This window comes from Cordyceps fumosorosea (genome assembly GCF_001636725.1).
Source record: "Cordyceps fumosorosea ARSEF 2679 chromosome Unknown scaffold_25, whole genome shotgun sequence".
NCBI lineage: Eukaryota > Fungi > Ascomycota > Sordariomycetes > Hypocreales > Cordycipitaceae > Cordyceps > Cordyceps fumosorosea.
In genome coordinates, this window is record NW_017387325.1 from 1 (window position 1) to 65,910 (window position 65,910).

At 53.9% G+C, this 65,910-nt stretch overlaps 20 protein-coding genes across 20 annotated transcripts; 11 read left to right on the plus strand and 9 right to left on the minus strand.

Moving 5' to 3' along the window:
• Positions 1 to 1,330: 1,330 nt before the first annotated feature.
• On the plus strand, positions 1,331 to 2,326 carry ISF_07871 (short chain dehydrogenase/reductase; the record flags this gene model as incomplete). Its single annotated transcript, XM_018851474.1, has 3 exons — positions 1,331 to 1,364; positions 1,488 to 2,184; positions 2,263 to 2,326. The coding sequence occupies 3 exons, from the start codon at positions 1,331 to 1,333 to the stop codon at positions 2,324 to 2,326; spliced, it is 795 nt and encodes a 264-aa protein (XP_018701213.1).
• Positions 2,327 to 2,932: 606 nt separating this feature from the next.
• ISF_07872 (hypothetical protein) lies at positions 2,933 to 3,166 on the minus strand (the record flags this gene model as incomplete). The annotated part of the gene is made up of 1 exon (XM_018851475.1): positions 2,933 to 3,166. One exon carries the CDS (start codon positions 3,164 to 3,166, stop codon positions 2,933 to 2,935), a length of 234 nt encoding a protein of 77 aa, XP_018701214.1.
• Positions 3,167 to 4,701: 1,535 nt separating this feature from the next.
• On the minus strand, positions 4,702 to 5,267 carry ISF_07873 (hypothetical protein; the record flags this gene model as incomplete). The annotated part of the gene is made up of 3 exons (XM_018851476.1): positions 4,702 to 4,944; positions 5,003 to 5,145; positions 5,207 to 5,267. The coding sequence occupies 3 exons, from the start codon at positions 5,265 to 5,267 to the stop codon at positions 4,702 to 4,704; spliced, it is 447 nt and encodes a 148-aa protein (XP_018701215.1).
• Positions 5,268 to 8,390: 3,123 nt separating this feature from the next.
• ISF_07874 (hypothetical protein) lies at positions 8,391 to 8,894 on the minus strand (the record flags this gene model as incomplete). The annotated part of the gene is made up of 4 exons (XM_018851477.1): positions 8,391 to 8,520; positions 8,570 to 8,623; positions 8,680 to 8,753; positions 8,811 to 8,894. The coding sequence occupies 4 exons, from the start codon at positions 8,892 to 8,894 to the stop codon at positions 8,391 to 8,393; spliced, it is 342 nt and encodes a 113-aa protein (XP_018701216.1).
• A 1,121-nt stretch (positions 8,895 to 10,015) lies between these two features.
• ISF_07875 (hypothetical protein) lies at positions 10,016 to 12,143 on the plus strand (the record flags this gene model as incomplete). Its single annotated transcript, XM_018851478.1, has 4 exons — positions 10,016 to 10,072; positions 10,131 to 10,525; positions 10,596 to 11,790; positions 11,907 to 12,143. 4 exons carry the CDS (start codon positions 10,016 to 10,018, stop codon positions 12,141 to 12,143), a joined length of 1,884 nt encoding a protein of 627 aa, XP_018701217.1.
• A 2,696-nt stretch (positions 12,144 to 14,839) lies between these two features.
• Positions 14,840 to 17,434, plus strand: ISF_07876 (hypothetical protein; the record flags this gene model as incomplete). Its single annotated transcript, XM_018851479.1, has 1 exon — positions 14,840 to 17,434. The coding sequence occupies one exon, from the start codon at positions 14,840 to 14,842 to the stop codon at positions 17,432 to 17,434; it is 2,595 nt and encodes an 864-aa protein (XP_018701218.1).
• Positions 17,435 to 17,988: 554 nt separating this feature from the next.
• ISF_07877 (hypothetical protein) lies at positions 17,989 to 18,183 on the plus strand (the record flags this gene model as incomplete). The annotated part of the gene is made up of 1 exon (XM_018851480.1): positions 17,989 to 18,183. The coding sequence occupies one exon, from the start codon at positions 17,989 to 17,991 to the stop codon at positions 18,181 to 18,183; it is 195 nt and encodes a 64-aa protein (XP_018701219.1).
• Positions 18,184 to 19,683: 1,500 nt separating this feature from the next.
• Positions 19,684 to 20,505, plus strand: ISF_07878 (hypothetical protein; the record flags this gene model as incomplete). Its single annotated transcript, XM_018851481.1, has 2 exons — positions 19,684 to 19,945; positions 20,024 to 20,505. The coding sequence occupies 2 exons, from the start codon at positions 19,684 to 19,686 to the stop codon at positions 20,503 to 20,505; spliced, it is 744 nt and encodes a 247-aa protein (XP_018701220.1).
• Positions 20,506 to 21,973: 1,468 nt separating this feature from the next.
• On the plus strand, positions 21,974 to 22,770 carry ISF_07879 (hypothetical protein; the record flags this gene model as incomplete). Its single annotated transcript, XM_018851482.1, has 2 exons — positions 21,974 to 22,000; positions 22,459 to 22,770. The coding sequence occupies 2 exons, from the start codon at positions 21,974 to 21,976 to the stop codon at positions 22,768 to 22,770; spliced, it is 339 nt and encodes a 112-aa protein (XP_018701221.1).
• Positions 22,771 to 23,606: 836 nt separating this feature from the next.
• Positions 23,607 to 25,155, minus strand: ISF_07880 (Mannan endo-1,6-alpha-mannosidase; the record flags this gene model as incomplete). The annotated part of the gene is made up of 3 exons (XM_018851483.1): positions 23,607 to 24,823; positions 24,910 to 25,014; positions 25,071 to 25,155. 3 exons carry the CDS (start codon positions 25,153 to 25,155, stop codon positions 23,607 to 23,609), a joined length of 1,407 nt encoding a protein of 468 aa, XP_018701222.1.
• A 1,620-nt stretch (positions 25,156 to 26,775) lies between these two features.
• ISF_07881 (hypothetical protein) lies at positions 26,776 to 30,862 on the minus strand (the record flags this gene model as incomplete). Its single annotated transcript, XM_018851484.1, has 2 exons — positions 26,776 to 27,803; positions 27,895 to 30,862. The coding sequence occupies 2 exons, from the start codon at positions 30,860 to 30,862 to the stop codon at positions 26,776 to 26,778; spliced, it is 3,996 nt and encodes a 1,331-aa protein (XP_018701223.1).
• Positions 30,863 to 35,935: 5,073 nt separating this feature from the next.
• ISF_07882 (karyopherin Kap123) lies at positions 35,936 to 36,861 on the minus strand (the record flags this gene model as incomplete). Its single annotated transcript, XM_018851485.1, has 2 exons — positions 35,936 to 36,541; positions 36,661 to 36,861. The coding sequence occupies 2 exons, from the start codon at positions 36,859 to 36,861 to the stop codon at positions 35,936 to 35,938; spliced, it is 807 nt and encodes a 268-aa protein (XP_018701224.1).
• Positions 36,862 to 38,774: 1,913 nt separating this feature from the next.
• ISF_07883 (haloacid dehalogenase, type II) lies at positions 38,775 to 39,641 on the minus strand (the record flags this gene model as incomplete). Its single annotated transcript, XM_018851486.1, has 1 exon — positions 38,775 to 39,641. One exon carries the CDS (start codon positions 39,639 to 39,641, stop codon positions 38,775 to 38,777), a length of 867 nt encoding a protein of 288 aa, XP_018701225.1.
• Positions 39,642 to 46,762: 7,121 nt separating this feature from the next.
• Positions 46,763 to 47,636, plus strand: ISF_07884 (ras-2 protein; the record flags this gene model as incomplete). Its single annotated transcript, XM_018851487.1, has 2 exons — positions 46,763 to 46,867; positions 47,031 to 47,636. 2 exons carry the CDS (start codon positions 46,763 to 46,765, stop codon positions 47,634 to 47,636), a joined length of 711 nt encoding a protein of 236 aa, XP_018701226.1.
• A 1,659-nt stretch (positions 47,637 to 49,295) lies between these two features.
• Positions 49,296 to 50,581, minus strand: ISF_07885 (Membrane anchor Opy2; the record flags this gene model as incomplete). The annotated part of the gene is made up of 2 exons (XM_018851488.1): positions 49,296 to 50,476; positions 50,533 to 50,581. The coding sequence occupies 2 exons, from the start codon at positions 50,579 to 50,581 to the stop codon at positions 49,296 to 49,298; spliced, it is 1,230 nt and encodes a 409-aa protein (XP_018701227.1).
• Positions 50,582 to 55,327: 4,746 nt separating this feature from the next.
• Positions 55,328 to 58,217, plus strand: ISF_07886 (chitin synthase 1; the record flags this gene model as incomplete). Its single annotated transcript, XM_018851489.1, has 3 exons — positions 55,328 to 55,405; positions 55,471 to 58,029; positions 58,080 to 58,217. The coding sequence occupies 3 exons, from the start codon at positions 55,328 to 55,330 to the stop codon at positions 58,215 to 58,217; spliced, it is 2,775 nt and encodes a 924-aa protein (XP_018701228.1).
• Positions 58,218 to 58,966: 749 nt separating this feature from the next.
• Positions 58,967 to 59,739, plus strand: ISF_07887 (Ubiquitin-conjugating enzyme/RWD-like protein; the record flags this gene model as incomplete). The annotated part of the gene is made up of 4 exons (XM_018851490.1): positions 58,967 to 58,987; positions 59,058 to 59,136; positions 59,199 to 59,488; positions 59,587 to 59,739. 4 exons carry the CDS (start codon positions 58,967 to 58,969, stop codon positions 59,737 to 59,739), a joined length of 543 nt encoding a protein of 180 aa, XP_018701229.1.
• A 1,640-nt stretch (positions 59,740 to 61,379) lies between these two features.
• Positions 61,380 to 62,896, plus strand: ISF_07888 (Ketol-acid reductoisomerase; the record flags this gene model as incomplete). The annotated part of the gene is made up of 5 exons (XM_018851491.1): positions 61,380 to 61,590; positions 61,700 to 61,731; positions 61,801 to 62,079; positions 62,128 to 62,795; positions 62,869 to 62,896. 5 exons carry the CDS (start codon positions 61,380 to 61,382, stop codon positions 62,894 to 62,896), a joined length of 1,218 nt encoding a protein of 405 aa, XP_018701230.1.
• Positions 62,897 to 63,486: 590 nt separating this feature from the next.
• ISF_07889 (Pyridoxal phosphate-dependent enzyme, beta subunit) lies at positions 63,487 to 64,625 on the plus strand (the record flags this gene model as incomplete). Its single annotated transcript, XM_018851492.1, has 2 exons — positions 63,487 to 63,776; positions 63,818 to 64,625. The coding sequence occupies 2 exons, from the start codon at positions 63,487 to 63,489 to the stop codon at positions 64,623 to 64,625; spliced, it is 1,098 nt and encodes a 365-aa protein (XP_018701231.1).
• A 295-nt stretch (positions 64,626 to 64,920) lies between these two features.
• Positions 64,921 to 65,598, minus strand: ISF_07890 (Alkylmercury lyase; the record flags this gene model as incomplete). The annotated part of the gene is made up of 1 exon (XM_018851493.1): positions 64,921 to 65,598. The coding sequence occupies one exon, from the start codon at positions 65,596 to 65,598 to the stop codon at positions 64,921 to 64,923; it is 678 nt and encodes a 225-aa protein (XP_018701232.1).
• Between the last annotated feature and the right edge of the window lie 312 nt (positions 65,599 to 65,910).

Below are 65,910 nucleotides of genomic sequence, written 5' to 3' on the forward strand. Positions count from 1 at the left end.
ACTAATAAAATACTCTATATATTATAATAAGATTAATAATCTATTATATACTAAGTTTAATAAAAAGAATTAAAAAATAAAAGTTAATAAAAAATAATACCTTTTTTTAATAATATAAATAAAGACTTTTTTTTATAGTCTATAGGTTAAAAAGAATAGAATATAATAAAGTTTTATACTATTTAAACTTTTAATAATATAGTTTTAATGTCTATTTAATAATATAATTAATAAATATAATAGACTATACTAATATTTAAAAAGAATAAAAGATTATATAATCTCTTTAGGATTAAAGACTTAAGTTATTAAACTATTAATCTAAGAATAGAATCTAAGGGATTAAAGGTTAAGCCTTTTCATTAAGAGCTATAATAGAGAGATAAATAAGTACTTAAAGAGGAGGTATTCTTATAGTTAAGTAGTTTAAATCTCTACTAATTAATCTAAATAATAACTTTATTATTAAAAGATATTTTTAATATAACTTATATTATAATAACTACTTATTAGTACTTTATACTTTTAAACTAACTCTCTTCTTAAAAAATAGACTAACTATAGATTAGGATTAAACTACTATTATAAGTATAAAGTCTATTAGTATTAATACTATATTATTTTAACTCTATTTTTATTTTTTTTAAATTTAAAAAGAGGAGTTTATTAATTAGTTCTTTTTTAATTAGGGGTTTTATTTAGTTTATTAATACTTTAGAGTTATTATAGTTTATATTAATTAAAGGTATATATATTAATATATTTTAGTAGTATTTTAGTTACTATATTATCCTCTATTAGTATAGTACTAAGTAGGTATTACTAAGGGGTAGGTTTAGGTACTAATTTATATTCTTTAAATTCTCTTTAGATTTTATTACTAGTTTAGGCCTAGTATAGTTATATACTATTTTTTAGTTTTAAAGGTTATACGTGTTTTATATAAAGTACCTTATAAAGTAAAGACTAAATATAATAATAATAAATTTTATTATTTATGTATAAAATTATAAATATAATTATTATATAATAACCTATATTTACTGTATAGTGTGTAAAGTGATTTTCTATTTATACGAAGAGCGGTGGCTTAGCCAATGTGCGACCGTACGGCAGCCGCTGGCCTATTAGAGCCCGGCCGGCTCAACCAGTAGCCTCGGCTGATTCGCTCAACCTGCCCTCTGGACTCTGGGGAAGTTCATCTCATCCCCTTTCACTTTAATCTTGTTAATATAAATCCATTTCAGAAAGGGGTTCGAACTGCCTAATAATTTACGGCTTCTTTCATTCACACGATTCCCTCCCGTGGTAATTTGAATCCGACTCCGCCATGGATTCTTGCAGTCTCTTCAGCGTCAAGGTTCGTTCAACCTAGTCTCATATTGATTGTCAAGCTTACATTTTCCATCAGGGCAAGAATGTCCTCATCACCGGAGGCACGCAAAAACACCAATCCTGACTTTTGAATCACTGCTAACCGAATCCAGGTGCCAAAGGCATCGGCCGGATGATCACCCAAGGCTACGCCGAGTCTGGTGCCAACGTCTTCATCACCGGCCGCGACGCCAAAGCCTGCGACTCCGTCGTCGCCGAGCTCCAGCCCGTCGTCTCCAAAACCGGCGGCTCCATCCTCGCCATCCCCGCCAACCTGCAATCCTACGAGGAATGCGAGCGTCTCGTGGCCGAGCTCTCCGCCGCCATCTCGCGCGCCGGCCGCGCCCCCGGCCTGCACGTGCTCGTCAACAACGCCGGCGCCGTCTGGGGCGCCGACGTCGACAACTACCCGGACCACGCCTGGACCAAGGTCCTCACCCTCGACCTGCAGCGCGTCTTCACCCTCTCCCAGAAGGCCCTGCCCCTCCTCGAGCAGGCGGCCACGGCGGACGACCCGGCGCGGCTCATCCACATCGGCTCCATCGACGGCCTGCGCGCCCCCGCCACGGCCAACTTTGCCTACTCGGCAGCCAAGGCCGGCCTGCACCAGCTCTCGCGCCACCTGGCCAGGGAGCTCGGCCCGCGGTTCGTGACGAGCAACGTGGTCGCGTGCGGGCCCTTCCCGAGCCACATGATGAAGGCGACGCTGGAGGCGGCGGGCGACTACATCAGGAGCGAGGTGCCGCTGCGGCGGGTGGGCAAGCCGGAGGATGCTGCGGGGGCGTGCATCTACCTTTCGAGCAAGGCCGGGTGAGTTTTCTCTTTGCTAGTCTCTCTCCTTCCTTTTTTCCATTTTCTTTTTCTCTTCATCTTTGCTAACCTTTGCAGTGCATTTTGCACGGGCGCGACGATTCGTGTAGATGGTGGCGCGTCCCAGGTGGCCAAGATTTAATCATGGCGACTCTCGCTAGGTACATAGGTGATCAGCATAAGACACAATCGTCAAGATGGAAAATAGCATTCTGCCACTGGCGTGGTCTGACCAAATAAATCATTCATGCTTTCATCTACTGGAGGGGGGTATACTGGCTATGCTTTCTAAATACAATAAAAATGAAAAATAAACGAAACAAATCTAGTAACCACCGAGCAGTCTAGATGTGTAAAAAGCAAGAAGCAGAAAACGCCTAATCAAGTGTATGCCGGAAGCGGTGCAGCGGCACGGGCCAACGTATGTAGCAAACGGTCTGGCGAAACCGGGGGCCGTTTCGAGGAACGCTAGGCAAATTCCCCTGCTTGCAGGCAAAGTACCGCTCCAATGCCGGGTAGGCTGACAGGATGAAAAAAAAAGTGCTGTTGATATAAGCAGGCCCGGATCCTCACACAACCGTCGTCGCGAAGGTGGTAGTGTCGCACGATGGTGGTGCGGAATTGAAAACGTGGTGGTGCTGACATGTGACGGCAAATGCGCGACAATGCGACCGTCCACCATGCCGATGGGTGATTGCGGCGGCGAGAGAATCGAGGGTGAAGGCGAAATTTTGAGAGCTCGGATTCATCATAGGCCGCAGTTTTCGAATTCGCGAACCATGACGGCGACTTGGGCGCGCTTGGCAGCCTCGGCGACGAGGGTAAAGTCCTTGAGAAAGGCGTCGGTCGATGGCGTCTTGAGGTCCTGCGGCGGCGGTGGCGCGGGCACCGAGGCCGTCTGGTTTGGCGAGGTGCGGAGCGACGAGGCCGAGGTGGAGGAAGAGGCGCCGGCCTGCGATGGTGAAGAGATGGGAGCATTCATGGCGAATGTGTAGTTGTAGTTGCATGGATGTGCGCAAAGGAAGATGGGAAGACGGAGGGATGCAGGTTTGTTGAGTCTCGGCGTTTGCGACAAAGTTGGCGGAAAAAAACCGGCGTCGTATGTTTGTATGGTGAGGCCCGCTCAAAGTGTGGAGTTGGGCAGGAAAAAAGGTCCGACTCGGGTGAGGAGCGCAGAGAGGAAAAAAGAGAGAGCGGGTGAGAAAGAGAGTGATCCAGGCAGATGAGCTGTAGTTGGTAGAAGAGAGCGAAAGGCAAAAGCAAAGAGGTACGGCGAGGTAGATGTATGTAGGAAAGGGAAATCCGGTCACGTTGGGCGGAGAAAATCAGTGACGACGAGACTGCATGCAGGTGCTGGTGGCGGCGCGGGGCTGCTCTTTGTGGTTGAGGGCGCAAATATGCGCTGGAGAGCTGCCGGAGAGAAGCGACAAAATTGCTAGACAGACTGCGGCGAGATGTCCTGTTGCAGATTTCGCCGTGCTGGTCAAGTCAAGGAGTATGTATGCATGTATGTAAGAAGAAGATTTGGAGGAGCAGGTTATTTGTTACATGAGAGAAGCTCCGTCCAGTCGGATGAAGCGGGGAATGACGAGTCGGTTGTGCAGTTGGCTTTGTAGCAGGTTGGAGTACAAAGGCGGCAGGATTTGCGCGACCCATCAGGTTGTTAGCAAGGTTACAGCAATAAATTAGCCTTGCGAGTAGTCACTTTCCGGGCGGACTTGCCTCGCTCGGGAGACGGGAGATGCGATGCATAGGGGTAGCCCGTGACTCGAGTGCTTTGTTTCGTCAATTTCGGTGCCACCTGTTATTAACTAATAACTAATAGGGCGGCTTGTTACTATGTTGCTTGGTGCAATCGGAATCTGCCCGGCACCTTTCCGCTGTGACGTACATACAGTACATACTCGTTAGCGGCTACTGTAACTACCGTCCATGGAGTACGCAGACACTGACCCATGACCCGCGGCTGACCTGAGCAATCACTGTCACGCCTGCACTGCATCGTGGAATGCCACAGAAAATTCAACTAAAAAATTCCCAGGTCTGCATTGCGTGTGATTTCTTGTACCATTCGCCAACAAAGCTTGCACATTTAATTCCACGTCATCCTGGCCGCTTTCAGAGGGGACCTACCTATGTATGTATGTACCTATGTATGTATGTATGTACATAGTAAAAGGATAACCCCACGGTCTACCCCACGGTGAAAGTGGGGCTGCCTACCCTCCTTGCCTCCCCCACACTGTGCTCTTGACTGGCCAGCTTGTCTGTACTCTTGTTTGCCTTCTTCTCACAAACTACTTTGTCCCGTAAATAAAAGGATGGATTTCTCTTTCCATACAAAAGCAAAGACTTGATATTTGCAACCAATACATGATGCTCGAGGAAATTTTCACGCAAACCTGAGAGATGAATCTTTTTTCGACCACGGCTCCTCAGAACGTGGGTGTAGGCCTATATAAAGCTCTAGATACTCAAAAGCTCCAGAGACTCAGGAGCTTCAAATACTCAAGACCTTTACCAAGAGAGGATCTTGTAATCGCCCTTGAAGTTTCCATCAAATCTAACAGAAACATCGATGTGAACCCACAGTTCATTTCCGTTCTTGAGGTAGAGCTTGACCTCGCCCTTGGCCAAGAAGACGTCAAACTTCAAGCCAACGCCGTCCTTGAGGTTTCCGTAGATATTTCCCATGGTGATACCAAGTACGCTGACCGTGACGCCAATCTCGAGAGTGGTGGTGTCAAGGTAGCCGGTAATCTGACAATAATGTTAGCTTCGCGCTTTATACAAAGTGTGAATGTGGGACACGTCTTACCTTGAGAGGGCCGAACGACCAGTTAATCTCATGGCGGGCCTTGGGGGCCTTGCCAGGAGGTGGGAGGCTGTTGCCGATGGAAACCTGGGTGGCCGTCCAGTAGATGTCGCCGGACTTGGGCGGGTCGAGCCGGACGATGGCACCTGTTCACCGGAATTGTCAGCCAAGAAACAAGGCGTGAGACGGGTTACGGGCAATACTGACCGACGTTCTGAGCAGTGGTGCTAACCTGCTGTCCGGCGATGGAGATGTCCTGATCAGACATTTTGGCAAATAGGTTGGTAAAATAGGATAGAGTTTATGGGCAGTGTTTGAATGTGAGGAGATGATTGCTGTGCGGGTTGTTGGAGTCAAGTTTCTGGTATCACTCGGGGGACGAGACGTCTTTCTTTATACTTGTGCCGCCTCCTGATCAACGGCTGTCCTTTCCATTCCTGGCCCGTGGTATGTGTACTGTCCATTCTCGAGGAATTTATCTGCCAGCTCGCTTTCTGCTTGTCATATACCTGGCTTTCTCAAGCTTCAACTCTGATGAGTAAGACAACGCGGCCTAGAGGGGGAAGGCTTCGTGTTCTCATGCAACGCCTTCATTTTCGGTACACATGGTGGCTATCACCACCTCGCTCCCTTCTTCGCAACACGGCAAGAGACGAATGATAGACGTCGCCATCTCGTATGTGATGTTACCTTCGCGCATCTCAGCTGCCTAATTGACGCCTCGTAGTCTCTCATTGCGGCGTATCGACATGCAGGTGAGGCCGTCAGCCAGCCTCAATGTCTCGGGAAGAGGAATGCGAGAAAGTGTCACAAATGTTATCCTTTTCCGCGTAGCTATATCAATCATCAATACAGGAAAGAAGAACTACTGTCCCTTAAGAAAAAAAAGAAGAAAAAAGAATCGCAGTTGCAGTGATGCCATGCCCTGTGAAACTGTGCCATCACGACGGATTGAAGGATGCGTCGTGATGGAGTTGGTAGATCGATCCCTTACTCGAACTTGCGAGTTATCGCTGCATATGATTTCAACATTGCCCTCCTCAAGCCACGCCATACATGAATGGGCAGGTTTCGCGCGGCCCGTGGCGGATGTTGTGGCGTGCATGTACAATGCACGGCTTTCCGCTTTCAGCTTCAACTTGTGCGCCCGAATGGTGTCATTGTCTTACGGAGACTTTTTCCTTCAACACCTTGCATACGGATGATCCCCGCCTCTGCACAACCTGATTTAACGGGGGACATCAAGAGAGTATCTGATCTCAGGCTTGGCCACAGCCTGATCCAACGGGGGACGTTGAGAGAGCATCTGATCTCGGACTTGGCTTGAGGGATTGTATTCAAGGATGACAACGAAGGCCTGGCGGTGGAGGAAGGAATATACGGCCTGGCACGAGTGCATCACTGACGTTCTGGGCGGACGTCAAATTATACGCCCCGTTGCGATGGTAGTTCGCTGCCTGAGCCTAGTTTAAGGCTTTCCTGGCGACTCCGAGACCTGCATGGGTCGCGTACAGCAAAACGGTGGAACCACCTTCTTGCTGGTATGTAGCTTCTTTGGCCTTATGTTCCGGCAATCTCTGCGCTACATGCGGCAGTGTAATGCAGGGATTATTCCATGGCAGCCGAGTAAGACGACGATCGGAGCCGGCTCACTCCGTAATCCGTACTCTAGCTACCTTTCTTCAGCAGATTAAAAAGAGACGCATAGAACTTATGGCTTCGCTCTGAGTATATGGAAACACTGCACCTCACCTTGTCTTGATTTTCCTATCATTTCTTTTGTTCTGTTCTAACCCCTTTTGCCTCTGTGGTTAATACTGCGTCCACGATGCCACTAGACTTGAGGATGCGGAGCAGGTGTTGTTGTACTTGGCCGCCACGGTGGGCTAGCGGCTGGTAACGGGCCCCTCCCCCCCTCTACACGATACACACTTCGACAAGGCCATTGTTAGGTAGGTAGGGTAAAAATAAAAACTAGAATATCAGTTTGCCGTGTATTTTTGCTGTCTGGTGAACATGTCATCGGCTCTACTCTTTTTTTTTTTTTTTTTTTTTTTTTGGGGGTTTTTGGTTTCACAAGTCATCACTATGTTTCTCCGACCACTAACCCTTCATCATCCACTTCCTCTCAGCACAAACGCAGTACCACAGACAGGCAGAAAGCAGGCATTGACAATGCCTCGCGGCTGGTATCTTGCCCAGGGCATGATCCCACTCGGATACAGCAGCAGCAACAACGAGGAAGGACCGTGTGAGCTGCCAAACGGCCGACTCGTCTGCGGACCTCACGGACTTGTGCAAAATGCGGCAAATGCTGCACCGACAACAGCTTCATGGACGACCTTGACAGTGAAAATGACCAAGAGCTGGAGGGTTCTGAGAGCGATGGTGAAGATTCCGAAAAAAGATGTCGAGGACGATGACATTCATATTCCTTCCGTGCCTAGCGCAGGAACCGAGAAAGTGAGAGGACGGGCCTAGTCTTTCCCTCCAAGTTTACGCCTCGTGCCAGCCACCTGCCACCGATGGAGCTGTTTTCTGGCAGATATCGCTTCATGAATGTAGACCAGGGTAAGACTTTCTTCTGACCTCCTCTTCGCACACTCGTTTCGTGCTCGGCTGACCCCACGGGGTCCGCAGTTTTCAGACGCACCGACCCCAACGACGATTCCATGCTCCTCCTCACGACCGACGGGGCATGCCTCGGCAACGGCCAAGCTAATCCAAAGGCCGGTTGGGCATTTGTAAAAGGCGTTGATCTGGCGGTACAGCCTATCGTGGTCCCTGGTGCTCTAGAAAGGCAGGGTCCCTAGGGCGACGACACCGCCCAGACCAGCAACCGCGCCGAGCTGCGGGCCGTCATCGCCGCGCTGCGTTTTCGACAATGGGTGGGCGAAGGCTTCAGAACGGTCGTCGTAGCTACTGACTCGGAGTACGTCGTGGAGGGCTCGACACGCTGGGTCAAGTCTTGAGTGCACAACGGGTGAACGACGATGGGTGCCCGGAGAGGTGACGGCGTCGTCGTCAAGAACAAGGATTTTTGGGAGATGCTCCTCGAGTAGTTCGAGAGGGTCCACGGCCAAGGCGTGTCCATCCAGTTCTGCAAGATCCCGCGCGAGTGGAATACTCTTACGGACGGGGGTGCAAAGAAGGCTGCCGCCAACGAAGAAACGCCTGCGACGTGGATGGACTGCTACGGGTTCCATTTCAAGTTCAAGAGCGAGGAGTTTGGAATACTTGGTACGCCATTGTCTTGAACTTTGCAGCAGAACAACCAGGGAATGTATCTCGACTTGATTCATATAACACGTGAGGGGTCTATTTAGTGTGGACTGCCGTAGCGGCCATGTTTGGCCACAGCGCCACGCATAGCAGAGGCCGCTTGATGTCATCACAGCGACTCCCTGGGCTCATCCCAGGGCGCACCCGGTACGGCGTCACACCTGATGGATTTGAACTGAACGTCGGCAATCTCATGTTCGCCTGCTTCGTACTCCTTGGGGTTCCCGCATCGGAGGTCACTTTACTTGTAAGCCGGTCGCCACCGCTAGCTGATGGGGAATCACGTACGGATAAAGCCTGCACGCCTTACCGCGTCCAATCTCAATCTGGTCGAAGTTGGGCCTGACTTTGTATCAGCAATCGTTGGTCTGCTGTGCGAGTCTGCACTGTGAACATACTGGCTCCTCTTTAAATTAACGCATTGGCCTTGCTTGACGTCGTACTCATAATCGTCACCAGAATAAAGAATTGCCTGGACCGATAGTTAGTAAGGTATTTGATAGACGTATCTTGAAATGGTTGGACCTACAGCAATAAAGTCCGTCCTGGCCTTGAGAGCCTGTGCTAGCGCGAGGCTGCAAAAGGCCAAGGGAAAGATGGTCGCAAAACGCATGTTGAGATTGTGTCGCAAGTGATCAAAAGTCAACAAGTTTACGGATAACAATCGCTGGCCTGCTCTGGCTTTATAGCTTCCTTGGTCTCCCATCGTTTCGATTTGGCGGCCCTGCGAGTCTGAGATTGACTACGGGCATGCGGCGGTGTGCCCCGACACTGGCATGTTGTGCCGCGATACCAACGTATTATTGTCTATGAATTGTGCATTTGCCAAGAAATTCACGTTGCACTACGTGTTTTCGGATGAACTTTTGCGCAATCGAGTGGCCGTGTTTCCCTCATCGATGAAGCTGATCCGAGACATACATGCCGTGTATGATGATCGGGAAAAACACAACATCCAGGCTCCCTAGGTCGAAGGGTATGCCGCCAGCTAGTCAATTTATAATACCACATTTATTAATAATAAAAAAACATTATGAAGTGGTTGGAAGCCTCTATTTAGGAGGTTAGATTGTCTAGGGTGAGAAAGTGTAAAACACTGTGCGAATTACGTTTGGGCACAGTAGGGCCGAATTCTGCAAACACCATACAGGGCAGCACTTAACCCTTCTAGCATGACCAAACACCATCGAGCACAACGCTCAGTACGAGAACAACACCACCCTTGGCCAGGACGAAACTGTTTACAACACGCCCAGCTCTTTCATTACCAAGAGCAGCGCGCCAACCCGGCCGCACAGCCTTCGACCATGTCCATCTATGCCGGGAAGGAGGCCCCAGCCCTTCGCGGGCGTTTCTCTCTCCTTTTCCCTGCGCGGCCTGCGCAAGCTGGCGAGGCTGTGACTTGCCCTTGCTAAAAAGGCAGCGTGTGATTGTCTGGGTATGGGTGGTAAGAGAATGATAGGCCGCCTCTCTAACCTGAAATTTTTGGTTGTCCTGTCTCAGCCACGGACAGCAAGGCTGACAGGAAAGCTCATACCCCTCCCTCATTCACGACCGAACAGGGCACTACACTCCCTACAGGTGCATCTACGAGTAGGCACAGCCACCAAGGAGAGGCCGCCGACCGTCTTACTCACATTTGTGACTTCAATTGACGGGTGACGATAATTTGGCTTTTGTACTAACCATAAACCTCAAGTGTAACAAGAGATTGCTGTTCGAAGCTCTACAACCATGGATCCGCTTTCGATATGCGCATCAGCACTTGCGCTGATTGGAGCGTCAAAAGCTGTAAGTGCTGCCTTGGGACAAGGGGCCACCCAGGCTTCGGCATGCTCACTGCTCCCAGGTCACCAAGGCCCTTTATAGCTTCACACGATATGCCACCCACGCCGAGACTCACGTGGCGTCGCTGTGCTCCGAAATCACTACCCTGACAGAGTATCTGTCGTCGATAAACACGACGCTGAAGAGCTGTCGCCGCAATGCGCGCTCTTTTGCTCTTATCGAGGCTGAGTTGTGGTGCCAGAGTGACCTGGCCCTGCAAGACTGCGAGGCGACACTGAACGAGCTGTCGGCCTTTGTCGCAAGGCTCAAACCGTCCAATGACAATAACAAGACTGCATTCTGGCGGGCCAAGGTGGCGGTTGACATGAGCATCCACGCTCGTCAACTGGAGCAGTTCCGGGCTAGGCTACAGCGGTCAAATTATGCGCTACAGACGGTTCTTCAGACAATAACAGTGTGCGTGCCCTCACTCGTTCGTGTCCTGGAGAGGGGGGTGAAGAAAAAAAAAAACTAACTTGGGTAATAGATCCGTTTCGCTCCAAAACAATGCTTCGCATGACCGTCTCATGCTGGAACTGGACAAGCTCAAGATGTACATTGAGCACGCCGTCTGTATCGGAGCGCGGTCGCCGGTCGGCACTCACCGTCAACCCAGCTCGACAACGCTGTCAGAAACAATCGCTGCCAAACATCTTCAAGGCCTCGTCAAGGCTGCAGAGAGCTTCTACTCCAGCGCGACAACTACCGTTGGGAGCTCGTTTGGAGGCTCCGTCGCCGATTGGCCACCCCCTGCCAGGGAGACAATTCCTGGATTGTCGCCATTTAGGACCCAGCGTGTGCATGAGTACATACAAAGCACTAGCCAGAGATTGAATCCTCTTGCTGCTACGGAAGCAAAAGACTTGCATGAAGATTTCATCGCGGATGAGTCTGCTGAGCTGACAGATGACCCCGCCAAACCCGTGACACGGACTCCCGACGCCGATTTTAAACTGCCATTCGTCGAGGACTTCGAGTACTTTGACATAGAAAAGACAATGGTCGAGGTACGCGAAGACTTTGCCGTCGAAAAGATGAAGGACAGAGATTTCGAGGGTGCAGCTACATTTTTGAACGAGGCTCTTTCCAAGATTGAGTTAGTCTGTGAGACGCAAGTTCGAGTGCGCCTACAGACGCGCCTTGGCATGTGCTACGTCTTGCAGCGCAAAACCCATGAGGCGCGCAAAGTCGTATCCGAATTGGAAAGAAATGGCGGACTCGAGAATAGAGAGGTTCTTCATCTGATGCATGCTCTAGCCATGCTTCATCTCGCCCAATGCCAGTTGGGTCCGGCAGATAATCTCGGCAACAGAATCGTAAATGCCAAGATGAGACTTTTGGGCAAGTCCCATCCGGAGACCTTGATATCATTGGGCTTTTTGGAGCATCTGTATTATCGGTTCAGTATGCTGCTACGTTTGGAAGCCATTCGTCGCCATATACCCCCGGACTACGTCTACAGCCACCCGGAGAGCGAGCTTGACTTTCTGTCACAGCATGCCATGCTGATGCCTACCATGACGCTTGAGACGGACAAGGTCGAACTACCCGGTACCTCCTTGTCGGAAGACTCTCAGAGCGGCTCTGCACAGACGCCAGAGAAGGAGTACACGCGAAATCCTGGCGTCAAGAGAGCCTTGACGCGGTATGAAAGACAGCCGACAGATACGATGAAGGCATTTGTATCCGTTACCGTGACCCAACCAAATGATCCTGCGCCTAAAAGAACTTCCTCCAGAAACGGACAGAGGCTCCTGTTGGTATCCCGCAGCATGACTACGATGCGCCAACACTTTAGCACCTGGCGGTCCTCGAGCCCTCCAGCGCAGCGCAAGCGGCGGGATGTATCGGAAAGTCCATCGGAAAGTTCGAATATTCGACGACACAGAACGGTACTGCACAAGGCACCGCCGGCAAGGCAGATGGGGTCGGCCGGGTCCACAGGACTGGCCAGGGCAAAGAGGTTTCTCAGCATGATCAAGAAGGAAGCGCCGATAGTTCCTGCGCCCGCGGAGAAGTTCCTTCACGTGTTTGAGTTGGATTCGAGATGCATTACCAGGGAGGATCTCGCCAAACAGCTATCAGTTGCGCATCGCGGCACCCTAGCCTCGACGCCTAACATAGCGGCATCGGAGCCACGGCGAGTGAGCGTGCGACCGTTGGACATGTCGTTGGGCATGATACCCGAACTACCAGAGCTCGACTCGGGCGATGCATGCGGGCTGAAAAGTCAACCCGCGGCGGTCATGGAGGGGTCGGAGAACTCCTCCGCCTGCAGCCTCAGCAGGGGATCAAGCCTATCCGACAACCACAGCACCGTTTCTGGAAGCATTTACAGCAGCAACACGACAATTTCAGCAGCGGCTACAGAATCTTCCGTCGATGGAGGAGACCGCGACGATTCAACGGCGTTGCGATCCATGTCGCAACGACATAGGGCGGTTCGTCTCGCCAAGAACGGCTCTATCTCTCCATTCCCTCGGTCAAAGACGTCCATGCCATCCCGTACAAGACACACTTCGCTTTCATTCAGAAGCCATCAAAGCACGCGGCAGTTGAAAAGCACACAGGCCACGCATCCCGTTACGGGCTGCCCATACAAGCCCTACCGTCCAGATTGGCTCCCTAATACATCACCCACTATCGACACCGGGCATGATTTGGATAGCAATGGATGCCAAGTGCAGCCTCCGGATCGGGATACGCAGATGCCAATGAATGCTTCGCATGGCGGCTGGAGAGATGGTTCTGATCAACTCCCTGGCCAAACGCATGGCTTGAAGCGCACCTTTTCCTGGAGCTATGGTGATGAAAGTTGCTTTCTTCTGAAAGTACCGAGAAAGGAGGATTCGTTGTGATGAAGACTTTTTCTTTCGAAATTACTTGCATATGACCCTTGTTGCTCACCGGCATGGTGCTTGAATTCTTACGCTGGAGCAGATGGGGGCTTGATGAAGAAAGATGGGCAATTGGCTCAGGCGCATGTCGGCAAGGTTTTTCTTATAAGTTGGTTACGTAGTACTTTGCGTGGTCTTCTTTTCTCTCTTTTTCTATCCGTCCTTTTAACTGTGTCTCTTTTTTTTTCGCAATTTAACATGCCTGCTCAGTTAGTTATGCAGTACGGGCATCGAGTCATTGTTGACAGAAAAACGGCATTGACAAAGTTAGCAAACCCTGTAGCGCTTAACAGGCGAAGTAAGAGTGCCGAGCGGCGTTTGAACGTCGGCAGTTGTTAACATCTATATCCTTGGCCCTATTATTGGGCAGCATGATCAAGTTTGTGGACACTGACCGACAAGTCCCCAAGGATATAAGCTGTGGTTATATATTGAGCCTCCTATGATTGCCTTGCCACTGCCCCGCTGCCAAACCGGCATTCGGCGTACAAGGAAGCCAGAGCTTGAATGCCGCCGCCCTGTGGCCCGGTCCGCTGGCTCACTCGTCACTCATGCGTACTAACCAACTATTGCTTACATGCATGTTCTTTCAATTTCTTTTCGAGAAACTGCCCTGTTCATTTTTTTTCGTCATGTTACCAGCTTGCCAATGCCCACCGCAAAACTAGTGTCGGCAAAACCGGTCATTAAGGAGTAAGTAATGTAGGGCTCGGGCAGGTGTCTAGACTACCACCGGCAAGTCGCAGCTGGTAAAGGACCATCTTGTGTAACGACTTGTCAGGCCACAGTCATAGATCGGTCGCATAATCTCTATACGAGGTGGGTACTCGAAACATCATCATCACCCACGCCCCTGGTCGACGGCATCGGTACCTGGCTCTCGGGCCAGCCGGAGAAGCGGAGACCAGTCAATGCACCTGGTACGGACATGATGGACGAGTGGCACTGTTTAGACATAAATTTAGGCTATTTCCGAAGCCGTCATCTGCCGGATTACCGCTTAGGGGAGCCATCATCTATCCGTCAGAAAGGAACGATCGCCAAGCAGGGCATAGACAAGGCGTGACGTCTCTCCAAGCTCTTGCGCTTGGCGACTCAGACAGCTTCATAGTTTCAGCATGCCCGCGGTTGCTTGCTAAATTCAGCATGCCCGCGGTTGCTTGCCAAATTCAGCACGCCCGCGGTTGCTTGCTAAATTCAGCACGCCCGCGGTTGCTTGCTAAATTCAGCATGCCCGTGGTTGCTTGCTAAAGTCTCCAAATTTCAGTTATCAATCGCCTATGCCGTGGTGATATACGGTGCAAATCTATACAATTCTATGCAAGTCCCAGCATACTCAGGCACCTATTAACCATCCCTGGCTGCGTAGCGCTTCCACTAGAATCTGCTGGACCCTTGACGGAGGCTTTTCGCAATAGACAGGTAGCTTATACCACCCATACGAGGCTATGTACTTGTAGGTTGTTGGTCACGACACTTTGCAATCGGACCTACTGCGATGGACCTGTTGTGACTCGCTCTCGCGCGCGCGCAAGTCAGCTAAGGCACTATAACGAAAGTCTGTGAACTTAATCCCACTATAACTTGCTTCCATGAGCGAAGCCGCGGGATCCGATGGAGAAAATCGCCTCATCTTTCTGTCGGCGTTGGCGAAGCGGCAGTTGTCAAGCATCGTGGACATGCACGGCACATGGCCAAGGAGCTCTGGTAGCCACTACTATATATGTAGTCTTCTGTCGCCTCATTCTGTTGAAGATTTCCTCATGTCTTACACTCATTCACTCTTTAGACAACTACTTTTGCACATTCTTTACTGATATCTGCGGATCCAATGATGATCTTTCACCATTTGCTGGCCCTGTTGGGTCTGGCCACCTTTGGAGCTGCCTACAGTCTCCCTGGCGCCTATGAGCGACTGTTGCTCTATTACACCTACCGAATGGACTTGATGACTCACGGAACCACGGAAATCGCGACGGGCTGCCCGGGTTCTGGGGGCAAACCGTGTACGCTGGAAGAATTCATCACATACATCAACCACGGCGACCTGGTCTTGGAGGATGAGGCCACGGGCACAGGCAAGAAGCCAACCAAGAAGCCAACCAAGGGCAAGCTAGACCTTGGTCTTAATCTCAAAGAGGGCGAGCTTCCCCCCGTCAAGAAGACTGCTCAAATCCTCATGGAGAAGAAGATCAACGGGCAGATCGACCCCCAGAAGGTGGTCAAGGGAACCAAGGGCGATTACCCCGCACTCTTCAAGAAGATTGGCGATTTCATCTCCAGCAAGTGGACTGCGAATCCCGTGAATGCAGGAGACGCTGCCAAGTTCCTGGAAATCAAGCAGGGTGCGTTCGATTCCATGGTGGCGGTGCGGAATGCTCGCATGGAAGCTGCCGTGGACTCGTGGAAGCCGGCCGAGGGCTTCGAGGTCATCAAGATCTTCGACGACCTGGGAGGAGCCAGCGTCAACATCAAGGAGATGGCTTCAAAGAGCGGCAAGAAGAAGACGGAGCTGGTAGAGCTGTTCAAGAAGCACATCGAGGGCGCCCACCAGGAGAACATCAAGTACCTCAAGGACAGCGTCGCGCTCGTCTGCGGCAAGGGCGGCACGGTCAGTCCCGGCCGGAAGCGCGAGCTGAGCTGCGGAAGCAACATCTTTGGCGAGAAATGGGGCGGCGACATCGAGGGGGTGTCGAAGCCGTCCGGCCTCGGGGAGGTGTCGAAGCTGGGAAAGGCGGCCGAGATGGCCGAGGCGGTTTCCGAGAAGGAGTTTGGCGAGCTCGCGTCCAAGCGCGGCCTGAAGGCTCTGGCCAAGGAGAAGTGGTCCATGTCGCTGTCCGAGGTGCGCACCAAGATCAACTACAAGGCGCTCACACCCGAGACGCCTAAGCTGGGCATCAAGGGCGGCACCGTCCTCAACGGCGCGGCCATGATCGTCGGCGTCGGCTTCTGGATCAACGACGTCGTCAACGCCTTCACCCACAACGTCACCGCCCTCGACCGTGCCGCGACCGTGGCCTCCATCGCCCCCTTCGTCGGCTGCGCCGTCAAGACGGCCGCCGACCTGGACAAGCAGTCCCTCGACATCGTCGACACCTCGCTCTGCCTGGTCGCCGACAGCCTGCTCTTCACCCCGGCCTTCCCCGTCGCCGTCGTCCTGCACCTCGTCCGCAGCATCATGAGCTGGTACAAGCCCCCCGAGCAGCCGACCCTGGACGAGTTCCGCTCCCTCCGCGACGGCGCCTGGAACAAGTACCTCAAGAACGAGGTCTACGCCTACATCTACTCGCACCCCAACTACTACGAGTTCAAGCACAAGGCTCGTCCCGCGGACAAGACCTTCCTGGAGAAGATGGAGAGCGCCTTCGCCATCGAGGAGCTGGCCGTCCTCTCCCAGGGCGCCCAGACCATCGGCGCGGCCACCGGCAGCGCCCAGGAGGACCTCGAGGCCGCCGCGTCCCCCGAGGACAAGGCCAAGATTCAGGAGGGCGTCGACGCGGCGGCGGAGCAGCTCCGTCAGGCCGCTCGCAACGAGACCATCCGCCGCCATCGCCAGGCCCTCCTGAGCATGCCCAAGTCGCTCCAGGAATCGCAGGAGGACTCGCTCCTGAAGACGTCCGACAAGTTCAACGAGAAGTTTACCGACGACCTGGTCTCGGAAGAGATGGTGAGCAAGTACACGACCAACTACAACGGGGATGCCAGCCTCGCCTTCGGCGAGAACAGCAACAAGAAGGACATCACGAAGATGCTGGAGGGCTTCCGCGACACCCTCTGGGGCGAGCCCCCGGAGCTGCCCAGCTACTTCACCCTCGCCTACATCCTCGGACAGTCCCGGGCCGTCGCCCCGCTCGACAAGGAGACCCTGTCCATTTCGGCCTACCTCAGGGAAAAGTTCCCCGAGATGTCCCCCAGCCAGATCCAGGAGCTCGGGCTGCACCACACCTTTGAGATGGGCCTGCTGCTCAACGGCACCAAGACCGAGTCGCAGCTGTCCACCTACTTCCCGACCCAGGACGAGGCCGCCCGCAAGGAGCTGCAGACGCTCGTGGCGCTCAAGTTTGGCCGCGTGTACGACGACTGGAAGATGGAGCAGATGGGCAGGCAGCTGCCGGCCGGCCTCATCCTCGACACGCCCGAGTTCAAAGGCCTGAAGATGGAGCTGATCCACCCGCAGATCCCGCCATACAACGGCGCGGCGAGCGCGGGCTACGCGGCGCTGGTGGCGGGCATGACGACGGCGCTGGCGGAGAGCCTCAAGGAGAACGCGGAGGCGCTGGGCAAGAGCGCCGGCGCGCGCTCCATCATGGACCAGTCGGCGAAGCTGGAGGGCCTGATGCCGGGTGAGAAGCAGGCGGCGGCCAAGTTGAGGAGGGCGCTTCCCAGGTCGAGCAAGGAGTACCGTGCGCAGCTCGTGCGGGCTTATTAGAGAGGAGGGAAAAGGGGGGAGGGGTGGTGGTAGGCGAGGAGATGGAGAAGAGACAGTCCAGGCTGCTTTGTAGCTGGACTTGAGGAATCCTTGTACTTTTAATTAGAGACAGCTCAATGTATGCAGCTCCTCTGGGATGCGTATGCAATACAACAGATGATTCTAAAGGTACGTGTTTCCCTGGTATTTGTGCCACCTCCAAGCTTCTTCATTGTTCTGAAATGCACTTGTTGCCCCGGACTGTGCCTGTGGCATGTGATTTGTTCATTCGAGGTTAGGAGCCTTTGGCCATGTTTTACAACTAAATCCAGTTCGGCAAGGGGTCGCCGATCGCGAAGAGCTCTCCCGACACCTTGTGGGAGCAAAAGGCAACCCGATCGCGTGTGATGGCTGGAGGAATTCCGGTGACGCGACAGACGCCGAAGCCATTCCAGCCATGTCTCACACACAGAGTATATCAATCCAGTCAAGCCCCGATGCCATTTGTGATGCTCGACTACAGTCACCCATCTCCTCCTACACCCATCTCAGCAGCTCAAGAGTCAACAAACACAATGCTAGCATTTACCCTCGCCCTCCTGTGCGCCGGTGTCGCAGCCTTGCCTGGGAGCGCCGACAAGCCTTGCAGCGGCGAGGAGATCGCCAACTGCTGCGACTCCGGCAAGGGCAAGCTCAAAAACAAATGCAGTCCAGGTACTTGTCAAACCCCTGCCCTTGATGTGCGAGGTGCGAATCAACGCCGTGTCTAATCATCGCTCTACCAAGCAACCGGAAACCCAATGACCTTGCCTGGCCTTGTGCAAGCCTGCCTGCCCTCCGGGGGGATACCAGCATGCTGCACGCCAAAGCAACCGGCAAACGTGGTATGAAAGCGCCTGGCCTCGAAGGAGCCTGTCCCCCCGCGCGCAAGCCAACTTCTCTAATCAAAATCAACGCAGCTCGATGAATTGGTCAATATGCTATTCGGTAACACCATGGGTCAGACCAAGTGTACCCTCCTCCCTCCAGCTACGGGACCGGCGTGACAGCTTGTTTGTTGATCCAGCGTATCCCGGGATTGCTGGGCTATTTTAGGGTCTGTCCAATTTGTTCCTGTATTTTGGTTCTTCTTTCCTGTGTAGGGTAGCATAGTTATTGACCGAGATTACACTGAAATATCCGTAGCTCACCGCCCCGCAGCCTGTCTCTCTCTCTCGACCTTGCCCTGTACATTAACCAGGGCCCTGTCAGCTGTCATCGCCATCATGGTCCAATCGTCATTGCTTTTGGCTCTGCCGTCTCGGCCTTTCGCTTGCTTTGAACATACTTGCTGTGCCGCAAGGAGGGCCGTCCCCCGGAGATGATTTTGGTCACTGTGGGAGACGTGCAGGATAACAAACCTGGGCACAGTTTGAGCACGCCAACTATTCAGCTGGCAGACAGCACATCAACTTGCGACATGATGTTTTCGCCTTGGGTCAAGGCTTGAGAGTATGCAAAGAAAGCCGGGCCGAGCTGGTCATGTCTGCTGCGCGCTCGTGGCCCTGAGCAGGCTGAAGACAAGGGACAGTCTACAAAACAATAGAGTGGCTCGGCCGTTGCTGGTGACCTAACAAGTTAATGCAGCTGACGCCCTGGGGAAGCCCTGGGGAATTTGCACTGCCTCAGCCTTACCTGGGTAGGTATCTAGCGACAGCAGCGACGAATAACTTGGTAACTCATACTCTAATTCTGTTGCATCAACTCTGGTGATCAAGGACGGCCCTGCGAATGATGAAAAGACCCAGTCAGTCACAGGCAGGGCCAAAGATGTGCTGATTAATGGCTCCCTCCCGCCCGCCATCTACGTACTGTATGTACGTATGTACCTAAATGTTTAGCTTCCAGCCGTTCGGCGATTTCCTATTTCGTTCCTGGGTTGCCATGCTTAATCTTAGCTACGGGGTTAGCACTGTGAAACGGGAAGTGGGCGACGACAAGATCATTGGCCCAGCGGCTGGATCGACAAGTTTTGAGGCTGACTGGCGCCTCTTGACCTGCTGCTCCTTTGCAGGCCAAGTCCTGACTAGCCGTAGACAAAGGACTCCTCCATCTGCTCCTGCTCCTGCTCCTGCTCCTCATTTCCTGTCAGCAGCAAAGTGCAGGCCTCGGAGCCTCCTCTCTTCGCCTTCTTCGCCTCCTTCGCCTCTTTCGTCTCGATCTTGTCCGCAGCGCCATCTGAGACACACACACATCAACATATCCCGAGGATGCACTGCTCCATACGACAAATGCTGCTGCCTCTGGCACTAGCCTTGGCGACCGCGGCCCGGGCCGCTGACCTAAAATGCTACAAGCCGGACGGCACCGAGGACCCCGAGCAGAAGCCTTGCGACCCGACCGCCAAGATCGGCACCTGCTGTCGGCCGACCGACTTTTGCCTGTCCAACGGCCTGTGTCTCGGCGGCGGAGGCAACAATGGCTTTTCGCAGCAGGGCTGCACCGCCAAGGGCTGGGACTTTCCCTGCCAGTCTTACTGCTCCGATAGCATCGGTACGTGGAAGCCAGCGCGCGACAACGCGGACGACAGACGACCAAACTCAAACTAACAGCCTATTTTGTCACTCGCAGCTCGCTTCAGCGACGGCTTCCACTACATGTCGCAGTGTAGCGGCTTCGACAGCACCGCCGTCAACCTCTTCTGCTGCGGCGGCGACTACACCTGCTGCAACAACACCGACACCTTTGTCCGCGGCATCAAGAAGTTCACCACCATGTCGCGCGCCGGCGGCAGCCCTACCTCCTCCGCGACCGGCAGCGGCGGCACGGTGACGGTGACGGTGACGTCCACCTCCACAGCAGACGACAACAACAACGGCACCAACAAGACGGACAACTCCAAGGTGGTCGCCGTCGGCGCGGGCGTCGGCGCGTCCCTGGGCGTGGCGCTGCTCGTGGCCGTCGGCGCTCTCGTGTGGCAGGTACGGAAGCAGAAGAAGTACATGGCGGTGCACCTCGCGGCGCCGCAGCAGCACGTGTACTCGGGCCAACCCAAGTACGAGCTGCAGCAGCAGCAGCAGCAGCAGCATCCGGCGGAGCTGGCGACGGAGTGAACGGGCGGGAAGGGGGGTTGTATATAGCGAAGCGAGACGGAGGGTCGGGTGTCTCTGGAAAGGTACGGATACTCGGCATGAGATGGGAACCTTGGGGCAGCGGTCCGCGTTTGTCGAGCAGCTTGAGTCGTTCATCAAGGACCCTTGCCTGGATGGCATGACCGGCCGTCTGGAGGACACCCCGTGCCGGAGAGCGACCGGGAACGGAGGGAATGGGACAGGCGCCGAACGCGGAACAGTGGGAAGAAAAGGTAATGCGGAACTTTCAGTGAATTGTTGAACATTGCCGTTGCTCACCATTTTCACGTGCACTCGTCCCGTGTGACTGCCTGGACAGGACCAGGTCCAGGGGCCGTTGAGTACCTGCTGCAACTTGACGGATACTGTATAAGAAACCGCCGCTGGAGGCTTTATTCGGTTGAGAAGGCATGACTACTGCGAGAACGTCGCTCCTTGACTGTGCTAATAGTCGGATTGAAGCGACGTGTTTAAGCGACGTGTTTAAGCGACGGACTGCCTTTGTAAGCGATCATAGTTCTAGTGTTTTTTTTTTCAAGTACCTTGTGCTTCACAGAGTTGTCGATCTAAAGTCTCCCGTGGGAACAACATCTTCCCGGCCAACAACGCCTTCCCAAGCTCATCACTTTTTTTCTTTTTTTTCCCCCACGATGTCGGGCGATACGACCTTTTTTTGAACGGTCTGAGCAGGTAGGTCGTCGTCTCCATGCTAACTTGTTACAGGCAATTCGAGAGAGAGAGGTACGACCTTCGGTCCTCTGCCCGGACTGGCTGCTGGATACTTGCATAGGCGTGATGCTCCCGGATTGCTGGATGCACTGGCTCACCTCGGCCATGCTCCTCGAAGAGCTCCTGTGCTATACGTACCTACGCTGGTTCCGCAAGTACTAACTTGCAATCCTGCCAGATGGTTGCCCCAGCCGCACTCCACCTCGCCTTCGCATCCTTGCCTTGCTGTATTGAGTTATTAGCGATGTGATGGTTGACTCTATCGTGTCATCAAGCCTAGGTATCCAGCCAATTTCCTACACTGGCCATGGTATCCGGAACCGATGGGCGGAATTGACAGCGGCCGTGTCAGGAATTGACGGAACACAACGAGTAACGCTACAGTCAGTACGTGATGCTTGCGCTATCCGCGCAGGAAAAAGGGTTAGGGGTTTCGACAGGTGTCTGCCGACCACCGACAGTAGGTAGTTAGTAGGTACATACACACATACATACATACATACACACATACATACATACATACACACATACATACATACACATACATACATACATACTACACACATACATACATACATACATGCCTAGGTACTATACATAGGTAGCAGTCCAGGCTCAGGGTCCGTCCACCAACTTGCGCCGCTAACATGCCCGGGTGGCTTCATGTGCTCCAGTTTCTCGTTAACAACCCTAACATAACTTGACAGAAAGATGCCCAAAAATGCCAAAGTTTAATGTTACTTCACCCGTGCATTATACAACAGCTGGTACCGGGTAGGCAGTCTAACAGCCCACTCTCCCTCCATTGGCTGTCTTCAACCCGTTTTGGCTTACTTATTAGTGCCTCGTCTCCGACTTTCTCTCCTCTTGCCCTCTTGCACTGCCCAACCCCAGGATGGCCTTAACAAGAGCTGTATTTATCAATATTACATGGATCGCACTGCTTGCCATTATACGATTCGCGGCCTCGACACGTACGGCCTCTTTTGGAGGGAGTAAGAGTCTGCCCTGCCAAGTGCCGAGTAGCTCACTTACACGGGACAAGCTGCCCGAAATAGGGCTGACACTTGGCATCAACTACCACGACGGGTATAACTGCATGGTGCCTTGTTATTAGTTCATGCCTCTGCACAGCCTTGACTCGCTCCATGGCGGCGGAGAGCAGTTCCTCGCCACCTGGACGAACCCTGACGGCAAACATACAAGTACCCGCCGCAACATGGCTTCCTGCTCGACGTTAACGGCAACGGTTACCTCGTCGCTGCCAGCGCGCCCTTCTCGCAGCGCTCGCTCCCGCCGGAAAGCCTGAAAGCCGACCCTCGGAACCCCGAGTTCCCCAACAGCTACCACCTCTACAAGGTCATCCGCCCGTTCACCGTCATCAGCGGGCCCATCGCGCCGTGGTTCGGCCAGCCCGGTTTCGGCTCGCAGTTCTGGACCGGCACGGTGGGCAACATTGCCAAGCTCATCAGCGACGGCTACGTTGAGCGGCAGGACCTGCCCGTCCTAGCCACCTAGTCCCAGGGTGCCTGCACTGTCGGCCAGGCGATGACTGCCTAAATGAGGAGAGAAAGAGAGAGTGTGTGTGAGGAATGACCGCGCAAGTAGTGGAAAATAGAAGACGGGTGTTGGGAGGTTGGTGATGTAGCAAAGATGGTTTGCTGGTGTATTGCACTAGACGGACTGATAAACAAATATAGACTCCTTCATCCCAAACAAGTGTATCCTATACAATCGGTACCAAATGTCCTCCCATCAAGCCAATCCTGCAGCGACAGCAAACCCCGGCCCCGGTGCACAAGTAAATCTTCGCCATTCTGATCAGTCTCACGTTCCTGTACAACGATACATGTAAGGCACCTCCGGATCCGTCGTCGACCGACCGTCGCTTCCACGATGCTCAAGGCCCCGTGGCGCCGCTACTTGCACGTACTATATCTTGCAACCTTCCTGGTCACGGTCCGGTCGACGTTTCGCGTCGTCGAATACGTGCAGGGTCGAGAGGGCCATCTCATCTCGCATGAGGTAGGTATTCTTCTACGTGATCGGCGCCACCATGATGCTACTGTAGCTTTGTCGATGGTGTTCAACCTCGCCCAATCTGAGCAAGGTGACGTCGCCACTGCGCAGCGACAAGCTTTCGTTTGCTAGCTAGCATGGGGTTGATGGTGTATCCTACTCCAATGGAAAACGAATAGAGGCGGATTTTGATTGCGGTGTCCTTGCAAGGAAGAAAAGGCTTGAACATTGACATGTAAAAAATGAAGAAAAAAAAAACAAAGGAGCAAAAATGGACCGTCTTGGTCGCCTAGTATACACAAAGAAAGAGGAAGACCAAAAAAAAAAGGCCCGAGTCAATCAAATACATTGCTCATCAAGAAGAAACTCCCCGCCACGATACCCGACGTGAACAAGATCGTCAGTATCGCCGCGCCGGCTCTGTCCGAGGCGACAATGGCCCGCGGCTCCGGCAGCGGCTGGGCCTGGTTGCTCCCCGCGTTGGGATTCCCCTTGGACGTGCCCCTGTCCTCGCCCGTCGCCGGCGGCTTCGCATCCGCCAGCAAATTGTAGTACACCGCCGCCATCGCGTTCATCTGCTGGCCCACGCCCGTCTTGCCGTCGTACTTTGTCGGCGAGAGGTACGAGAAGCCGCACCCGGTGCCGTCCGGGCCCGGATACCCCTCGTTCTGCGGACCCGTGCACACGGCCACGGCGTCGGTGGCCGCTTGCCGCACGATCTTGGCGATGCCGTCGGCCGTCCACGGAGCCAGCTTGGCGGTGAAGGACAGGAACCGGATCAGGTAGCCCTTGAAGCTGACCTGGTTCTGGTCGCACCCCGTCGGCTGCTGCTCGCAGGGGGGCTCCCACAGGTGTCCGCCCTCGGTGGAGACGAACATGTTGGTGGTGAAGTTGAGCAGCCCGTCGATGCGCGTCTTCCACGTGTCGTTCTTGGTGTAGTCGTACATGGCCGCCGAGCCGGCCAGCCACACGCCGGCGTTGTAGCTGAACTGCGCCGCGTGGATGTTCCTGCAGGCGCGCTCCGCGTCCTTCACCTCGATGCCGTCGTAGACCTCGTAGTCGGCCGTGATAAGGCCGATGCCGACCTCCCACTCGTAAATCTTGGCCGCCCATTCAGCGTAGGTGTCGTTGCCGGTGAAGCGGGCGAGGCGGGCGGCGACGTTGAAGAAGCAGCCGTTGGCGATGCTGTTCTTGTAGTCGTAGCCGCTGAGGAAGGAGTAGACCTGCCAGCGGAGGCCGCCGCCGCAGAGCCCGTCCTCCTCGCGCCAGCGGGCGACGTACTCGTTGAAGACGGCCTGGCCGCCGGCGAGCCACTGCGGCGTGTCCGAGGGCGGGTTCGGGAAGGCGGCCTCGGCGGCCATCATGGTGGTCAGCGCCCAGAAGCCCTGGTCGTCGTTGCCCATGGCGTTGGTCTGGTTGCGCGGGAGGAAGTCGCCGGCGGGCGCGTTGATCTGGTGCATCATGGCCTGCATGACGATGTCGTTGTAGGTCGAGTCGCCGGTGTAGTACCAGTAGTCGATGAGGTGGCCAAACATGCCGCCAGCCTCCCACCCTGTGAGGGGAACGTTAGAAGGCGTTTGCTTGCGACGAGGACGGCGACGGGCCAGCGAGGAAGGGATGCTGGGGAGTGGTACGCACAGTAATATTTCCCCCCTAATAGGCCGGGGATTCCGGCCGTCGTGTTTCCATTGTAGAACTTGACGAGACCGTACGCCAAGCTGCTGGCGACACTCTTGATGGACGCTGCATGTATCGTGTGAGCAAGTCAGGATGCCAAGTCGGATCATGGATGGACGCACATGTACTAGAAAGATCGAGTTCCAGAGCCGCCTTGGTCGGGACTGCTAGCAGTAGAGACGCGAGACCGACCGCCAAGGCCTTCATTCTATGCAGAGTTGGTCGGGCGCAGCCGGGGACATTGGGTTCGTTTGGAGGCGGGTGGTTGCTGGCAGAGCAGCATCAAGCAGAAGAAGCAGAGAGAGGAGAAGAGGAGAAGAAAAAGAGAATAAAAGGGAGGAAATAAAGGAGCGGAAAGATACGCCACTGCAGAATAACTAGAACAAAAGTTTGAAACTTGAGACGCAACTTGACGGATTTGACGGATTTGACGGATTTGACGGATGGCGGGGGGATGATGGCAGGGATACGTTATCACGGAACAGGCAGACTAGACTGACAGACAGACAGACAGACAGACATCAGGCTGGACGGACATACAAAGAGGAGCTGTTTCAAGGCACGAGACGAGACAGACAGCCCAGTCAGCAACAACAGCAGCAGCCCCGAGTTCGCCGTCACAGGGCCAATTTCCCACCAGGATTGCTGCCCCGGTCAATGGCACGACTAAAATAGACGCCAAGAAAATGCTGCCCTCATGGATCTGGCTGCGCCACATGACGCGCGCCCAAGAATACGAGGGCACGGGACGGGAAGGGGCAAGGAGGAAATCGCACAGCCGACCGACCGATCTCGCCAAGGGCTACCGGTTTGAACAACGGTGTATACCCAAGGCTATCCATCATCTCGATAGATGGATGCACCGTGGTTAAATGCGACGTGCTTCCGTCTTGTTGTAAATGTGCTCTTTCTGGGTGAGAGGTACTAACAAGGCAATAAATAGGCCACAACGGTGCTCCAATCAAGGTTAGCGGGTAAGCCTCCCATTAACCACTAAACTAACAAGCAACTCAAAAGCAATGCCTAAAATTTACATTCTATTTATAACACCAGTTGAAGAATTTCCATCCCAACAACCCATTTATTAATTTGCCGTCTCCGCTGCCAAACATTTCTATTTATCAAGATCAAACAAAACAACCAATCTATGGATAGTCTCCTCAGCGATAAATATCTCTCCCTCCCTCCCTCCCACACCTACCTACCTACCTAGTCGAGCCATCTATCTCCCCCCTCGCTAGCAACGGCCGTACATATACATACATACCACCTCGTATCTTCGACGTCGACACAACTATTGGCTTCAATGTAGCCGATGCGCAAAACAACCAAGGAATTTAAACCTGTCCCAGTCCAGCGCCCAGTCGCCTTTTCTTCTCTCCATCTTCCACACCGTGTTATTACCTGGACAAACTCTGCTTTGCTACGAGCTCACAGTGTGCATGACGGCTTGAGACACTGTCTTGTGTTTCCTTGGGTTAGCGCCCTTTTTTTACCATTGCACCAACTTCATTTTCTAACCATCGCACTACCTTTCCACAAGTTTGTTGTTAAAAATATAGAAAGAACCCAGAAATAGAAAAGCCTTCATCGAATGACAAAGTTCCAACAAAACGCCGCCCCGCTTGATTCAATCAAAGAAAGATGCTGTTGTAGCTTACCACCAAATGTCCATTGGCATATATCGTCCATGTCCAGGTCCGTGATGTAAAAAAAAACATTTCAACAAGAATAAAAAGTGAAGTGAGGAGCAATCTCCTGTAAATGCAGATGCAATGCTGCAAGTCGTAGCCTCTGGCTTTGGTCGGTGATATTTGCAAGAGACGACTAGAATCCCTTGAAAGGGTCATCTCGGGAGTATTCCTCTTCCCCAGCCGTCCGGCTGCCTCCGTAATAATCATCAAAACCACGCCGAACACTACCACCACGAGTGTAGTAGCTGTAGCTGTCACCGTTGCGGCTGCGGCTGCGGCTGTGACGCCGGCGGTGCTCCTTGCTGCGTCGACGAGAAAGGTGTCGGAGCTCATCCTGCTCTGACGGCTGCCCGGGTTGCAAAGCCGCAAGCGGGCTGATGAATGCTTCCATCCGAACAGTTCCGATAGCATCAAAAAAGTTGCCTGGCCGGCTCGACGCCTCAGAAGCCCGCTGAGAGCCGCCCCATGTAGTATTACTGGATGCCTGCGAGTGAAACAGATCCGAAGATGCAGGGGTACTGGTCGACGTGCTGTGACCCTGTTCTTGCAAGCCACCGGCTGGTCCTGAAAAGCCGCGGAACGACAGCGGCGGAGGTACGTGTTGTTGCCCGCCCGTGTTACTTCGCTTGCGGCCATGTGAGGATGTCTGCGAGCGCTCGGTAAAACGCTGGATCATCGGAGGCTCGGCTGTATCATGTGAGGCCTCTCGATGATGTGTGACTGATGCTGGGCCGGTAGAGGGTGGAGGACGGGAGCTCGAGACTTCGCCCATGCGAGACGAGGGATTGCTAGGGAGACTGGGTACGTTGTGGGGTGCAACGCGGTTAGCACCGGTAGTCTTGTTCTTCGCCAACCGAATTGAGTCCCTGATGCCTGGGCGACGTATCTTGGTCTGCGGTGGCTCGAATTCAGGGACGGATTGTTGATGTGGCTGTTTGACTACTTGCGGTTGTGGCGCCGACAAGTTCTCTGGCACTGCCTGGGATGAGTGCGCCAGGAAGGAAAGGGCGGTAAGCCAGAGGTAATGGCGCTCTGATGAGCTGGCCGTGAATTTCAGAGCGCGCTGGGGCGTGAGAATGAGAATTGAACGATTAAAAATGGTCTGGGCGCCTTTGGGGACAGGATTGTCGTCTTTGACGTCAAGGACGGATTGGATGGTAACTACCGCACAAGAAAGGTTAGCCTATGATGCCAAACAACCAAGCGAGCAGGCACTGGGCAATTTCAAGAATGAGGAGCAGGAAGAGCTTACGCTTGCGCCCCGTCTTTCCCATCAGCGCGCTGCCGGAAGAAGGCTGCTTGCTGCTCCATAGGATAGACCTCTCATACGGAGCGAGCCACACCCATCGCTTGTGGCGGTCATTGCCTGTGTCGTCCTTGCCGCTGGCATCGGGCACACTGAACGACTTGCGACGCCGGACATATTTGAACATCCATTCGCCCACCATGGTTTGCGCAATGGCATCGACGACGCCAGTTGCGTGAGCACTGCCCTGTGAGGTAGACAGGGGATCAGTATTAAGCGTGTTGTCGGTGTTGGTAGAAAGCTCGTGACGATGGCGTCTATACGAGGCGCCAAGTTCCTTGCCTCGCGGGGTTGTGATGTCATTGCGTGGCAAGGGAGGCAGGCTCGGACTCTCCGGCGCCTCCGTCGACACAGAAAGAGGCGGCGGGGATCGACTGCCATGTCTGCGGTATCGGTGATTGCGTGGCATAGCAGTTGCCGAGCGAACCCTGCGGACGCTGCCGCCATAGTAGCTGCCGCGACTGCTGCCTCTGCGGTAGGAGCTCTCAGCCCTGGTAGGGCTATAGTCCTCACTTGGTGAACTCATGAAGGAGGATGACAAGCGCTTGGAACTATCCCGAAGCGGTATCGGGAACGGGGGGTTGCGGCCATCGGGCAGGCTTGGGCTTCGTGACCTAGTCTGCTGGCTGGCAATGGAGCCTTGGATCATAGCGTGTTTACGAATATCGCTCGAGCGGCTGGAGCCAGTTCCAGGGACTGCAACTTTCTCCAGAGGTTTGCTGAGCTTTCGCCTATGGCTGCGGTTCCCAATGTCCATATCTGAGCGAGCACTGGTGCTGTAAATGTCGGTGCCATACAGTTTGGCGGAACCCCCGGTGGTATGTTTCGCAGCCGGATGCTCTGGGAAAGCCGTGGTTGCGCCAAAAGAGTTTCGTTTACCGGGACGATTCGTATTCGAGTACGGTCGTGGGGCCGAGAGGGCTGTGCGATACTCTGAATCGCTCACATCTGCCTCGGCAAACTCTTCTGCCTCATCGGAGCTTTGCGACTCAAAACCAGCAAAAAGTCCGCCATTGCGTCGGGTGACTCTCAGTCCGATGCTCTCCGTATCTTCATTACGCAGATAGGAGTCCAAAACATCATCCTCATCCCTAGCCCCGGAGACAGGCGACGAATGCAAATCGGCTGTTGCCTTACCACCTAGGCGACGTGGATTCCGTGGTGGGAGATTACCAGGCACTGGTGTAAAAGTCTTCTCGCGTTCAGGGCCATCATTATTGGGGGAAGTCGGTCGAGAAGAGATGGCAGAGGGCTGAAGGTGGGGCGGCAAGGTCGCGAGTCTCTTGTCTACTTGAATGCCCTCGGTCTGGACAGAAGCTTCCGTCGTCTGCACCTCATAGGATATGTTGACTTGGCAGCCAAAGTTTTTCATGTAGGGCGGCAGCATGGGCGATCTAGGTGTGGTCGGTCTGCTGGTCGGCGGCTGAACACTGATGCTAGGAATGGGCATAGCAGGCAACGGCGGTGTCAAAGGGGGCACAATGTTGAGGATTGGCATCTCAGGCTCTTTATCTGTCTGTGTTGCTGAAGATACCATGGTTGACTCCTCCGTTTCTGGGGGAGGTGTGACAGTCTCGAACATGGTCGTAGGCGTTCTAGGCGGACTCAATGGTGTAGCAATCGTCTGCGCAGCGGCAGAGATCATAGCTCGATGCTGGACCTCCTCAGCGACGACAGCTTTGCCTGGAAAAGTGCCGCGTTGGACTCGCTTGCGGCGCTGATTGGCCTCGATCTCATTGACTATGCGGGCGACATTTTCTGCCTCTGGCTTTTCAGTCGGCTCAATCTTAGGCGATGGAGGCGGGGAGAATTGAACACCGGTATCCCTGTAGCTTGTGGGTGGCATTATGGGAGCCGGCGCTTGCTTCTCGTCTTGGCCTTGTAAGATGCCAAGAACATTTGCATTGAAAAAGAGACGGGATCGAGCGGCGCTGGCGGGTCGGCTTGGGCTTTCGAGACTCAAATCTCTGCGGTGCATTCTACCCACAGGCGCCATGTCACGACTTATTGTGCGCTTGTGGCGGGGACTTGAAAGAACGCTCTCGGTAGCGGCAGCATCGCTGTCATCGTCATCCAGATTGAGTTCATCTGCCAAGCATGCTCCGTTGAGATTGTTTGGCCCAGGACTGTTGAGCAGTGAGTAGCGGAGGCTGCCAGTCATGCTCATGGTGCGAACACTAGCACCGTCATTGTCTCTCAGGGTCTCGTCTCCCTCGTCGTGCGCTTCTTGGTCGTTGGTTTGGGCATCCTGAAGGACGGCCACTTCTTCAAGCAGCGTCTTCAGTCGAGTTTCGGATACGTGAATTTTGCGCTCGTATTTGCGTCTCTCGTCCTCCCAATCACCCTTTTCTTTGGCCCACAGGTCGTGAACGCGTTGTGAGTCGTCCTCAAGGGTACGAATCTTCTTTTGGGCGGCATCGAGTCTCTTCTTGGTCTCAGCGATCGACTCAACCGCGTCGTCTCTTTCACGAGCCAGTTCTCCAAGAGCTGAAGAGGTTCCCCCTTCTAGAAGGGAAAGCTGACGCTTCAAAGAACGACTCTCCTTGCCGAGAGAAGTAAAATTTGCCTGTAGCGATTCATTTTCCTCCTTTGTAGAGAAAAGGGAAGTCTCGAGACTTTCGATGAGCTTTGTCTTATCTTCCTGGTCACGGCGCAAGGTAAGAATTTCGGAAACGAGGTTGGCATGGAGAGTTGGTGTAAATCGGCGAGGATCCAAAATGCTGATCGACTCGTCCATGGTAGCGTCGCGTGAAGAGCGCTTGGCGGCCTTGTCGACCAGGGCGGGTGAAATGGAACGATTTGGTGGTGTCCTGGATCGTCTGCGAGACTTTGCTGAGCGCGAAGAAGACCGGCGCGAGACCTGGCGGGCAGTGAGATTGCCTCCGTGCTCGTCTTCCGTCTCCCACTCCGTCATCTTGGCGATGAAATGTTGCAACGACGAAGGACGCGGTCACAGAGAAGAGGTTCGACAGGCACCCAAGATTCCCCGTATGGTGTTCCTTTTTTTTAATTAATCTTAGAGCCGCCTCTGCAGTTTCGAGGTAAGACAATCAGCGGGTCTGCCTGGGTAGTCTTGGAACCACCAAAATCCTTGCACGCGAGCTTTTGCGACTGACAGCTGCGAGAAGGATCGTACAGAAGGGCACATGAACCGGTAGCAACTAGACCTCGTCAGCGCAATTCTAGAATTCTGAAGTGAAAGGCTCTCAGTGAAATGAGCGGCCGGCATTCAGCAAACGACAAGAGACGTTTTGGTGACACTCCAGGCGGATTAGGCTGACTTACATGAGTAGCTAGCGTGGCGCGCCGCTTAAGCTGACGATGGAAAAAAAGAAATATCGCTAACGTTTCTGCAGGGGCAACGAGGCAGCACTGTTAACACTGTCGTTCATAATTTATGAACCCGGTCAAGACTAGTCGTATGCATGGCTATACCGTAGGAAATACTACTTACGTGCCGTCCAGCAGGAACAGAAAGAAGATGGGGGACGTCTTGAAACTTTGCTGCTCTTGTACTCGTTCAAAAAGTGGATTTGTGGTCGGCGTGGACAGTGTGCAGCGATTGGACAAGAAGCGATAGAGAAGACGGCGCGAAAGACTATAGGAGAGTAAAGAGTTGTGTAGGTCGGTTTGGATTCGCGGTCTGCGTGCAAGACAAACGGTAGGCAGGGCGGAAATAGTGGTGGATCGCGGCCGGCGCAATGGGTATTCAGATATCGGGGATTGAGGTAAGGCGAGCAGTGGCCAGACGTTTCGGAGCCACGGGAAAGCGATTCAAAAATTGGGAGACGGTGAAGCCCAATCAACAAGACATCATTTTGGAGCACTGTGGTTGGCAGTCAGTTGGGACGGTCGGCCGGTCGGGAGGTTGCGAAGAGTCGGTAGGTATCTCGGCGGTGACGGTGGTGGTAGTGGTGATGGTGGTGGGCGGGTTGGGCAACTCACACGAGTGTCGACGATGCAGACGAGAAGCATCCCGCAACCGAATAACTGGTGAATTCAAACTTGCACGACGCGTTTCTAATCCAACCGCGTGAAGGGTCGCAGAAGAATGGAGAAGAGGAAGAAGAAGAAGAAAAGAAAGAATAGTTGGACGGAGGAGAGGCAAGGAAGAGCTCTGACGAAATTTGGGCCGAAGTACCTGGACGTGGGTGTTTGGCCCTGGTCGGTCTAACTTGGTGCCAAGCTAATTTTTGTCGGTACGGAGTAGGGTGGTAAGTAAAGTTAGCAGCTGGCAGCCGACAGGAGTTGGCAGCTGGCAGCAGCTGGCAACCTTTTTTTCCTCCCTTGGGTGGGCTGCTGGCAGCTGGCAGCTGGCAGTTGGCACCGGGTACACTGTAATAGGGGGCGCGTTACAATGTATTGTATGTATCTATTCTACTCCATACAAAATAAACACATGGACTGTCAAGACGGGCAATTGTTTATGCAAATTGCCTTCAGCACAATTGTGGAAGAGAGGCCGTCTCATCTACATGAGTTATCTCTCCGGATCCCTTGCAGCCACTCCCGACCGGCGACAATTGCTTTTTCCTCCAGCACCAGCACCTCCAGCCCAGTACCTCCAGCAGTTCCTCCCCCCTTCCTGAATGCCGTGGTTGTTTATTTTAATTTTGCAGGGATTGCCTTCACTCACTCTGGAGCTCTCGCCTCCACCCAATCTCGACCCCAGTATTCATTCATCACAGCCCACTAATGTTTCGTTCGGCCACTCCAGTTCATTCATTGATTGATTGAGTGATTGATTGATGCGAACCCAACATGGCATCCATGCGTCCTCGGATGGATGTGGTGGCATCTCATCAATCCTTCGCATGCAGCTGCACCACTTCCGCTACTCTACCGCGTGGCACGGCCCAACAAAGGACAATCTCCTGCAACGAAACCCAATGGTGTGATTCCGACAAGAGCGTGCGTATGTGCCAGCATCCGAATATGCATGCCCTTGACCACCTGCCGTCTTTGCCTGTGCCTTTCGATCTAACTACTGACAGTTCCTGCATCAAGGCACCAATCACCAATAACTAACTACGGATAAACAGACTGCAGTGACACCAGACTTCCCAGCCAAATGGGTCACCCCCGACAAGGATCTTGTGATGAGCGACGCACCCTCTTCTCCTTTGGTACTGGTAGTTATCCAGTGCCTGGCCCAGCCTGTCGGAAGCCACCCGCCCTCCGTCACGACTCCGAGGTGAAGCCCACCCCTTTTTGCCAATTTGCCCCTCTCCACTCTGACCTCCGAGTGTTGTCACCTTTTCCAATTCTTCTTTGACCTTGCTAGGCGGCAGTCTACCGTCTCCTGTGACTGGTCGCCTACCAGCTGCTCACCCAGCAAGTAGTCAACGAGCGAGCGCCGAGCACTGACGGCTGAAATCGGCCCATCCAGTTGCATATCACGGACGATGCGCTGCGTCGCACGAGATCCCGTGTCATGGATGGATATCCATGCATTTTCACAAAGAATCCCATCTCCTAAGTACTGGTACCACGGCGCTGGATGTTGGCTGGCATGGGCGACACGTAAGAAACTATCAGCACATATGGCAATGTCAAACGCCAACTAGTTACTCGACAGAGCCCGCGTTCGGACAAGCCACTGATAGCCATGTCTGTTGGCCTATTCGCAATCACCCTCCTGGCTCCTGCGCAGTTGTTGATTAACTGCCCCTGCAAGGTCAATCACATCCCCCCTGTCTATGGCTTGACGCGAGAAACTCTCCTCTCCTCCCCTTGCTTCCTCCCCAAGCTGACGGAGCGGGGGAATCCAGTGGGCCGACAAGAGCTGCATCGTTGGCTCTCAGCTCATTGTGACCTCTGTGCCGCTTGAATTTGTGGGGGTACAGTAGAACGAGACAAGCCCATCGCTATCAAAGCCTGGCCGGGTACGTGCAGGGGTTCAAGGAGCAGGCCGGGCTGAATCAAGCACCGGCTGCCATGCTTTGAGTTGAGTTAGTTTTGGACGGCTTGTCCAGGTTGACGAACACACCTGCAGCTCCAAACCCAAAAATCAACAAGATGCGATTCCCGAAAAATGCTGAAGAATTGGCTAGGACGGAGCGCGGCGCGAAGCAACCCTACCACGGGCCTCGGTGGCAAGTCTAGACTGGGGGGCGCTTTCATGCTCTCTTCTCAATGCTCAATGGCCCTGACAAGCCAAAGCGAGTCCACCATACACGATTCGTTCCTTTTTGTCTTCCGTGGGCTAACGTGTTAGCTGGTTAGCTAGGGACCGGCCCGGTGCTCGGGCAAAGCAAATCTTTGTCGCCAACGACGGATACGCTACAACGAAGAGGGAAGAGAAAAGTCAGCAAGCCATCCATGGCGTGGCGTCGACCAAAAGTCCTTGTTGCATTTCCAGCTTGTTTCAAAAGGTTAAAAATAACAAAGAGAGAATAGAGAGATGGCGGGAGGCTGTCCCAATACAGAAGGAAATCATGTCGCTCACGTTGGCGTTGCAATTCGTTTCCACCTTGGACCTTCCTACAATCCTGGTCATTTGGAAAGGAGGGGAAAAAGCCTCCTCACCAGGCGAAAAAGGAAAAAACGGAAGAAAAAAATAGGGTGAGCGGCCGCGGCCCGTTTGGGGCCTTTCCTTGTGTCGAGCCCGTCTCCCGCCGATCCACAAGCCATGAGGCGTTCAGAAATGGTCATACCGCAAGCCACGCAGGGCCACGCAGGTGGAGGCCAAGAGGGAACCACTGGCTCTATTTTACCAAATTTGATAACTGTCGAAAAACGGCCTTCTTTTATTCGTAGTCACCGAAACGCGGAGGGAAGCAGCAAGCCTCGGCATGTCGGTGACTTGTCGCCAATGTCCACACGCGCAAATACCTAGTCAGGCATTGACCAACGGACGAAGCGCGTGAAATACTTACAAAGTCAGTCTTCAACTAGTTGGTAATTTACGGATAATAAGCCACTCGGATGCACAAACCCTCAACGGGTTGTCTTCCGGGGCCCCAGCATATGCGACAGAATGGAGGCAGCTTGGCAGTGATGCATGATGAATGCAGCGAAACCGGGTCGTCAATCCTCGCTGTGCTTTGTTAATTCCGTGCTAGCTCGACTTGTCATTGGTCCTCTGCATGCATTGCTCGCATTGACTGCAAGGCATTAATTAAGACGTAAAAATGCTGCATCTGTAGTGAGTGGTCCTTGTCGGTGCGCGCCCCGGAACACGCTAACATCGCTTCTCGCGAATCATGTTGAGGATGTGTGGTGATTGGCGAGGAAGTAAAATCTCGCTTCTCCTCGAATATAGTTTTTCTTTTCACTTCCTGGAAGGGTTGTCGTCCATGCAGCGACCTTAATAATATACCAAGGGGAGTCGGTCCTTGCCAATTTATTCCCGCCGTCATTTTTTATAGCTGCTTTAAACAAGGCCCTTTTTTCTTTTTCTTCTTCTTCTTCTTCTTCTTCTTCTTCTTCTTCTACTTCTACTTCTTCGTCATCTTGTTTCATCTCAAGAAACGAGATGAATTTCTCCGTTTATGGGCGCACCACCACGCACCCCGCGTGCCTGGCAATTTGTCAATGACCAATAGGTAAACCCTCCCTGCTCGACAACTGCCGAGCGAGAAAGGGGCGCACATGTATTGTTTCCTAGATGAATCTGCGTGGATACCCAAAGCCCCCTTTTTCCATTATTCAATGTCTCTGGGCGATCATGCGCCGATGAGGCAAATCTAGGCCCAGCCTGAGGTACCTAACAACGCGCGCGTGCCTGAAAATCGAGCCAGATGCTGGGATGGCATTCCCTAGAGACCTGTGCCTCAGATACACAGGCGCCATCGAGACGTTGAGCGCAAAGTACGCCGCGTGGCGTCGTCGACGTCGTATCCACCAGCTCGCTGCTCGTCGACTTCTCCTTCGTAGACAGACACTGTGATGAGCAAGCTTGGTCCTGCTCGCCCAACGCAGAAGGGTCAACTCGTTGCAGTCCGCATTACTTCTTATTATCAACGCCGTCTTTTAGCGCCGCCGTTTAATGTTGTTGCTTCTCCCCGCCCTCCGAGCAAGAAGTCCTCGACACCCCAGTCGGGCCGACCAGGAGTGTCACGACAACTTCGTCAATCATTTTTCTATTGGCAACTCTCCTAGCAATACGAAATCGTTGATGAGTGGTGCTTTTCGTCAACATCGACACTGCTGAGAACGAGTTTCCCATGCCGCCCGCGCCACCTTCCAGCTCTTCTGTTCCAGCCCCCAACACAGGCATTGCTATCTGAAAACGACGCAACATGAAGAGAGCCTCGACAATCCTCGCCATGTACCCAACATGGACCTTGCCGACGTGGCCGTTGAGTTGGATGACGCAGGGCTGTAAATCTCCGCGTTGTTTGACTCTGGCGAGGTTACCATTACTAAAGGCCAGCCTCCAACAGATAATGGCAACATTCTTCTTGTCGTTGCCAGCCTGCGAGGCAGCCTTAAGGTTCTTGACCACATAGGAGAGAATCTGCTCGTTGTGGGAAGCTATCTCGTCGACCATCTCCCTAGCCAGATGAATAAGTCCAACAAGGGCAACGTAGCGGACCTTTAGCTCGTTATTAAGAAAGAGGTTAATAATAGTAGACAGGAGTAGCTCAAGCTAGGTAAAGATAAAATTAAGGGCGCAAGTAGTATAGTTGCCTAGAAAAAGTATAACAGACATTCTGTAGCTAGAATCCAACTCGTAGTAAAGGTGGGAAACTGCTCCAGGAGGGGCACGATGACCTGGTGAGGGGGCAGAGAGTTGACAAGCTCTTCGACAAGACTAAGGGCGGATCTGGCCGGGAACATATCCTCTCCTTGAAAGGTGCTTCGAAAGGACGACTGGAGCGCCGGCATGCCCTTGGACAAACCATCCGTGATGCGCAGGAACTCTGACTCCATCGCCTTGGCGAATTCGACGAATTTCTTGCCCACCATCCTCGGCAAAAATACGACAGGCTTTGGAAGTAAGAGTGGGTAAAAAAACCATGGCTCATTTTGCATCTCTGGGACGGCCAGATGGCTTTGTGCTGGACAGGTCAATGGCTACTGAACTTCATCCAGAGTCGGCGCCGTCCCCATGTTTTGAGTTGAACCGAAGCATCGTAAGCAATGTTCCGTCTCATTGCACCCTCTGTTGCGTCAGCAAATAGAGCTCTCGAGCGCCCGCGAAGCTGCCGTCAAGACCGGCGCGGAAGAGGCCAGCAATGATGGCGATGATGGCGATGATGGCGATGATGAGCCCTAGCTGGACCACAATTCTGGGGAACCTCTCTCTTCAAAGATCACATCGTCTTTGTTTAGCTCATAGAATTCAAAGCCGACCCAGTAGCCGTTAATAAATAGTGATAACGGCGATGATGGCGATGTTAGTGATAATAGCGACAATCAGCTCAAAGAGGTAAGAATGTTGTGCCTCTCTCTCGAGCAACACAGGCGACGACCTACTTACTGACTCAGATGTTAGGGTATCTAACGACTATCGCCCACTCCTTGTCGGTAGAGGTCTTGACGGCTGTGGTCTTAAATGTGATTGTGGTGGTGACTTCGAGGGGTCCAAGTACACCCTTGGATCTTCAGTTTGGAATGCTGCTTCTTGTATGGTCGATTTTCACTGCTTTGTTAGTACACCTAATCGTGAGCCACCATTATTCATCACTCTCGCTATCTTCACATCACCACTATCATCACTGGCCTCTTCCGGTTTTCTCTATCCGTATAGTTTCGCTGAACCACAACTCAGTCCCATCTACACTCGTTCTATCTCATTATTTTACTTGACATCCAGTCAATTGAAACGCTCCATCTTACTATCATACTTGACATCCAGTCAATCGAAACACTTCCTCTCATTCGACTTTGATCCCCGATTACAATACCAACCGACTCTCGATCTACACTCCATATCAATGGCGTCTACGAAGCTCAGAAAGTCTCGAAACATGCAGAAGCCGGCGGATAAGATGCCAGCCGGCCTCTTTGACCTCCCTCCGAACTGCAAAGCATCATCTTCGAGTATGTCCCTGACGAACCATTCTTTGGGACCACCAGCACCGCAACGGCTGCCGCTTCCGCCCTACTCGAAAAATGTACAAGATTCAACATTCGACTGTACAGTACGCCTTGAAAGAAATAAGAAATACAAGAAAAAAAAGAAAGGGGCTCCGTACCAATGTATGTACATAGGTAAACAGCCACAAATCACAACACGGCTGGTTGGTACAGTCACAACAACACTTGGACAGAGAAAAGATATGGGCTCTGGCACGATGACCAACTCATGGCAAGGGCATTTATCGGCCCTTACTATGATCTGGGGAATTTACTTTGGATCTCTGCTATGAAGCTACTGCTTCAATCACGGCGAGGCCATGACGTGCTACAAGCAGATGCTCGCACAAGACAACAACCTGGCGATTGCATACAGGCATTTCTTTCCGCTCCGGCCCGAAATGCGACAACACCTGGCGGCTATTCTACAAGCAGGAGGAGAGACGTGTCCTGCTGTGGGAGGATGATGCTGGAAAGATGAGGATACCGATGATGTCGATCCGCTAGATATATGCCCACACAACCCAGCGGCGAAGGTATCGATGCCGTGCCTCCGGAGAGTAGAACGGTTCCGGAGTATACTTCAACGAGGCCTTAGGAGATAAGAGGTAGTCTTTACACAATAGTGATGGAATAAGAGATATCTAACAATGAATTCATGTCTGTTGATGGTTTCGTGGGGTGGCATCTCACGACGACCTTGATGCGAGAGCAAGAAGCATTGCACTGTCAACCCCAACTCGAGAAGATCCAGCTCAATGCAGCACCCCTACATATTGCCCTCATCCCATTCTCCGCCCCTACGCTCTCATCTCCTCCAGCCGTTCCGCCAAGGTTACAAACCCTTCCTCCTCCTCGTCGATCCAGAGATCAACCCACGCTCTCGCCTCCTCCAACCTCTTGTCATCCCACTCCTCCTCCCCCCTCCTCTTCACATACACCGTCCTCATCCCCGCCGCCCGCGCCGCCTCCAAATCCGCCATATGCGCCGCCACCATCGCCACCTCCCCCGGCCGCACCCCCAGCTCCTTCGCCGCGCCCTCGTACGCCTCCCTCGCCGGCTTGTACGCCCTCAGCCCCTCCGCGCACAGCAGCCTCCCGAACCCGAGGCCCCCAAACTCGTCCAGGTCCGCCACCAGCGCCGCGCTCCCGTTGCTCAGCGTCGCCGCGCGCAGCCCCAGCGGCGCCGCGGCCAGCCGCGCCAGGCCCGCCGCGCTGTCTGGCCACGGCGCCAGGCGGTGCCAGACCATGCTCAGCGACGCGACCTCGGCCTCCGAGAAGAGCCCGGTCAGCCGCCAGCCCGCCAGGAGCTCGACGAGGCTGTCGCGAAAGTGCGCGTCGGTGGTCTTGAAGGCGGCGGAGGCGTCCTGCAGGCCGGCGAGCGCCTGGGAGCGCACGAAGCGCCAGTACGAGGCGCGCCAGGCGTCGGCGAAGCGCGCGGTCCAGTCGGCGGGGAGGTGGGCGAGGCGCTCGCGGAGGTCCGGGGACGGGGCGGCGGCGCCGGGGGCATCGGCGGTGGTGATGGTGGTGGTGGTGGTGGCGAGCTTGCGGTGGACGCGCAGGTCGAGCTCGTCGATGACCGAGGTGCGCCAGTCGACGGTGGTGCCGAAGACGTCGAACGCGAGCGCCTTGACGGCGACGAGGGGGGATACGGCGCTCGGGGACATGTTTGTGCCAGTGATTGGGTGTTGTTGGAAGAGTTGCGGAGGCAGTTGTAGAGAGACGTGGTTGCGGAACTAAGCTGCCTCGGCTTCAGCTATCGCGGGGGCGGATGTCGTCATATATAGATGGATTGACCGGCGACGCTTGTCAGTGTGCTAGTTGGTATCTTATTTTCCACTCCTCACTTTGTGCCATTCAATTGGACATTTTTATTTTCAACATTTACATTGCTTTTCTCTACAGTCGACCGATGACTCAGACCAACTAGGAAGGCGATTTTAGTCTGCGCTGGCAGACGAATTGGCGAGTCACTGAGAAGCGCTACGCGTGATGACTTGATATCGGCGGTTCGAGTTGCGGCTTTATGGCGATGCTTCATTCGACTAGCCGAGTCAATTCGGCGACTCGTCATGTCACCCAGCTCATGTATGTATAAGCGAGTGAGAAAGACGACCAGAGCCGCGTCAACGGGCAAGAGCAATGGCCACTTCTCCAAGCCTTGTTTCCAAAGTCCGCTACATCTTGCATGTGAAAAGTGAAGATGGAGATGAGAAAAGAAATTCAACAAGCTGTGGCTAACTTATTCGTCCAACTCCCAAGCCAGCTCCCTTGTCTTGACCCTCCTTCTTCTTACTTGTTCGTCCTAGTCTGCTCATCCTGTATATCCAGCCTCTTGAACTAGACATCCCCCCCGACATGGCCGCTTCATCTTTCCATCCCGAAAAAAACCAAGAATTCCCCCCGGTCCAAGCTGCGGACATGTTGGCCATTGCTATTGCCTTTTTCAGCAACCACTCCGTTGTTTTCATCCGGCAGGGAACCGAGCGGCCGCCCAGGGTGCTCTCGAGGCCGCTTCCACAGGGCGACGACATGCACGATGCACATTCCGATTCTCAGTACACTCTGTTCATAGCTCCGCGTATACAAGTACGTGGCTTTTTCGGTACCTGCAACTCTTGGAAGATGGCCTAGCACGTCTATTATTATCCTCTCGACCTACGACCATGTTTCACAAGCCACAATCGTTTTGCCTTGGCACTGTGCATGTCCATCGCATCTAAAATAAAAATAAAAATAAAAATAAAAATAAAAATAAAATAAAAAGCAAGACTGCAATTTCGTGCAAACGACCTGCAACACCATGTAATATAAAGTGGCAGTGGCACTTGCATCTCGCCGACGTGGGATAGGCCTCCCGTTGGCCCGCGCGACTTGATCGAAAACGCCGTCTTCCTTGAGAACCGCGCAGTTGCATGTTCGTGCGCGTCTGTGCATGATGTGGTGTCTGCAGCGCGAAACCCCCAACGGGCGGTTTCTTGCCTTCGCGGGGTTCGTCCGTCCACTGATGAGGTGTCCAAGTCCTCGGCTCCGCTGCCGGGACTTCCGCAAAACCACGATGCCCGCAGCGGGAGAGAGCTCTAGAGAGAGAGACGGACAGAGTGCAAAAGAGGCATCTGCGATGGCGCTTTTGGCGCTCGCCGTGCATGTCGCGGTGCATGTCGCAGCCACACCCACTCTGCAACCAGTGTGAACTATGGGTGCTTGGTCCGTTTCTCTTCTCCGCCAGAGGGTTTACGGTTATCATCTGCCTACTGTGACAGCATCCAGAACGATACGATGCTGACAGCACAAGGCCGGCCGTGGCTGGGCTTGAGCAGGGAAGGGGGTGGGAAGAGCCGGTGTGTGCGCGCGCAAGGATTCTTTGTGCACTAGACCGTAACTTGGACGGCATTTCCAATCGTCTTGTTTCCGTCGAGGACAGTACATGACCGACCCGAAATCCTGTGCAACGCTGATAGCAGATCAACTGCCTCGGCGTCTGTTGTTGAGCGAGAACATGGTTGCACTGGTCTCATCAGGCATTGTAGGGGCGTTGCTGTTAGTGCCAGCGGGGTAAAGTGACGGGTTCATGGATCCGCGGGCTGCGTGTGCTGGTGCTGGTAGTATGTTATCAGTACCAACGAGTACGCCTGCCTTTCGTCTGTTGTTCCGTTTCCTGATTAGCCGTCATATAGTGTAGTTTGTACTGTGCTGGTCAAGTCTTGATTCCATGGAGTTCGGAGTCAACGTCAACCCCGTTAGCTTTGCTTTGGTTGAGGAATGGCCCTCTGCATTTGGCGTCTGTGTGGCTTTGTCGTCGGTCCAAGAGACAAGCCCGTGGCTTGCAACAGGTGGAGAGCCATTGTTTCGAGAGGGGAGTGAGTGCTTGTGTGCTGGTAAACTGGGACTGGAAAGGAAGAGCTTGTACGCGATATTGGTTGCCTCAAGTTGATTGACTGCTTTTAAGCATTGACGAATCTCATCAAATCTCTTATCCGTCCCGCTTTTGGGGCGGCCATCACCGCAGTAGTAGCATCATCTTTCATGCGTTGCCACTGTACCAGAGATGTTCTTAGTTTGTTACCGAGGCAGCCAAGCTGGAAACCCAGCCACGAAACAAGAGGGTGCTCATCAATGGTAAATGATACTGTTGTTATTAGGGTTACTTGTCCAGCATCAGGCTAGACATACCCCCGGGTACCCAGGCTTGCATCATGAGCAGTCCGTGACAACTTGTTCATGCGGCTACTGGTCGTGGCCCAGGCTTAGTTGGGTGGCACCGGCTGGGCAATGCGAGTCAATCCGGCTCAAATCGTCCAAGTGGGCTTATTTTTGCTCTTGGGCGCAGGGATCAAGGTTGAAAGCTTGCAGTAACTTGCAGTAACTAGTTGGGGGGTCTGGCTTGCAGGAGCAGCGAACGCCTTTTCCTTGGGTAGCACACGCATCATCATGGGAGAAAAAGAAAGAAAACAAAACTCACAAGCGAGACACGTGTGCATCAAGCTGGACGTGAGGAACCAACCAACTAGTTACGAGGAGCGACATTTTAGCTTGTTGCACGCAACGGTCGACTTGCCAGCACCAAAGCACGTCTTTGGCCTCGTTCTACTGCCTTCTTTATAGGCCGACAGAACCTAGACATCAACAGGAAGCTTTGAGAAGAAGAAGAAGAAGAAGAAGAAACTCAAGTGACGAGGGGAGCATGCGACTAGTTGGAGTCCGTTGCAGTCCGTGTGGGTGATTGCTGCCCAACAAGGCGTGCGCCGTGGATGGTGGGCAGATGCCAGGGCGCCGCCGGTGTGCCAGCCGTCCCGAATCGGCACCGACCTCCGTGTCTTGCGCGCGTTTTTGTCGCGAGTGCGGAGGTTATGTGGTCGAGATGCCCTCGAACCACAAGTGGTTGGACCGCAGAGGAACAAAGGACGGGCGGAGAGACAAGGACGAAGACAATAGACGAGGCTGGGCCAAGTCTGAGCGCAATTACCCATTGCTTCGACAGCCATCGGGAACTCTCTGTTTTGTCAGGGAGATGCGGCACCGACAAAAATCGTATCGAATGGCCGCCGAGATGTATTTATTACCCATGTACTCGGCAACTCAATGTTGGTTGGTTACACAATCAAAAGGTGTAATGGTAACAGCGACAAGGCTCGGCTCCCCTCTACCGCTCTTCGATCCATGTCTGAGATGAGTGAGAGTCGAGATGCCGCATGCATTCACATGTCGGTGGGGAAGGACTGGTAACTAGACAGACAGCTGCAAGAATTTTTGTTGCCATACTTTGAAGCTGCTTTATATACATAGTCATTGTTAGTTCGTTTTATTAGTGCTTTTCCATGCTGTAGCTCTCCATGTAGCTTCGCTGATATCGTCCAAGGTGGGCTGGAGACTGTCCCCCACTTTAGACGGGTTGGGCAAGGTGGACTCCTCAGTCTTGAAAAAGAAATAGATGATGAAGAGAGGTTGTCGATGGGATTCTTGCTAGGACTTGACAATTGCTTGGTAGGATGTTCGTATCCGTAGTTTTTGGTAACTTGTTGCGTGGAACAATTGACCGTTTTTGACCAGGCCCTGCGATTTCCAAGGCAGGTCGATTCGAAGCTAGCTGTCTCTCGCCTTGTCTTGCTTTTTTCGGGTCCCTTTCTTCGACTTGTGTTGCGCGACCATTGTTGGAACTGTCTTGTATGCCCTGCATTGTCTGCCTTGGCTTGGCTGTTGCTTTTCTTGGAAACACAGCTTTTTCCTCTGTCCTGAAATGTGCATTTTTTTTTTCTCCTTTTTTCTTCTTTGCTCTCATGATTACCAGTGGTTTGACCGTCCAGCTGGGCGCGGGTTCGGGACGCTAACTAGTTCATTAGTTGCTTGAGCGGATATCGAGATTCGAGAGCACATGGCTTCTGCTGATTTTATACCCACAGCGAGCCCATTTCAGCTCACCTGGCGAAGATGGAAGAACTTGCCAAGTACCTTTCTGGCAAGGGGACCCAAAAGGACTCCATCCTCCCTCCACCGGCAGACCAGGCGCAGCGTCCCCGAACCAACTGGAGGGCGAGGGTAAGGACGAGGCCGGCGTTTGTCGCGCCGCCACGAGACAGGGCAAGAGGAGCGGCATTGGTTTCGACGGCGACTGGTACTCTATCTGTACTCTGGCACGGGTTAAACAGGAGCACACATCCCGATAGGTCACATTTTTCTCCATCTGATTGGTAAACAAGCAGTTCTCGCCGGGGAGGCGGGCGGGCTGGTCTGTTTCTCTTGGTCTCGCGCCTGGACCCGCCCAGGCTGTTCGTCTCCACCAGGAAACTGTGGGCAGACAGCAGACATGAGCAGACAAGAGGAGTGAGGCTTGCCAGACGCCAGGCAACCGGGGGAGTTGTCAACTTTGTCGAGTGAGGGCGAGTGAGGGCGAGTGATGTCGAGAGCCTGTCGAAAGCTCTGTTGAGAAAGGTGGAGGTGGTTTGTGTGTGAGGTGTGCACCCGTGAGCGCCCGCTTATGCCGCAAGTACCAGCAAGTGTTGCAGTATGTACCTGTATTAGGGCAGGCAGGCTGGCAGGCAGGCAGGAAGGCTTGGGGGGGTGTGTATCCGCGCATGTAACCGTAATCTGTGTCAAGTATCCGTATTGTATGAAGTATTGTTTTGCGCGCAGATATTAAAAGCCCCAGGCTGCTCCAATTGCCAGGACCATGGTGTTTCCTCTTGTTCCTTTTTATTCTCGCTATTATGATATTATTATTTTCAAAGTGCCACTCCAAGTTACCCCCTGTCAATTTGGCTTGTGCCAAGGGACTCCCCCCCTTCTCCCCTTTGAGCAGACGCCAACCCAACCGCCCGTTGCACCAACACGCAAATCCAGACCGAAGGTCCCGTTATAGCAGCGGGGATGAGACGGCGCCTTACAGATAGATACAAACACGAATTGCGAACCAAGTCAGCAACGGGCAGGCAAATTGCCAGGAAACAATTCAATTCAACTGTATGGTAACTACCTGCTGCTGTTTAAGGTAGCCAAGTACTAAGTACTGTAGGTATCCGTAAAAGCGTGCTCAACTCAGCTAGAGCCCTGTACCGGGACGCCTGGGAGCGCTACCGGTGGATTGGGACCCCGCTACTGAGCTTTCCTTGCTCGTTCTTACTGGAAGCTTGAATTGGAGAGGTGGGAGACCCCCGCTGGCGAGTTCCCCTCCTGGGGCTCGTTGATCGCTGGGGCAGGGTGCAAAGCATCGCAGCGAAGCCACGTACTCCCGTACCCATCCCTCAACTAGCTTGGCTGGCGGAGCTTGTTTCCTGCTACCAGAGTTGGATGTTTCGATCATGGCAGAATTGTCAAGTTGTACTTGATCTCTGGTTCTCGAACCAGATTTCAACCATCTGGGTACGAACCTATCTATCAACGCTTCTACCAGTCATTACCTTAGTAGGTACCTGTTTTCGGGGACAGGACTCTATTAGCGCCACCTCGGTCCACCTTGAACGCCCGCAGACTTTGGCGCGCTGCCAATTGCTCAGGGAAGTTTCCGCGCGTACTCGGTGCACATATCAATCCAAGAACTGGTAGATGAGGCTGGTATGGACGTACATACATCTGTGCTGCTGGGTGCTAGTTAATAATAGATACAATACGGATTAACTCGCATGTTGGGAGGCCGTTTGCTCACCGTGGCCGCCACCAGAAGCCCGCCAGCTAATACAGGTAGGTATTAATGTTGCTCGCTCTGTTTCCGGTACATATACCCACGTACAAGCTTAGCTGGCGCCGTAATAGCTCGGCGTAGCTCTTCAACGTCCATGGACAGGTCTCCTCGAGGTCTACTAAGTAACCCGCCTGCCCAGAGTAGGTACCTACAACCTAGGTATGTTGTATACATACATAGGTAGTAGTCCTCACCAGCCATTCTCTCCTCTGTGCCAGTAAACCAGCCCACGCCCGCACGACTCGCCATCGCTCATCAAATACCAGAAGACTCGTAAATGGATGATTGATGAACTCAACTGCTGGCAGTACATACTAAACGAGCCATCTACCTTGTCTTGGTACATGTTAATCTATTTTCCGTGCCGGCATACTTCGGTACTTGCCTGCCTCCCTCCCCATGGATAAGGTACCGTACTCGACCTTGGGGTAGCTCCCTAGGCACGCAAGCAGCAGCTTTGCTCTCCTCCCTGACTCCTCACTGGCTCGCCGCACCGCCACCACACATCCACTGTAGGTCTGCTGTGTCTGCTGTGTGGTTCCTCTTCAGCATCTGCCTCCCCTGCCTCTACCCTCCCTCTACACTACCTCACTTCTACCTCCTACCAACCTTGTCTACCTCTCTAGGTCACTTACTGTACCTTGCCTACCTCAACCTCTCCTAATAAGCTACCTACCAACCAACCTACATACCTTGCTTGCTTGCTTGCTTGCTTGCTTGACCCATTCCCGTCCCTATTCCTCCTACCCCGTCTCTTCCTTTTCGATCTCTTTTTTTTTCTCGCGCGTCTTTCGCTCTTATTATAGCCGCCTCACATCTCTCTCTCTCCCTCCCTCCCTGCCTCCCTCCCTCCCTCCCTCCCTCTCTCCTTTTGTTGTCTGCATCCTCGTTACCTCAATTTCTCGACCCGAACCCCCCTCCTTCCTCTCCTCACGCCGACTACGCTCTTCCCCTCTTAGTACGGACCAGCCGCTACTAACTAGGTCGCTCCTTGAACCCCTCCCCGCCCCCCAACAACGAACGCTTCCGCCTTTGTCTACCTCCTTCGACCTTTCGACCTTCAATCTCGACAAAATCAACCCCGAGCTTCTCAACCACACTCAGTCGCCCATTATGGCGGGCCGAATGGTCTTGTACAAGCTCGTCGTCCTCGGCGACGGTGGCGTGGGCAAGACTGCCCTCACCATTCAGCTTTGTCTGCAACACTTTGTCGAGACTGTGAGTATTGCGCCAGTTCAGCCCCAATCCCTGCCAGCCTTTGGCCTCATCCTCATCAACCTCCCTCGCGCTGCTCTCGCCCGCCAACCATGCAAATCCAAATCTTCTTTACCTTTCCCATCGATTGGCCTTGTTCAATCCGCTGACCCTTCCTCTCCCCCAGTACGATCCAACAATCGAGGATCAATACCGAAAGCAGGTCGTCATCGACAGTCAACCATGCATGCTCGAAGTCCTCGACACTGCCGGCCAGGAGGAATACACGGCCCTCCGCGACCAATGGATCCGTGATGGCGAGGGCTTCGTCCTCGTCTACAGCATCGCATCCCGCTCCTCCTTTTCCCGCATCAAGCGATTCCACCACCAGATACAGCGAGTCAAGGAGTCGTGCGCCTCGTCGCCCTCCTATCCCGGCTCCCCCATCTCCGCCGCCACCCCGCAGCTGCCCGTTCCCATCATGCTCGTCGGCAACAAGAGTGATCGCGTCACCGAACGAGAGGTGTCTACGCAAGAGGGCCAGGCGCTGGCCCGCGAGCTCGGCTGCGAATTCGTCGAGGCCTCGGCCAAGAATTGCATCAATGTCGAAAAGGCCTTTTATGACGTCGTCCGCGTCCTCCGTCGCCAGCGCCAGCAGGCCTCCCGTCCCCAGGGCGCAGCCAGCGGCCGTAGTCGCACAGGCAACGGTGACATGGGCGGCCGCGACCGTGATTCCCACAAGTCCCGCCGCAAGGACGGTGAGAAGAGCAAGGGCCGCTGTACCATTTTATGAGCGACTCGAGTCCAATGTCCGACTTGTTGCTTGCCATCTGGGCGGCTCTACTTATGCACACCACCTCTACCACCATGACCATGACCACCACCAGCGACCTCTCCTCCCGCTCCCTGCAATTTGGCTCCCACGCAATCATCCCGTCTCGGTTTATTTTACTCAATCGCCCTTCCCACTCGCTTCGGTGGTCCGGTAGACGGCATAGCCTTGGCAAAACCAGGCCTCGACAACTCCTACTCTGCAACATATGAGACTCGACAATGACGCACTCGTCACTGTCGCCTCTCGAATCGGCGAACGGCGTACGAACACCAAAAGAAAGAAAAGAGAGAGGCATATTATTTTATTTTTATATTGGGGCGCTGGGTCTTTTTTTAACGACATTTACGTATTACGTCTCTTGGCCAAGGTTGGAAATGCTCTGCTTCTGCTTCTGTTTCTGCTTTTCAGTAGCCACATGTGTGGGAGCCATCAAATGGTCACATCCCTTTTTTTGTTCTCACTGTCCTTTCTTCTCGCCTTGATTTTCCTTGCCACGGTTACTTCCAATCTTCCCCTTGTCACCTTGCTCTCCGCATACAGACTGATACATGACTGGCCGTGGTTCTTGGGACTGCATAATACGAAGCAATGGGAGGCTTTTGCGTTTGTTGTTGTTGTTTTTTTCTTTTTATCTCTTTTCCACGTCTATACTTGCAAAGAAGAATGGTAAAAAAAAACAAAGAGCTGCAGAGCGACAGACTATACATATTTGGTTGATGCTAAAAGACATTCGACCCATTTCCAAAATGTCCATTTTGTCCTGATGCATATTGTCCATACTGATCCTTGTAGACGTCAATGAGAGGAGTCGACCACCAAGAAGCCAAAAAGAAACTAACAAAAAAAAGTGCTCCAGAATCAGCAGCCACTTGGCAGGGGCCAGCGGAGGGTAAGTGGGCATGGGATGGATGGATGGGAACGGAATGCACCTGGTTGACTCGCACGGCAAACGAAGCCATGCAAGCCACCAAAGCACACAACCACCTCTCTCTTTTTTCTGGGTTTTTGGTGTTCGTTTTTACAGAAGAAGGGGGGCTTGTTAAACAGGCACAAGACAACTAACCACGAACAACAAATTCACTCACGCGCACCCCAGACTCACGTTGACATTCTCTCACAGGCAAAGGAGATTTACATTCACACTCGCCCGTAGCGAGATACACCCACACGCAGAGAACATTGTTAAAAAAAAGTATATTCGTCTCTGTAATTGAGGATAAAAGGCAAGAAAAAAAAAGAAACCCTGGGACAACTGCTGTCGGTACCGAGAAGAAGAAAAGACCGCTAAATGCCCACCACAAAACGACAAAGAAAAATAGACAAGCTCCCATAAAAAGGTAGGGAGATGAAAAGAAGCATGAAATGTTGACAAGATAACAAATATTCCCAATCCGCGTCAGTAGAGGTGAGAGAGAGAAAAGAACTCGCCCCCAACAGCATCAACGCTGTCCCGTCTGGTCAAAAGCGCCTTGTCCGTAATTCTCCGGCTAAAAAAAAATCCCCCGTCAAAAGAAAAACACACAAAAGTGTCATATGTGCTTGGATAGAAAAAAAGTCTTGTTGGTTCTTTTTGTCTTGTTTTTGTTCTTTTTTCTGATTGAGTTCCAGATTCCGTCGTTATTCCTTCGTAGCATGTTCATCGCCAAAAGGCCCATCTGTCTTGCTCGTCTTGTGAGCGTCACCATCACCCTTTTCTTCGCTAATCGCCGCTAGATTTGCCGCTTTGCTTGTGTTGCTAGGAGGGTCGGCAAACGGACTCTTGACACGCGGTACTACCTCTTGGGCAATGTGGATGGTGCCAACGTCCTCGGAGCTCACATTGCTGCTGCCCAGGGAGTTGCTGGACGATGCGGCGGATATGGAGCTGACTTCTTGCTTGGCGCCAAGGTCAATCTTCTTCAGTCCACCGACCTTGACCACCTGGGCGCGACCCTGCGTGGCCGTATATGTTGCGCCGACGCTGAAGGTGCTGACTGTGCTGTCGGGGCGGTTGGGCGGTGCGAATCGCTCCATGTCAATTACGGGCACAGGAGGCGCGTTGATGCCCGGCTTGACGCTGACGACGGTGGGCTTGGCGCGCATGCCGGCCTGCGAGGCCGTCTGGACCTCGGCTTGTCTGCCGTAGATAGTCGAGGCGATGCTCGAGCGTGGGGCGTACGAGGTTCTATCCGATGTCGTGGAGAAGCCAGAGTAGGTCGAGTCGCGAAGATTGCCGGGCACGAAAAAGTGCTCGGAGCCGTTGGCAGCCTCTGTGTGGTTGACAGGGATGGGAGGGACGGGGGGCACCAAAACATCTGGCGAGGTCGGAGTGGCGCGATTCGTGACTCCGGGAATGTAGGCAATCTGGATGATGTTGGAGGCGCGAGTTAAGACGGTCGACGCAATTGAGTGTACGGTGTGCGTCGAGGCACGGCGGCCAAGGCCCGCCTGGCTATTCTTCTCAACGCCCCGTGCGGGAGTGCTGTCGGCTTCGTAGATGGAGGTATGGCGGTCATCGAGGCGGCTGGCTCGCTTTGGTTTGATGAGGAATCGCCAGACGAGGTATGTGATGAGGACAATGACAATGATCCCACCGACAACACCGCCAGCGATCGGGCCGGCACTGGGGCCGTCGTGGCTTTTGGTGGTCGGGTTGGTCTTACTGCCGCCGCTGCCGCCGTCGCAAAAGGCTTTCGGACATTCTGTGCAGCTCTGAGTAGTGAATCCACAAACTTGCCCGGCAGGACAAGCTGGACAGACGAGCCTTTCACCCCCGTTGCAAGCAACGCAGTTATCTTGGCGGACAAGGAGTTTGGCGGCTGTTCGGCCAAGTTAGCATTGGCACGCATTTTCAATCAGGAGAGGGGCCACGTACAATAGTTGAGAGACGACAGGTCCCGCGCAGGCGAAGTGTTTCCTGCCATTTCTGCCGCAGGTATCGAGGGGTATGCTTCTCTTGTGCTTGAAGATGAATGTGTCGAGGGATTAAAAGTCGGCAGGTGTCGCAATTGCGGATGATGCAGTCGCGAGATTGAAATGAACGTGAGGCGGAATCGAAAACAAGGCGAGCGTTAGAAGGGAGGGTATTTGTCGATAAGAATAATAGGCGAGAATTATGAAGAAACAAGACGTAGAGTCGGCCAGCGATCGAAAGACGTGAGGAAGTAGGGGTTGTGGAACGAGTGTGCAGAGAACTAGCTCTGATTGAATATGCGCGGAAGAAGGGAAAGAGGGGGTGATTCGAGAATCAAGCGACAGACATAATTGTCTTTATCGGAAGTCGACCAGGATGTTTTGCCGGTAAAGGGCTGGTGATGTCGAATTTCGGGCAGTGATATGTCGAGTGAGATAGATGGAGGAGGAGAGGAGGAGAAGAGGAGCGTTTTGGGGCGTCTGAGACGGTCGGGACCCGGGAACCTGCCTGTCTGTTTCCTTCAACGCTTTGGTGGATGGAATAGCGTAGTGGGCGGCGCGCAGGAGCGCCAGGGACAGGCACTAAAGGTACCACCGTTACAGCAGACTCAGGTGCTGCCACAGCGTTGAAGAAGGCGTCTTTTTCAGCGCTGGGGCCAAGGGGCAACCGCCCGCTAGGCCCGAGAGAGGATTAGCTGGCCAAGCCCAATCTATGCGCATCCCGTCGCACGGTGCAGTCCTAGCTTCGTCAGCTCAAGATACTGCAGGCTGTCTACCTGCTTAACAGATCTTGTATGGCATCGTGCGATGGAAATCTTAATGCAGGATGCCTGCGCAGGTCGCGCTCCAGAACCACAGTGCACCCCCCCAAGAGTGCGCACTGTACGCTAGCCCACCACACCTGCCAGTGCAAGCCTACCAATTTACAGCGGCCGACCACCACTTCTGCAACGGCAGGCCCGCTGGAGTCCACTAAAGTCCCCTCGGCTGGCCACTGTCGTCAGGTACCATACTTGGTTAATTTCAAGCAGCCAGCGAGTAAAAATGCCGCGAGCTGTTATTCTTGTTGATTGCGCAGATCGGGGTGCATTTGACAAAAATGAGGGGCAAGTTTCGATAAATGTCAACGAATACCCGTGCGGCGCCCTCTCTCTTGGCTGTGGCGTGATATTGGATGCTGCTGTGAATGAGAGGTCACGACAACGAGGTTGCACAACGCGAAAGGCTGCATTCCAAGCCCGCCTCCACTCTACCTACACGTCGTTGCACATCGGCGTATGTACGAGGCAGGATTTCATTGTCAAATATGTTAGTAGTTACACGAGGCGAATACGTTGCCGTTACCAATTTGGCGTTCATTTCTTCTTTTCGCCCTTGCTTGCCACGGTGTACTGCTCCCGGCGGCCCATTGCCTCACACGCACAGACAGGCCGACCATGAAATCCATCTACTCGAGGCAACTCGATAAGTAATAAATGCGAAGTAGGAAGCGGTCGGTCGTCTCCGGGTTTGTGCGTGCATCGGCTCTGCATGTCATATCCGTAGACCCATGAGCTTATTGATCCCCGAGAGATCGCTCATGGTACGTGAGCGTAGCTGGAGTAGCTGCCGTGATCAAGCACCCATTGGAACGCGGGGCATAGGGGCCATCTGTTACCGAGAATCGAATGAAATATTTCAATAGGTAGAGGGGAGGGGGATTAGGTCTCATATATGTGAATGGATATCATGCTTATTCGCTTCCCGCCTCGGTGAGTTTCTGAAACGTACTACGGCGTCGCATATGGCTGTAACAGCGCGCGTGGGTCACGGCATCGCGGGACGGCGATCTCTGCATCAGGCGCATAATAGAGAACGAACTTATCGGTGCATTCCGTGTGAGAGTTCATTGCCGCCTTGTGGATAGTTGGCAACGTGCATCTCTGGCGGGTGCGTTGTCGTGTAATCCAGCCCACATTACGCTACCATCAAGCGCCAGTACTACCCTAGAGTTAAATGATAAGGGCAGAGGTATCGTTCTTTCAACGGAGTAGTCGCAACAACTCCAGAGGCCAAGTCACGAGTAGGCCAAGCGGTACGTTGTGCCTGAAATCGCAGCTTAGTACATGTGCGCCAGGTAGACGTACATGCGCGCCCCCTGGGCCGTATCTCGTCCAGAGCGGCCACAGCAATCATAGGGGTCACATCCTCGATGGCGGTACTCTGTCGAGGACGAGTCGACTTGTTAGACACAGACAAACTTCAGACTACGGGTATCCGGGTCATTGTCTGGCGGGTTCATCGGCCCAACCTGCCGCGCCACCAGTTCAACGAGATTCGGACACGACTAGCAAGATACTCAGCGCCAAGCGCAAACCTTGGGCATCGGAGAACGCGTGGCCTCAGAAGCAAAGGGAGGTAACTGGCAAGCCGGGAAAGCCACACACTAACGGACGCATGTTTACGAGACAGATTTGTTTTGCATGAACCCAAGACAGGACGGCATCCATCATGGTGGCCGGCAGCTTTGCCAGCAATGTGTTTGTTGGTGGAAGAGTGTCTGCTCAGCACAGTGTGGTGTGGTGGGGTTGAAGCACAAGAAGGGCTGGCCGGCTGGGTACGAGCGCGTAAAAAGGGTGCAAGCCATGCCTCCATTAGAGAACCAGAGAAATTTGAACTGGCTGATCCTTGAGGAAAAAATGGTTGATCAACATGCGCTACTATTTATGAGAGCCAGAGAGTGGCTACGGATGGAATGCGTGGAATGAACTTTGCTAGATTGGCAGTGGTTGGTTGACCTGAGCACCGCCTCAGTGAGGAGCCGCAGGACACAGGCTAATCCCGGGTCATCCAGGTTGCTATTTTTGGGCACAGCCAGCCGGTGTCCAGGACCCACTGTGATGTGCGTGGCCTTGATTCTGCTTTGCCTCTCAATACGTGCTTCTCCTGAGGAGCACCCGACTCAGCATGTATTCTGCTTGCTTGCCGGTACATTCAATTCTCAGGTGAAAGTACGTTGCGAGGCGTGTTATAACTATGCTCCAATGATATTCTCTTCGTATACAAGGGACTCGTAATAAGGCCCGCAGCGAGTCGCGTAAGTGATCGCCAAGTACGGAGTACAATCATCCGACTTTTGTCCCCCGCAAACCGAACCAGAGACAAAACAAAGTTGCATAGGACGAACCGTATATATGGAATTATCAGTTGCCTCTGGGAGTGAATGAAATTTCAGGCTCGCTCTCATTAACTACTAGGCCAGGTCGGCGGTTATTATGCGTGCGGGAGCCTCACCGGGTGACTTAACGAGCAAGCCCCTGATTGCGGCAAACCTACCTCTGGCTCAGCCTCATCTGACGGCTGTAAAAAGCTTGTGGAAGACGAAAATAGCATAAGAGATGGGATGGACGTTATTTTTATTAACCCAAAAAGGGATCGAATCCAGCAGCAACCGTAGGAGCTGCCTCTCGGCTGTTGACCTCGAAGTATCCCATATGATATCTCAGTTAGCTCGCAGGGGGTCTGCGTCTGGGAGTCTCACATAGGCTTTTGGGAATACAGCCGGGATATAAAGGCTCATATTGAGAAGAAAAAAATCCATCAAAATTTCCTATCGAAATTGAGACCAAATTTAGCCTCGGTTCCTTTTCCAGGACGCGCCTTTCATCCATCAAAAACACCAGCTTGTGCCCGTTGAACCCAAGCCGACGGCCTGTTGGTTGGGGCCCTTTTCGAGTCCCCTTTCTTTCACCAGTCCAGTGGCAGTGGACGATGTCTGACAGGCTCCACAGTGGCCATGGGCATGGTGGCTCAGCGGCACCCGCCGCCAAGCAGGTATCTCAAAAACCCACTTCTCGAACTTCAATCTTGTACAGAAAAGATGTTACAGATATAAAGCCCTCATTTTTTTCTCAAACGGTTGGATCAATGTCTGGGCTGAGGCAGCTTCTCTGTAGATTTTCCTGTGAAAAAAAAAAAAAAAAAACTGCTGTCTTGGATGGAGGGAGTCAAGGGAGACACAGGGGGTTATTTTGGCCACTCACCAAACTCAGCTTTGCCTTGCAGCCTCTTGCAGCCTCGTAACCGGGCAGAAGCTGCCTCGCACCACCTGGCCAGCCAGCCTGTTACCCATCCTCCTGCGCGCTAACACCACACTGTAGCCACTTAGCTTCCACTCGAGATACTTGATTCCCCGCCAAAGATACACGCAATCCACGGTACCCGCCATCGTTTGCCTTGCTTGCCCCCGAAACATCACCCTTGCTGCAAAACGCGCCAATGCTTCTCACTGCCCTCTTTGTGCATGCCGTCAGTTCCCTTTTTTTCTTTCTTTCTTTCTTTCTTGGTACTTCAACCATCTCCTCCCTGGCCCCTACATCGCTTCGTGATTCTCCCCCCTCTTCCATCTCGTCCCCCTTTCCCCTGCTTCCCCATCTCAAACCTTATTCCCAGCAGGTCGGTTGCCGCGCAGTCTTTGTTGCTGTGCTGCCCTGACTTACTGGCGTCACCAACCTTGGGTACTACTAACATCCTTACCGCCTACAGCTCACCTACCCTTATCCATCCGATCACCTGGCAGCTCTCACGTTACTGCGCCGCCGACGCAATAAAAACACAGACATTTCACAAACGTTTCTTCACTTCTGCATACATCAACACACACCCAACCGTCGGCTGGCCGCTTCACCCATCACCATCATTGTTTGCGCCACCCACCACAGCCTAATCACACCAGCATAGCGTTTCTGTTTGCTCCCAGGAGCCCCCCCCTTACCACCATGGCATACAACGGCCAAAATCGCGATTACGCTGGTGGTTCTGGCCACCAGCTTACTGATTTGCCCCCGGGCGGCAATGTACGTCTGCTCGCGACCCCTCTCCCACGCCCTAACCGTCGGCACCTGGACTGACCTCCCTAAAGTATCATATGCCCCCCCACGAGCACGAAGAAGAGGCTGGCCGCTACCTCCTCAACGAACAGCCCGGCTCCGGCTACGAGCACGACCGTCTCGGCGCCCCCCAGCCTCCCGATCGCCCTGTTTCTACCTACAGCTTGACCGAGTCGTATGCTCCCGGCGCTGGCCAGACTGCGTCCCAGCCGCACCAACCCGGCGGCTACGAAAGCTACGGCGCCGGCGGTCAGTACGGTCAGGACGGCCAGTTCATCCAGGCGCACGACTTCCCGTACGGTCGTCCCGCATCCACCGTCGAGGATGAAGAGGAAAGCTGGATGGCGCGCCAGCAGCAACCTGGCGGCTTCGGCCGTGGCAACGGCAGCGGTCTTAAGCGTTTCAACACCAGAAAAGTCAAACTTGTCCAGGGCTCCGTCCTCTCCATCGATTACCCCGTCCCCAGTGCCATCAAGAACGCCGTCGAGCCTCGCTACCGCGACGTCGAGGGCGGCAACGAGGAATTCATGAAGATGCGTTACACCGCTGCCACCTGCGACCCCAACGACTTTACCCTCAAGAACGGTTACGATTTGCGCCCTCGAATGTACAACCGCCACACCGAGCTGCTCATTGCCATCACCTACTACAACGAAGACAAGGTTCTGCTCTCCAGAACCCTTCACGGTGTCATGCAAAACATTCGCGACATTGTCAACCTGAAGAAGTCGACCTTTTGGAACAAGGGCGGCCCGGCCTGGCAGAAGATTGTCGTCTGCCTCGTCTTCGACGGTATCGAAAAGGCCGACAAGAACACCCTGGATGTCCTGGCCACGGTCGGCATCTACCAGGATGGTGTCATCAAAAAGGACGTCGACGGAAAGGAGACGGTTGCTCACATTTTCGAGTACACCTCCCAGCTCTCTGTCACCCCCAACCAGCAGCTGATTCGCCCAACCGGCGACAACCCTCAGAACCTGCCCCCGGTCCAGTTCATTTTCTGCCTCAAGCAGAAGAATAGTAAGAAGATCAACTCTCACCGCTGGCTGTTCAACGCCTTTGGTCGCATCCTCAACCCCGAGGTTTGCATCCTGCTCGATGCTGGAACCAAGCCCAGCCCCCGCTCGCTGCTCGCCCTTTGGGAAGGCTTTTACAACGACAAGGACCTCGGCGGTGCCTGTGGCGAAATTCACGCCATGTTGGGCAAGGGCGGCAAGAAGCTGTTCAACCCCCTCGTCGCCGTCCAAAACTTCGAATACAAGATTTCCAACATTCTCGATAAGCCCCTGGAGAGCTCGTTTGGCTACGTTAGCGTTCTGCCCGGTGCCTTCTCGGCCTACCGCTTCCGCGCCATCATGGGCCGCCCTCTGGAGCAGTACTTCCACGGTGACCATACCCTATCCAAGAGTTTGGGCAAGAAGGGTATCGATGGAATGAACATTTTCAAAAAGAACATGTTCTTGGCCGAAGACAGAATTCTCTGCTTCGAGCTCGTCGCCAAGGCTGGCCAGAAGTGGCATCTGTCTTACATCAAGGCCGCCAAGGGTGAAACTGACGTGCCGGAGGGTGCTGCCGAGTTCATCTCCCAGCGTCGCCGTTGGCTCAACGGTTCCTTTGCTGCCACCCTCTACTCCCTCATGCACTTTGGCCGCATGTACAAGAGTGGTCACAACATCATCCGCATGATCTTCCTCCACGTTCAGCTCTTGTACAACATCTTCAACCTCATCTTCACCTGGTTCTCTCTGGCTTCTTACTACCTCACCACCACTGTCATCATGGATCTCGTCGGCACGCCCGTGGTTGGCGGTCAAGGCGGCGCGGAACATCACGGCTGGCCCTTTGGCGACACGGCGACGCCCTTGATCAACGCGCTCTTGAAGTATTTTTACCTGGCTTTTGTCATCCTGCAGTTTATCCTGGCTCTCGGTAATCGCCCGAAGGGTTCCAAGTTTACCTATATTGCCTCGTTCATGCTGTTCGGTCTCATCCAAACATATATCCTGGTGCTCTCTGGTTACCTGGTGGCCCGCGCCTTCAACACGCCCATCTCGGAACAAATCAAGCTAGATTCCGGAAAGGATTTCGTGAATAGTTTCTTCTCGGGAGAAGGAGCAGCAGGTGTCATTCTCATAGCGCTCATCACCATCTACGGCCTCTACTTCCTCGCATCCTTCCTGTACCTGGACCCATGGCACATGTTCCACTCGTTCCCGTACTACTTGGTTCTCATGTCGACCTACATCAACATCCTCATGGTCTACGCCTTCAACAACTGGCACGACGTCTCATGGGGTACAAAGGGTTCCGACAAGGCTGAAGCGCTCCCGTCGGCCAACATTACCAAGGGCGAAAAGAATGAGGTGGTGGTGGAGGAAATTGAAAAGGAGCAGGAAGACATTGACAGCCAGTTTGAGCAGACGGTGCGCCGTGCTCTCGCACCATTCAAGGAGGAGGAGGAGCTCGAGGCCAAGGATGTCGAGGACTCGTACAAGTCATTCCGTACCGGTCTGGTTGTGTGCTGGCTGTTCTCCAACATTATTCTCATCATTGTCATTACGAGTGACAACTTTAACAGCTTTGGAATAGGCGTATGTTCCCCGCCCCGGTCTGGTTTCGCGCTCACTGCTAACTTGAACAGAAATCGTCCTCGGTCCGCACTGCCAACTTTTTCAAGTTCCTCTTGTATGCCACGGCGGTTCTTTCTGTTGTCAGATTCATCGGGTTCCTTTGGTTCCTTGGCAAGACTGGCCTCATGTGCTGCTTCTCGAGGAGGTAAATTTCGCACGTTTGTATCATGGCCTGTTTTTAGCTCTGTCGTCTGTTTTTTGCATCATGTCTGGAGAAACATCAAAAATGGTACGGCCCGGTTGGAAAGATGGCCGGAGGCATTATGCATGGCGAGGGTGGGAGACGCTCGCCACTTGCCAGGCTGGGGGTTCATGCAAATACCTTGTTCATAATGGTTCGCGTTAAGTCTAGATTGCTTCATTTAATATCCTACGTTGAGTATACTACACTATATTTCAGTACATGCTGACCATGTTGGTAATCGGGCGCCTCGGCATGACGCAAGGGCGCCAGGTTATCAGAGACTGGCACGGTTGCCTAATCGGGCGGGCGGTGTCGCGAGCTGCCGCCAGCCTACCGTTGTGGCCCATACCTTATACAGGACGAGTGGCGGGGGAGGCGCCAGAATCCCACCGCAGCCCGAGAAATCTGACCTCTGCACAAGGCAACCCCTTACCTGTCTTTTTGCGGGAACGTGGAATTTGTTTATTTTTGCAACCAGTGTGACCTGCCTCGAGCGATAAGACGGTTTTCCTTTCGACCTAGCGACGGGCGGTTCGACTGCACGCCATACTACGAGCGCGCTACCCCGCCAAAAAGCATACTCCCGGACGAAGCCAGCACGTCGGCAGCTGCTGAGCACGTTTCGACTCTCCTTACAACACTTTTCGAAACAAGTTCCATATACATTCATATATTATTTGTTGCCCGGGCTTGGGCAGCTTGACTACAGACAAGATGCTGAAAATTTGGTCTATGGTATGTTGGTATCCTCGCTCTTCCAAGAGACTGGTAGTGGCTGACACGGTACCTCCTCACGGCAATACAGAAGAAGGAGCAAAAGGATGCTGAGAATGCAGAGGGCAAGAAGAAGAAGGTGACGGCGGCGCAGCTGCGCGTACAAAAGGGTGCGTTTATCGAGGCACGGGCCGAGTGAGATGCCGATGTGATGCTAACCAAGTACCGGCAGACCTCTCAGAGCTCGCCCTGGGCAAGACCATGACGACCGAGTTCCCGGACCCCGACGACATCCTCAACTTCATCCTGACGATCGAGCCGGACGAGGGCATGTACCGCGAGGGGCGGTTCACCTTCAGCTTCGCCATCAACCAGAACTTTCCACACGAGCCGCCCAAGGTCCAGTGCCGGGAGAAGATTTACCACCCCAACATTGACCTGGAGGGCAAGGTGTGTCTGAACATTCTACGCGAGGACTGGAAGCCCGTGTTGAATCTCAACGCCGTGATTGTCGGACTACAGGTATGCATGCTTCTCTGTCCATTACCCCGCAAAGCAGGAGAAAACGTATTGGTCGACTGGGGTACGGGGGAAGGCTAATGACAAGTTCGCAAATGAAGTTTCTGTTCCTCGAGCCTAACGCCTCGGACCCGCTGAACAAGGAAGCCGCCGACGACCTGCGCAACGCCCGCGACACGTTCAAGCGCAACGTGCGCGCGGCCATGGGCGGCGGCGCCATCAAGGGCATGTACTACGATCGTGTGCTGAAATAGACGCGAACGAGGGAGGGAAGCCAGGCCCGAGGCGATACCCAGAGCGGGATACGAATAATGACAAGGCGAAGCGGCAATACTTTTTGGTAATGCTGGTTTAACAGGGGGGTTGTCGAGGAAAGGTGGGAAGGAGGACGCCGTCAAAAAAACATAATCAAATAGAAGATGTTTTTTTTCGGCGAGCGCATTGAAAGACAAGATAGCATAGGCCATGCATGGGATGGGGTGGACGAGGCGAGGACTGCGACTTTTTCATGGTTTGCAACTAGACGTGAGCATTTTTTTCTTCAATGGCGATTGCATTGGCATTATTCAAGAACATTCTGGGTTGTGACGTGTTTTCTTGGTCGGTTCGTAGCGGTCGGGCCGGGGGTGATGGCCTGGTCGTCGGCTGGTGCTTTGCTCGAGCATATTGATCGAAAGGCCGCAAGTCTCTGGTTGTGTTTGGAGAAGCCGTCGCGGTGCAATCCTCAGAGGATGGAGGTCAGCATAACCAGCTCCCGGTGAGCCTTCGCCCGCCTAACCGCAGCCCGGATGTCATTTTAGCCGTCTGCCATCTCGGTTGCGCTTGGCCTTGTGGGCTCAAAGATGTCTTTCTGGGAGTTGACGGAGAGAGCAGGCTTGCGACTTGTCCGATCGGCCAAAAGTCGCGTGCCACCGCCACACCCTCATCTTCCGTGGTGAGGGCATTGGCAGGTGTAGATACGTTTTACAGAATGACCAAGGTGTTCTAACCAGAGTTTAAAAGCTACCCGTATTATGAGCGGACTGAATTGGCCGCCGCGACAACGGAGACGTGCCGGTGTTAATCCCGCGAAAACGACTTGTCCTTGGATGCTTCACTCCTTCTTCCCCCGGTACCGCTCCGAGGGGCCGCAAAGAGAGTCAGACGTCCGCTATCGCAAGGCCCCCTTGCCATTGCCGCCCCGCTTCTTCTTTTACCAGCTTAGCCCGGAGCCAGCCCGGTTGTCCAGTGAGAAGCTGGGAAATGCTAGGCGGTGGGAGAAAGGAAGGGGTGCTCAGGGAGATGAGAGGCTTCATCATGTGAGAATTGAGTTTGTGGGAAATGGACTGAACTCATGAGGTTGATGTTTGGGAGCATCTTGAGTTGAAGTGACGGACCGACTGGGCTTGAGAGCAGATTCCCCCGCTGATTCTTGCGATTTCACATGTGGGCAGGGCAGTCCACTTTTTTACGTGCAATGAATGCCACAGGGGATGCAGGTCGCTGTAGCCTGGCTTTTTGAGTGCTGAGAGGCTCCAGGTGGACCGAGCTTCAGCGTGCTGGATGGACCCTTGTAAATAAATTCGCTCCTCACAGGCTCGAGTATGGCGGGCAAGCTGGCTGGGCTGCCCCGATCTCGGTGCTTTTTTGGCTGCCCCAGCAATACTGGTAGCTCCAATGTACCAGTAGCAGCAGTAGCCCGGCCACACACAAGCCCCCCCCATTCCGGCCTACCACCGATCCCAGTTGATTTTATCTTGCTACTCAAAACTCAATCCGTCCGCTTCCCGTCTGTCCTAGCTTTTTTTCCCTCTTCCTCCCTCATCACCAATTCCATCTCCCCAAGCCTCATCCCAATTGAGCTTGTCTCTTTCTCTTCCCTATCTCATTCCTCACACACACACACACACTCGCAATGGCTTCGAGAGCTTTCTCCAAGACCCTCCGCGGTCCCCTCGCCCGCCAGTTCGCCGCCGCTCCTGTCCAGCAGCGCGCCGCCTACTCTGTCGCCCGCAGCGCTCTCCGCGCCGCTGTCGCTGCTCCCCGCGCCGTCGCCGGCGTCCAGCAGCAGCAGGTCCGTGGCATGAAGACCATTGACTTTGCTGGCCACCCCGAGGACGTCTATGGTACGTAGTTTTGTGTGAATCCTGGCGACTCTAGCCGAGGAACTGGCAAACAGCGCAAACGGGCAGCTGTCAACGTGACCGGATATCGACTAACCCAAGAAATTCACAGAGCGCGCCGATTGGCCCCAGGAGAAGCTCCTTGTAAGTTTTTCCTGGTTTTTTTGAACGCCTCAATTGGCCACCATGTCGGTCTTCTAACACGCCTCACAGGAGTACTTCAAGAACGACACCCTCGCGCTCATCGGCTACGGCTCTCAGGGCCACGGCCAGGGCCTCAACCTCCGCGACAACGGCCTCAACGTCATCGTCGGTGTCCGAAAGAACGGCCAGTCCTGGAAGGACGCCGTCCAGGATGGCTGGGTCCCCGGCAAGAACCTCTTCGAGGTCGACGAGGCCATTGGCAAGGGCACCATCATCATGAACCTGCTCTCCGACGCCGCCCAGTCCGAGACTTGGCCCGCCATCAAGCCCCAGCTCACCGAGGGCAAGGTATGCTCCTCCAATTCTGCTGCAAATTGAGCCTAGCTAACTGTGCAGACCCTCTACTTCTCGCACGGCTTCTCCCCCGTCTTCAAGGACAAGACCAAGGTCGACGTCCCCAAGAACATTGACGTCATCCTGTGCGCGCCCAAGGGCTCCGGCCGCACCGTGCGTTCCCTCTTCCGCGAGGGCCGCGGCATCAACTCGTCTTTCGCCGTCTTCCAGGACGTCACCGGCAAGGCCGAGGAGAAGGCCATCGCCATGGGCGTGGCCATCGGCTCGGGTTACCTGTACAAGACCACCTTTGAGAAGGAGGTCTACTCGGACCTGTACGGCGAGCGCGGCTGCCTGATGGGCGGCATCCACGGCATGTTCCTTGCGCAGTACGAGGTTCTCCGCGAGCGCGGCCACAGCCCGTCCGAGGCCTTCAACGAGACCGTCGAGGAGGCGACCCAGTCGCTGTACCCTCTGATCGGCGCCAACGGCATGGACTGGATGTTCGAGGCGTGCTCGACGACGGCGCGCCGCGGCGCCATTGACTGGACGCCCAAGTTCAAGGATGCGCTCAAGCCCGTCTTCAACAACCTGTACGACAGCGTGCGCGACGGCACCGAGACGCAGCGCTCGCTCGACTACAACGGCCAGCAGGACTACCGCCAGAGGTACGAGGCCGAGATGGAGGAGATCCGCAACCTCGAGATCTGGAGAGCCGGCAAGGCCGTCCGGTAAGTTTGACCTACTAGCCAGACTCACATTCGAGATGATGTTTTTCAAAAAGCTAACAGTGACTGCGTATAGTTCCCTCCGCCCCGAGAACCAAAAATAAGCGATGCCCGATGGCGTGTGAATAGCTGAGGAGAAAGAGACTTTTTTGTTTACCATGTATGCGACACAAAAAAAAAAGATGGTGTGCTCTTCATCGAGCATTACCGTGGAGTTTTGATACTTGAGTAGCTGTACTATCAATGAACGGCCTTGATTGCGCCTTTGTCCATTTGTGAATGCTGGTGACGCTGGGGGGTTTGTACACCATGGTGACCCGAGGGCAACACACGAAGACGAACTGTATAATTTTGGAAGACGTTAAAACCCTCAAGTAATATCTAACAGGTTGCAACACATTCTAGAGTGTTGAGATGTGCTAATGGCTACGTTTAACTCTGTTGAAAAGGACTGTTCTTCTCGACGCTTCTCTAGACAGGCAGCGCGCCCTTTCTGTAACCAACGTCTTTGTGGGGTAAACTCACCACCAGACTACCTATATACCATACCATGGCGGGGCAAACGCCGTTCTTGATGCCTCATCCAAGATACAAATAGCCGTCTTCACTCCTCTCCTTTACATCTCTCCTCTCCTTTGCATCTCACCTCTCCTTCACATCACCCCCTCCCCCTAACATCCATGCAGCCACCACCATGGCAGACCTGTCCACCACCCCGCCGCTGACCCGCGCCTCCGTGCAGGCCGCCCACGCCCTCATCGCGCCGCACGTCCACCGCACCCCCGTCGTCACCTCGCAGGCGCTCACCCTGCTGGCCTCGACGCCCCGCGCCGACCTCGCCGGCACCCGCTTCGCCGACCGCGCCGCGACGCCCGCCCGGCCCAAGCTGCGCCTCTGGTTCAAGTGCGAGAACCTCCAGCGCGTCGGCGCCTTCAAGGCCCGCGGCGCCTTCCACGCCGTCGCCCGGCTGCTGAGCGACGACGAGTGGGTGGCCGGCGGCGGCAAGCACTCGCGCTGGCGGCGAGGGAGCACGGCCTCCCCGCGCACATCGTCATGCCCTCCGTGTCCGCGCCGGCCAAGGTCGCCGCCACGCGGGGCTACGGCGCGCACGTCGTCTTCAGCGGGAGCACCGCCGCCGAGCGCGAGGTGGTCGCCGCCGAGGTGGTCGCCGCCACCGGCGCGCGCCTCGTGCCACCCTACGACCACCCGGACATCATCCTCGGGCAGGGCACCATGGCGCTGGAGCTGCAGGAGCAGGTCGCCGAGATGATGGCGCCCTCCAAGAACCCTTACCGCCGGGTGGGTGGGAAGACGAAGACGAAGACGAAGACGACGCTGGACGCGGTGATGACGCCGTGCGGCGGCGGCGGGATGCTCGCCGGCGTGGCGCTCGCGTGCGAGGGTACGGGCGTGCGCGTCTTTGGCGCGGAACCGTCGTTCCAAGGCGCCGACGACGCGCGACGCGGCTTCGCGGCCGGCGCGCGCATCACGGAGGTGAGCTCGCGGACCGTCGCGGACGGGCTGCGCACGCCGCTGGGCGCGCACAACTGGGGCGTGATTTACGGGCGGCGGCTGGTAAAGGCCTTGTACAGCGTGACGGAGGGGGAGATCCTGGCGGCGATGAGGCTGGTGTTTGAGCGGATGAAGATGGTGGTGGAGCCGAGCGCGTGCGTGCCGCTGGCGGTGGCGCTGTTCGACGAGGACTTTCGCGCGATGGTGGAGAGGGAGGCGGGCGAGGAGGGCTGGGATCTGGGCATCGTGCTCAGCGGTGGGAATGTAGGCACGGATGCGCTGGTGAAGCTGTTCGGGGACAAGGAGGGGATGGAGACGTGATGGGATGGTGACAGGGAGCGTGGAGAGGAGGGGGGGGGGGGGAAGGTGCTTCAATGTGTATATGGAATCCGCATCATACTCGTCTCTGCAGCTATATGTATAGTATATTCGTCTATAAGTAAACTGCCATTCTAAGGGAATGTTGTCCGCCAAGTTGGTTGGCATGACATGTTGGTAAGCGCAGGAGGACGGCTTTTGTGTTGGGTAGTAGCAATTGTGTCTAAAGTCCTCTGGATCAGAGCTTTTTACGGCTCTTACCACGGCAGGTCCCCAAGTCAGATGCGAGTAAGGATGCTCAGAAGCGTCCAGCCTCGTGACTAATCGCCCAGATGGGACCTGTCAGTTTATGGCGCTCGAAGATTTCTGTCGCCTCAGACAGGGACCATTTCGTCCAGTCTGCATCAGCATGGCGGCCGTACCATTCGGCAGCAAAGTCCCAAATCTGCTTGATTGGGCGTACATCTCCCTTTGGAATGCCTCTGGTAGCACACCATTCGTCCACCTCAGCTTCATTGTGAAATACCAGCTGCACTGAGCAAGTGTAGATGACGTTATCCCAGGCATTTCGCATAGGGACTGGGAAGTGTATCACGAAGTCCGTATCCACGAGCTGTCCGTTCCTGGCCGTAATAGACACCTCATCACCAATGGCGCCAGTCTTTGTACGGAGGGTTGCGCTTCCACCGATGAGTTGCATCACTCCGAGGGAGCACCAAGCACAGTTTCCCCACCACTTGCCATCGTTTGAAGACACGACGCAGGTTGTAGGCGACGCGGAGAATGGGTGAGCAACCCACACCTCATCAGACTTGGGGTGCAGCACAACACCATGGTAGTCTGCCAGAGCTTGTAGGCCACACCGCGCCGTAGCGACATCCGTTTCGAAGCGGGTGGCGACCTCGTTGACCGTCGGCGGCCGGTGGTTGTTGAGAAAGGAGGAGATGATGAATTCGTGCAGGCTGGAATGATCCATGGTTGCGAGCCTTTCCGTGTGGTGCTTGCGCTTGCTGCAACGGGGTGGATTTCACTTGTATCGATGGACAGACAGCGTAGAGCTAGTCTCGGCTATACATATTATGAAAGGTACTGCAAGTGTAAAGACGATTATGAATGGAAGACAGGCGGAAGTGATGGACTTATTAGCGTCAAGGTGAAATCCAAACCACCGTAGGTAGCGAAGGGATGTATTGGACTTTTATATTAAACCTCAACCGCCCACGCTAGTTCCCTAGCAGGAAACTCATACTACTGTAGCCACGATATAGTGCGACGCCCGTAAATACCA